At 35.0% G+C, this 72,089-nt stretch overlaps 6 protein-coding genes across 9 annotated transcripts in view; 5 read left to right on the top strand and 1 right to left on the bottom strand.

Moving 5' to 3' along the window:
* LOC120633196 overlaps positions 1-632 on the top strand; it is an 8,323-nt gene extending 7,691 nt beyond the window's left edge. For both annotated transcript variants that reach the window (XM_039903337.1, XM_039903336.1), the window contains one exon: positions 1-632. This exon is cut by the window's left edge and continues 870 nt beyond it. In XM_039903337.1, the coding sequence (XP_039759271.1) occupies positions 1-591 (591 nt within the window). In that variant the 3' untranslated portion in view covers positions 592-632.
* Positions 633-29,459: 28,827 nt separating this feature from the next.
* On the top strand, positions 29,460-36,589 carry LOC120633143 (glutamyl-tRNA(Gln) amidotransferase subunit B, mitochondrial). The gene is made up of 5 exons (XM_039903265.1): positions 29,460-29,882; positions 31,176-31,352; positions 31,924-32,076; positions 33,704-33,876; positions 35,919-36,589. The coding sequence occupies exons 1-5, from the start codon at positions 29,475-29,477 to the stop codon at positions 36,571-36,573; spliced, it is 1,566 nt and encodes a 521-aa protein (XP_039759199.1). The 5' UTR covers positions 29,460-29,474; the 3' UTR covers positions 36,574-36,589.
* Positions 36,590-39,242: 2,653 nt separating this feature from the next.
* Positions 39,243-41,034, top strand: LOC120633264. Of its 3 annotated transcripts, none has more exons than XM_039903438.1 (3): positions 39,243-39,568; positions 40,151-40,277; positions 40,860-41,034. In XM_039903438.1, the coding sequence occupies exons 1-3, from the start codon at positions 39,277-39,279 to the stop codon at positions 40,918-40,920; spliced, it is 480 nt and encodes a 159-aa protein (XP_039759372.1). In that variant the 5' UTR covers positions 39,243-39,276; the 3' UTR covers positions 40,921-41,034. The 3 variants fall into 3 exon arrangements, with proteins under 3 accessions (XP_039759372.1, XP_039759376.1, XP_039759373.1); XM_039903442.1 differs by having other exon boundaries at positions 40,151-40,329; positions 40,567-41,034; XM_039903439.1 differs by having other exon boundaries at positions 40,151-40,329; positions 40,860-40,931.
* Positions 41,035-42,737: 1,703 nt separating this feature from the next.
* On the bottom strand, positions 42,738-47,198 carry LOC120633263 (ejaculatory bulb-specific protein 3-like). Its single transcript, XM_039903437.1, has 4 exons — positions 47,156-47,198; positions 45,974-46,171; positions 43,866-43,992; positions 42,738-43,011 (listed from the first exon to the last, which is right to left on the bottom strand). Exons 2-4 carry the CDS (start codon positions 46,164-46,166, stop codon positions 42,843-42,845), a joined length of 489 nt encoding a protein of 162 aa, XP_039759371.1. The 5' UTR covers positions 46,167-46,171; positions 47,156-47,198; the 3' UTR covers positions 42,738-42,842.
* Positions 47,199-57,081: 9,883 nt separating this feature from the next.
* On the top strand, positions 57,082-58,122 carry LOC120633078 (allergen Tha p 1-like). Its single transcript, XM_039903172.1, has 2 exons — positions 57,082-57,265; positions 57,932-58,122. Exons 1-2 carry the CDS (start codon positions 57,082-57,084, stop codon positions 58,120-58,122), a joined length of 375 nt encoding a protein of 124 aa, XP_039759106.1.
* A 4,835-nt stretch (positions 58,123-62,957) lies between these two features.
* Positions 62,958-68,127, top strand: LOC120633072 (allergen Tha p 1-like). Its single transcript, XM_039903165.1, has 3 exons — positions 62,958-63,051; positions 64,264-64,460; positions 67,746-68,127. The coding sequence occupies exons 2-3, from the start codon at positions 64,277-64,279 to the stop codon at positions 67,934-67,936; spliced, it is 375 nt and encodes a 124-aa protein (XP_039759099.1). The 5' UTR covers positions 62,958-63,051; positions 64,264-64,276; the 3' UTR covers positions 67,937-68,127.
* The last annotated feature ends 3,962 nt before the right edge of the window (positions 68,128-72,089 follow it).

Genomic DNA, 72,089 nt, shown 5'->3' with positions numbered 1-72,089 from the left:
GACAATCAAGATAATAATGTGCCAAGTCTTGTAGACGATTGGATTGACCCAAAAGACAATATTTATGCTCTTAATCCAGACGTAGTGGCAGAAATGGAAATAGATCAACCTGAAATAGAAGACGAAAGTGTCAACGAAAAAAAGATAAAACAAAAGCTAGAACGTATGGAGTTAAAAGCTAAGAAAGCAATCCTTTATGCGGGAGATGTAGCTTATTTAGCTGCAGCTAGCGTAGTTGCTATGAGGCGGGCCTTAACCGCGTCGATAGAAGTTCACATGTCGGTAAAATATGCAAAAAATGGAATGGCAAATCATCAAGATTTAATGATGAATTTAGCAAAGACAGCAGCACAACAAGCTGGGAAAGAAGCAAAAAGTGCTACATCCAAATCACTAGCATGTGAGCGTGTCATCAAACTAGCACTGAAGTATACCGCGCAGTCCAAAGGAGCTAAGTTGAATCATGTCGCAAATAGAGTTGTCATGGACACGTTGTCTTTAGCTACTTTAGCTAAATCAATGGCATTTGTATCATCAGATATTGCTATAAACTCTCTGTATCATGCTACTGATGTAAAACCACCTTCGTGATCATTCTTATAACATAATATAGATATTTATCTAAGACTTTACATTATTGTTTTACTACTTATTAACTATAATTTAACAAGAGCTACAAACTAGCTACCAAACCTTGCAGCTAACCTCTACCTATTTTTTAGGGTTTAGCAAATTATACTATATTTGTTTTCTGAAATACCATTACCATTATGGGCGTCGGTTTACCATTACAATTCTGTGTTCGATTCCCAGAGTTGCAAAAATAAACGTTCTTTTAAAACAAACAAGAAACTTCTCAATTTTTCCCAGAATTTACTAGAAATTCTAAAAGTCTTTGATCCTTTATGTGGGCGATGTACTCTGACGAACACTGCAACTTGCAAGCCGTCATATAGTCAAGCAATTATATAAGCTATTAATATTAATCAGTACAATAACCTCACATGAGTTGAAACCGATTATGAGCATCCGTTAAATAAATTGCCCTACCCCTTCAAAGTACATAGCAAACTTACTTTTCCGTCCGGTTGTCTCCTTCCAAACCGTATGACTTGACAGCTACAGTATACACTCATTGCAAGTTTGTAGATGACAGCTGGCTTACGGTTTTACATTTTTGTACGTTTCAAGCAATGACAACTGGTTAAAGCAAGAAATGCGTATTCAAATATAAGTTAAACCATAAACAAGAATTGTATTGAAGTTAAGATAACAAAGTCAAAAAATAATTGTCGAACTAAAGGATACTTGGTTTTCATCATGGTGCTCAGAAGGTTTTAAGCCAGTGCCGCCATCTATAGTAAGAGTGATTAAGTTTCTGGTCAAACGACTTGTATTGTATGCATACATGATTGTAGAATTGTTTCGCGTGTGACCATGAAGGTTTATAATCTAACATTATTTGACATAGCCGATAGATGGAGCTAAGGGAATAGTTATTATTCATGTTTTCGAATAACTTGTTGTTATATTGCATCGTGGTTTACTAGACTATGTAATCAATTATAACTTCATTCTGAGCTATCTTTATTTTGTTTGCTTACGGGGGGAAAATTAATGGTACCATAGGTACTAGCCCAAACTTTCTTAAGACGTTTGTTGACGGAAGATCAGAATATAGTTGTCGCCACCCCTCTCCTTTCCGCGGGTGTCTTACGGGACGATTTAGGGAATAGAAGTCATCTGTGCTATTGCTACCATCTACTGCGATCTGCGATATGGGCAAATCCTCCAGTTGGGAGATACCTTTAGTCCAGCAGTGGACTGTATAGGTATCTCCCGACCCCTAGCTGTAAAGTGCAGTGTAAAAGGCTGTTGATGATGATGACGACTACTTCAAGACTTCTTGAATAGATTTTAATTAGATGACTCTCATATCATCATTAAATCAACCCATTAAAAGGACCCCCAAGAATGAGAAGGCTTTATGTCTGTCGTAGTCCACTACGCTGGCCCAGTGCGGATTGACTCCACATGCCTTTGAGAACACTATGGAGGAATCTCAGGCAAGTAGACTTCCTCACGGGGTTTTCTTTCACATATGTATTTTAATTGTTTAACACGCAAATAACACAGGAAACATTAAACTCGGCCTTGCAAAAGAGTAGCCGAAGTACTAACCACTAGGCTATCACCGCTTCTATCGGGAAACGTTATGAATTTTAGCCAATTTCCATAGCTAGTCAGATTGCATTAATACAGGACTTCTTAAGAACTTGATTCTAATTTATAATAATAACCTGAATGCAGTTTCCGACCTTATGTACTTTGCTGTTTTACATGGCAGTTTCTGCGACATCATAAGATACCTAGGTAGGTAGGTAATTCACTAGCTTATTCTTTAATCCATGGTCCGCAGACTACGTCACTGGCGACATACGGTCACTGGCAAGTACAGATCTCTTATTGAGGTACCGAAGTGTTTCCTTGTCCACATTTTTTCTTTTTTATGTTAAATTACGCCGATTTCTAAACTTGTGGCGCGATGAGGTATCCAATACGATTCACGTAAAAAGACCGTAACTAACATGTTTATGAGAATATCACCCGAAAAAGGAATTATTTTATTTACATCGGAATATAACTCAGTGATTCATTCGATATGTATAGGCAGGTATTTAATTTGCATAACTTGCGAACTCTATTTTAGTTACATTAAAATAATTATTCCACGTAGGTGATTATGATTGCGGCATTTCCCGTTTGGACACAAAAAAAAAAACGGCCAAGGTAGCTAAAGCCCTTCAAGCCCCGGTTGACTCTATAACTCTACAAACAATTTATTCTATTCTATTTATTTTGAAATGTACCTACCTACAGGTATTTAATAGTTAAAATTCAGTTATTTCAAGTAGGCGTATTAAAGACGCCTGCATTGGAGTGACTATCACCGGTTCGGAAGACAGATTCTTTTTTTTATTCCACTATATGTAAAGCCTTGAACTGCAATCTCACCGGATGGTAAGCATTGCAGTCTAAGATGGTAGCAGACTAACCTGTAAGGGGTACGTTATATTAACCTCATTTCCCTACACGGTTTCTGCACGACATCGTACCGGAACGCGCGTCTTTGTCGGTCTATTCTACTGAGGAGCTGACAAAAAACTTGTAAGTAATTGCTAATTTTGGATATCAAAATTTTACATGATTATTCCATAACGAAACATTGTCCCAGATAAGAGAGAATGAGTAAGTAGGTGCACACTATCATGTCGTATGGAAAGCTGCAGTAGGTACAAAGATCGGTATTTGCCTATACCATAGATAGTTACACTCTCCCTTTGAAAGTAGTCCTTACTGTTATTGTAAAGTGACAAGTGAATGAGCGATACCGAACAAATTGGCTAAGTGCTTTGAGTTTCACTTTGATTCATATAGTGCAATGTGCATAGGTTATAGATATAACTTAAAAAAGTAAATAGCATCTAATCGATATAGGGTTACGCTTTTTACTAACGTAAAAGTAAGATAAGCCCGAATTTTAGGGTTTCAAAGCTATCAAGAAAGACTTGCGTATCGAGAATTAGGACCAGTTGGTAGCGCGCTTAAAGTAAGCGTATCTTGTGTTATGTGTACTAAGATATTTGATGAATATTTTTATAATAATATACTTAAATACTAAAAGTACTAAAATATATAATATATAGATAATCACGTAGTCACTGAAAAATATTCGGGTTCCTGGTTCACAGTGGCGTACATAGACGGTATGCACAGGTATGCAGATGATATCAAATGAAGAAAATCTCCAGTAAGAGTTATAAAAAACTTAGGGATAGGCATTGTACGAGTTATAAAAAGCCTATCGTTTTTATTTACTTTTACTCATATTGAAGATTTTCTTCGTTTTGTATCATCTCCATACCCTGTGCCATACCCTCTATGCACGCCATTGCTGGTTCATCACACAAAAAATTTCCAGTTGTGGAAATCGACCCACAGTCTTAGACTCAGGAAGCAGGGTCACTGCCCACTGCGTCAATTGGCCGTCTATGAATTTTTATATATTTAGTGTCTGAAGTATGTTCGCGCACTTAGGCCATCACCACATAAAGGACATCGCGGATCGGAGGACATACTCCTTGGATCGGCACGAACACTGACTGTGGAAGACATGGCTCCATAGTCAGCTCTTAGAAGGATTACTGAAGCCATTAGGGTGACACAAGGACCATGCCGTATTGGCGGCACGCGGTTAGCACACCATCCGATGATAGCCACAGGCCCTGAACGGAACTCCCCGGTCTTGGAGGATGCGTGAGAAGACTACACACTTAAGGTTCCGTAGTAAAAACGAATTTTCTGCCAGTTATAATGAAAAAAGAGACATTTGATGATGACATAGTTTTAGACTTGCCCATAGCTAGCTTAGCTATAGATACGTATCTTGCCAGTTTTATTTGGAAACCGGAAACGGAAAAACGGTAAAAACGAGTAAGGTATGTAGAGCTCCTTTTGCAGATGCCGAAAGGAGTACCAGTAGGAGACTCTGTTTTAGGGAAGTGACAAAAGTTCGCTTTTTTTATTAACTGGCCAACCTTGATGTACACTATGCCCATCTGACATAATCTCTCGTTGAAGTAAAACCTATAATTTCATACATAAAAAAATATGATGACATCCAAGTACCTATTTCGAATGAATAATATTAATATAACATTTGAATAATTTGTAAAGCACATGAATAATAATAAATATAATTAAATTATAATGTGATATTTATTATTTTAGTTAAAATTTTATAATTTCAGTTATATTTGCCGTCAACGCCAATGAAGTTTCACTTCAATCGCGCGTAAAGGTTACACGCACACACTTTTTTTTTCAGTAAATACTGACCTTCTAGTTGCTTTCAATTTAAATTATTAGGAACTAACAAATTGTGATAATAAACAGTCAGATGGTCTCGAGAATTTCTTTACAAAATCCTAAAGATGTCTTTATTAAGTAGTAGGTAGTACCAGCAAATTATGGTACAGTATCTGGACGTCTGTCAATAGCCTACAACAGTCCAATATATACCCTCCTGGCCGTATCCGACCACAGCGACTCCTTCTAGCTATTATAAATTTATAGAGCGCTGCTGCCCGTTTTATTCCTTAAGTCACCTTGCACGAAACCTTTGTGAAGAGGGCTAGTGACAACTGTGTTCTGATCTGGACACATAAGGTACATTATATCAGTAATATGAAATCTAAAATCAAAGTATTGCGCCATTGAATATAAATCGATTGTTTTTATCTTTTAGACGAACTCAATGTAGCAATACTAAACACGTTGCATCGATAAGCACGTAGATAAAATAATTATACAAGCAATACGACTGGGCACCTTGATACTTTTGGTATGAGTTCTTAATGCCTAGTAAATTCTGTGCCTCGTCACAGAATTCAGCTAATGCTAGGTACATAGGTCTATGCCCCGTTACAGAATACTTAATTGTATGGCCTCCTCTTTTATATATTTTTTTAAAGAAATAGTAAGCTTGTTTTATATTTATGGTTTAATTTTAAATTGTGACACTTCCTTGTAGCGATAAGAGTTGAGAATTTTACGTGGGACTTCCTAGATTGGGTAGCAGAATTCACAATACATTTTAAAAGAAATGTATCAAGTATTTTGTGTCTTATCAGTGTGTCATCCAAAACTGCAGTAGGAATTGTTGACAAAGCAGAAATAATAGCACTTTTAAAATCATTGGCTTGTGATAAAATAAATCAATATTATTATTTGCGCGGGCAAGATTATTATAAAAACTATTTTTGCGATTTAGTGCGTCATTCCTACCGAAGTTCGTTCTACCACTTTTTAAGTGTAATGAATAAATAAAATAAATAAATAAATACTACGACAATACACACATCGCCATCTAGCCCCAAAGTGAGCGTATCTTGTGTTATGTGTACTAAGATGACTGATGAATATTTTTTATGAAAATGTAATATACATAAAATACTTATAATATACATATAAACACCCAGACTTTGAAAAACATTCATGTTAATCACACAAACATTTTCCAGTTGTGGGAATCGAACCCACGGCCTTGCTTTTCGAAAAGCTAGATTTTTAAAATTTTCTTATTGACAATGATAACAAATTGACCTATTTTGAATTTTATTATTAATGAATTATTCATAAATAGCCTATAACAGTAAAATGCTGGACTAAAGGCCTCTCCTAACGCGAGGGTATGCCGCCTCGTACGACATCCGCGGAAGTGGTGGGGTTGGTGACAACTGTATTCTGATCTGCCATCGACACACGGCAGTATATGTACATATGTATTTTCATTGGCTTAATTTCCGGTGTACATAATTTTTTGTCAAATATACAGATATAATACGATAAATTCTGTTTTTGCCTTTCAAAAATGACTATATCTTTTTTAATAAATTATATTATCTTATGTAAAATTCTTTATGTTAAATGGATTACGCTTACGTTTTAGTGATCGCTTAATACATTACATCCCAAATAATAGGGAGGAAAAACCGTGGAAATGTGCTCATGAGTAGGCCATGACCCATTCGAGGCCACCCATGATACGTTCCTACTCGTACCTACTGCAATCGGCTAACGTCATGTATCTATTACAAAGGATGATATTGGTAATAGCAGTAAGTAAAAGCCTACTAAAGGTGAAACTATTTAGGTATTAAGATAGTTCTACAATGTGTATTGTTATAACAAGAGCACTCAGCGTTATTTACTTTTGACCCGATGGGGCAGGTTATGATGTGTTGCACAAATTCGAGCTAATCTAGGTTCTTGGCTCTACTAGAGATCACATGATCAATCATAAATAAATGAATTTTGAATTTTGAATCTCTGTGTAAAAAAAACACGTCCACCGTTGCTATGTTACTGCGTGAAAGGAAGGTGAACAATTAAACTTACTTTCGCTTATAATATTATTTCAGCCGATGGCCTTCCGCTGTTTTATAGGGATTTCCTACCTCTTACGTCTGTACAGATTTGTTTACACATCCGAGGCTAACGAAAGTAAAAACTCGTTTTCTAGTAGAGTAGTAGACTAAGCCCAGTTGTGGGCAGTAACACTGTAAGGATGGGCACGCCCCTAATTAAGAAATAGCAATTCAATTACAGAGTTCAATGTCCGTGGATTTGACTTACATATGACGTAAATGTGATTATTGTATGATTGATTGCAGAAATAGGTGACAATTTCTTTTGTTCCTGTGTGGTTTTGTTATCTATTTAATTCGAGGCAGATCCGGGTGAGTTGTAATATGCAATATCAATACGTAAATATCAAATCCCCGTTTATCATTTATTATCAATGATGGATTAAGAAAAGAAACAAAAGAATTTAGGTTAAATCTATGTGATAGACTTGCTTGCTACTTAAATAATACGTAATTAGGTATAATTATCTTTTTTACATTTACATAGTGTAAAACAAAGACGCATTCCCTGTTTATACGCTCAGATTTAAAAAAAAAATAGTTAGGATTCAAGAGTAACATTAACATTATTTAGTAAAAAACATGCAAGTTTCCCCTAAAAACTAAGAAATTCAACGGTTTGTAATGTGATGTCGTAACAAACATAATTTTGTGCGCTTGTGTGCCGCTGCAAACGCAATATTCATAATCATGACTAGAGACTAGCCCATAAGCAGAAGTAATATTGCACCCGTGCGAAGCCGCCGATGCTCGTTAGTTTTTGATAGGTATATCAAGTTCATTTTGGGATTTAACACTATCACTTTTAAAATCTGGATCTGATAACCACACGCGTCACTGAAGGCTGGGAATATCACACCGATTAGCATCATCATTTTGATATAAAATTGTTAAATACCTTACAATCGAGGTAGGTAATTATTTTGGTACATAAGTTGGTACCTGGCACCTGCCTGGTTACCTGGCAACAATCGCTTTATGCTTTCTCTGTTATCAGATCCTAATCAGAGGTCACCACCTGTCAACAAGCGTTAACGTATTAGATGAAAAAGTTTTAGTAGTATTAGAACTCTCTGTTTTGCCGCCAAGCAAACACTTTGCTGTGTTCCTGTCTGTAGGTACCGGTGTAGTTACAAGCACATCTAAGGTTGATGAAAACAGGGCGGAACTTCGTAGGACGTGTTTGCTCGCGCTGTGTGTGTGTTTACAGGCTATTGTTTTTTGAAGTAAAACTTCTTTAGGCGCGACTAGGGAGTAACTCAGATTTTTTTCTGACGGAAGTAACGCCTACGTCAGACGTCTGTGTAGTTTCCGCTATTTAAAAACCATAACTTGGATTAGTCGTTAGTACCTATATATCATATACTCCACGCATCTTGGCTTATTTGCCAGCTAGTGGCAAATATCATAATCAATTAGCATTATTTTTTTCCAATGTTTTTAACCGGATCAATTGTGAATAGCAAAGCGAATAAAAATTCAACAGCTTAAAAAAAAAAAGAAATTTAAATTGCAAACTTTTTTGAAAATCTCCAAATACACTTGTTTATTTATTAATTTTGTAATTAATAAATAAACAAGTGTATTTGGAGATTTAATAATTAACGTAATTTTGTAATTAATAAATAAACAAGTGTATTCGGAGATTTTCAAAAAACTTTTTTTTTTTAAGCTGTTGAATTTTTATTCGCTTTGCTATTCACAATTGATCCGGTTAAAAACATTGGAAAAAAATAATGCTAATTGATTATGATATTTGCCACTAGCTGGCAAATAAGCCAAGATGAGTATATAATATATTATATTAATAAATTATCTGACGATTGCGACATTCTATAATATTCAATGACTAGGTTATATTGACACGTGCTGAACTAACTTTCAATTTTCTACTCTCAATTCCCAGGAACATTTTACTCTTTCATCAATAAATAGTAATAAAAGTTTTACTTCAATCGCACGTAAAGGTTACACGCACACACTTTTTTTCTATAGCCCACCAGAAAACGGTAAACCATGGCCTATAAACAGAGCAACACCTCCCAGGTCATGCAAGGAACAATCCTGCAAAGTGTTGCCCTGTGCCCAAATGCCCCTGAGGCGTAGGTGATAAGCGTCATTTGTTATCACCGACAACCACGCCCTTCAGACCGGAACACAGAATTGCGCCAAAACTGCTGAGCGGCAAAAACGTTTGCCCTTAAATTAAAAGAAACACCGGGATCGCGTATCTCCAGCAGTACCTGGTAGCAGCAGATCTGAGGATCGCGTCATTTCCAAACAATGCTACCAACATGAATTAAACACTGCAATGATAACGCAGCCAATTTCTTTATAATTTACGTTCCACCTAATACGTCTTAGTTTGTAACTATCTGACGGTATGTGTCAGAAATAATTAAAATGGCAGTGTATAATGTACAGATGGTACAAGAGATAGTACCATCTGGATATTATACACCGAAGAATACAAGAATTATACAAGAATAGTCAGTCACCTATAGCAAATAAGTAATAACTAATTAGTGACATAACTCACGACTTGGTAGGTACCTATTCTCACAAGGAAACTACATCTGGAGTTGTTGTTATTATGGAAAATTGTTATTTATGGCTTGATTGGAAGTATTTATTATTTACCTACCTTAACGTCATAACTTGAGTTGTGTTGACTGTTTGGACAGGTGTAGTATATATATATAATATGTAGGGTAAATTTTATATTCTAGCTATTCTTATATATAGACATTTTCTACTAGGTACATGGGTCTTTATCAATATAAAATTCAATTTAACCCGTTTATTTGCATAAAACATTTCGTGTACATGCAAATCTTAATTTATATTATCATTTAATTTTTATGAATTCCTAAGCACGTCATGACGCTGTTCTCTAAGCAACAGTCTTGCGATGCTGACGCCATTTCTGACTATTTTTATTAGTGATCGATGGCTGATGCAGAAAAAATCTCAGATCATTCAATTTATGAAATATTGGTCTAAATTTAGTTTTAAACGTGAACAATTAATTTATTATCATATATTTTTTGAGGTTTCAATTCATATTATGCATGCATGCCTTTGCGCTTTCAAATTCAGTTTCTCGCGAGACTCTACTTTGTGTTTATATGTACCTATACCCTTGCAAATATGGTTGTGGTTATAGTTTTAATATTAGGTATTTTAACATACGTTAAAAGGTTAAAGGGTAAACTTTCGTAATATCCAATGAGCCCCTTACTTAAATAGGCACTCATACATCATACATAAAAATATAACCCTCTTCCTGGTCAGTCTGGAACAAAAAGGAAATAATTAAGTCATTGCATAAAACTTCATGATTTGTTAAATATCCGTCATTGTCCATTGTAGTAGGTTAAATTGTAAAGTCAAAGTATTGATTAACACGTTCCTTCATTGTTTCGTAAATCTATTGTTATGATACTAAACAAATGAAATACTAAACACTAACATGAACGTACAGGTACTTAGCCTGGATCCGGATCTGGAACAATTTAGTCAAAAACATTTTAATGTAAATTAAACATAATAAAGGTTATTTGTTGGTAATTTGCCCAACTATTTTAACACATGGATTTTTGTAGACTTCTGTGATTACCGCGGGAACACTCATGGAATTTTTTTTTTCTTTTGAAAATTATAGATAGATAGAGAGATAGAGTATTTGTTTTTTACCTTAACAGATAAAAAAAAATTACAGTAGAAAATTCGAATATGTAGGTATAATATGTAATAATATGTGTAGGTATTAGCACTAAGTACATGGTGAAATTCGGGTTTCATTTTCTCAAAATGTCACAAACTTTTAGTGAAAATAAACTTTTTGCGGAATTCTCATAACAGTATGTAGCCAGTAAGTAGGACAGTAGCCACCCTATGTGGTTGTGACTTTAAGGAAAAACTTTTGCCGCTCTGCGCATGTTAGGTAGTACTTACTGCGTACAACTTTGCGGGGTGTTGTGGGGTTGAGCCATAGGGTTGAGATCTTCAGTGAATAAATCCTCAACGTTTATGATCGCCTGGTACTTCATGTTTTGACGTTGAAATGAACCGATAGTTCTTTGAATAGTGGTGATCTTTAATTATTGTGATATATAATACTGCGAAAGCTGCTGTTGACTTTTGACCTGTATAAACTGTTTAACTGCATGATTTATTTTTGTCTAGTTAGTACTTAGTATCCATGTTGTAGACTATTAAATCTAAATATTGTGACCCAGCATTAAAAAGTGTACTGTCCAGTTGGTTTCCATTTGTTGAACGCAATGTAGCACAAAGGTCCTTGACGCACAATAGCTAAATTACTCACAATCTGTACCATATAGTTTACCTACTTCTATATAGAAGAAGAAGAAGAATAGTCCACTACAAGTCGACATGGCAAAATTAACATTCTTGGTAACAAAAACATAAGCAAAATTAAAAACGTTTATCGTTTCACGTTTTTTTTTTATAGGAATAATTGACGGAGAAACCAAATGGCCCGAGTGATGGTAAATGGACATCCATCACTTATAGACAGAGCAACACTTCGCAGGGCAAGGTACACGTCCTGCAACATGCCACTCTGTGTCCATCAATTTAAGTCGTAGGTGTTAATCCTCGTGTGCCTGATACTACACCACCACCCTTCATACCGGATCAAAGACTTGCAACATTGCTGGTTGTCGGCAAAAATAAGCATGACTATAGAACTTAACCTGACGAACTTTACACAATAAACTTAAAGTCGGTCAAATACACTGTTCCATAAAACATGGCAGAAATAAGCATGGCAATAGTAGGTACTACACCGGACGAGCTCGTTCACAAAAAGGTCTACTACTACAGAGTAGTTTCACGTATGCGGGCTGTGTTTCCCATTTCCTGCCTCAACTCATACCTCTGTTGCCATGTCGCCTTTTCGGGAATTATTAGTAGATACACTTTTGGAATTAATAAGATTCTCTCACTGGAAGATAATTGAGATAATAGGTGACATAATGTTCTTGTGGCACACATCTTAGCACTTCAGTAATAGCATTTGTTAAAAATTTAAAGCGGTGATATAGCAAAGATGGTGTTTCCATTGAACTTTGCAGACTAGATACTTAGGTAGGTACGAGTATGTAAGTAATAGCTGTATTTAATATCTCTTTCGTGTACATGAAAGCCTGGTATCCCAAGTTTTGATATAAACGTGACCTGCCTGGTACTTTAGTTTCGAATGGTTGCGAGTGAGTGAGGAAGGGAGTTTTAAGAACAACTACCTACCGATATTGATTTATTTGTATCACCAATGAACTCAGTTCCGTTATTCTGGGAAGAAGCGTATAATAATTGAAACCCTTTTATTTAGAAAAACATGAATATTTAAACTTTTTTAAGGCAATTTAAGCGCTGTTAGGGCCATATTTAATTGTAGCTGACATTCATTGCACTGCTCACTTAAAAAAGTACATAATCCGTATACTTTATGCTATATTCTAATTTTATTTTTGATGCCTGTTAGTGTTATTAATACAAACAAACATACAGGCTAAAAATAAGCGCGTAAAAAATGGCTTTTCATTAGGGATTGGTGAAACTTATATTATGTTATGCTTATTAGGACATAAAGACATGTTATGAAATCGGCTAACGAAGCCTTTTGATTTATGATAAGTAACTTCTTGACCTAATCACGTTATTATAAAATTTCAACCTATGTTGAGCAAACCTTCGCTACAAAAAATCTGTGGTACCTTTCTTCGTTAATATCGAAATTGTAGGTCTTGTAATTTATATAGGTTAGGTTTACCCTATAAGGTTTTGGTAATCAGTCGCTTTATTATGAAACTACGCTATGAGCTACTGTAACTGTTCATTGCGCTTAGGCACTTAAAAACATTTCATTTCAATTTTGTGGCAACAAGATACCATTGATTTTGGTATAAGATTCATTTTAAAAGGCCTTCGACAACGGGTTAGGCGAGCGGGCATAAAAGTGATTCTTTAAAGGTTTCGTTTTCTTTTATGAGGTTTGGAACCCTAATAATGGTAAACTTATCTATCTACTCCTATAAGCTTATGTTGTCCTGGTACCGGTTGTTTTACATTTCGAGCGGTCACCTGAATACCTATCGATTCGGTACCAGACATGCGCAATGCGAAGTCATTAGTTTGAGCTGTGGTTCAAGGTCGAGTTGATTCTATTATTTATATCCCATACGCGATTGGTCTCTTACATTTATATTCATTCCTGATAGCCCGTGTTTTGATACAAATGTAACTGTTATTAAATCTTTACATAGTTACCTATCTGCTTGACAAATGTAAAAATGAATTTTTCATAATTTAACTTGACACTGTATTAAAATATCAAAAATATGACTGTCATATCGCTCATGCATGATAGCATGATCGTTTTAAATCATTATTTGCAATATTATTTATTTTTTATTAGATTTTTTTATATATTTTTTTAAAATTACTTAGTACGCACTTTGTGTTTATATCCAAAGTAGGCGTGTCGGACTTTGGCGTGACAGCCGGTTTTTCTTATTCCAAGAGTGCACGACGGAAACTGCTATTTGTGTAGAAACATGTGCAATCGGAAATACGAATAAAAAGTTTACTTGGCCAAATTTTCAAACATGGCCATTGGTACATATTGCAAAAGCTGTTGGCGAGTGTAACATGTTTCTGCTTGCTTTAGTGCCGCACCTACCAGAATATTCCTTCGACTACTCTATTGCGACAATACCTTATTAATATATTTTGTGCAATTGTATTTCAAGGCTAAATACTTAAATTTTTACTACGTTGGTGGATAGGTGTATGTATGCTTTTAATTAAAATAATATTCATTATTTTTTACTCGCTATAATAAATTGTGAGAAGATGTCGAAATTGAAATAATCAATACGTACCTATAGGTGCTTAGTAATTACCTAGGTAGTAAATGACTGTCGTCTACAAGTTAAAACTGACTAATAATAAGTAACTATGATTTAATAACTATAGTGGTGCCCAGTGGGTTAAATTTTGACTTCATTTTTGGGGGCCGAGTTGGTATCCCAGGACGTACCTCTAAATGTTCTGAGCTATGTGCGTTTTAAGCAATTTAAGTACCTATCACTTGCTTCAAAGAAAACTTGCTTAAAACGGTGAAGGAAAACATCGTGAGGAAACCTGCATATCTGAGAGTTCTCCATAATGTTCACAAAGGGAAGTGGGAAGCCCACCAATCCGCACTGGGTCAGCGTGGTGGACTACGGCCTTAACCCCATATCATTGTGGGAGAAGACCCGTGCCTTAAAGTGGGCCGGTAATTGGTTAATATGATGATTATTATAATGATAGTTATTTTTGAGTTATTGACCGTTGGTTCAATTTTAAAACCTGTGATAAAAATGTTTGTTGCCATAGTTTATTCTTGGATCATTTTTGCTGCATGACATTTCTTGGTCATTGGACACTTTCAGACATACCTCCCCTAATTAATTCCTGTAAATATTGTGTGCGGAGTCCTTTCGGCTAAACTACGTCTAATTATGCTATATGTGGTTTGTTGCTCTACTTAAATCATACAATCCTAATAATACACAATATGATTACGAACAATGGTGCCTACTTACTTCTCACAACAAAGGTGCATCCATTTCTCATCTAACTACCTACATCTTACGGTATCATTCATATTTATTATAACCTTAATGCGACCACACAATTAGCTTTCAACAGAAAAGTCAGAATAGTAAAAAAGCACCGCCATTAAATAGGCTTTGCAGCTTGGAGAAGGTTGGTCTTTAATGATGCTGCTGCTAATAAATAATTTAATTAAATAAATATTATTTAATAAAATTATTTTTATTCAATATTATTTAATAAAGAATTCCTGTTAAAACTTTATTTCCAAAAATAGTTAAGTTTCGAGCGGAGTTAAGCAAAGAAATTTCACATTTTCAGATTTTAGATTTCACATTTTCACACTTGCGCGCGTTTGGAAATGCAAACGAACTTTTTTCATGTTTTCTTATTGTTATCGTTATAACATTCTACTAGTGTAGTGTTATTTCATCTACCACTGGTTTCTGAATAAAATCGTTAAAATTTTATAGCTATGTATACGTAACTAAGGCATTTGTGCTCAGTTCTTAGGTTAAATAAATGCTGTTATCTGTTAACTTCGGCATTACAATTGAGTTCATAATACTTACAGTTCACATACAGTCGACTTGAGATTCGAGCAATGTGAGAATTTGTACCTAATGCATGTCCAGACAAATCTCCCAGACTGGATTACTTAAGAGCGTGCTTGAAAAATGGAAATGAAAAGTGCAACGAACTTTTCACATCGTTATTAACATTACAAATAATTCTGCTTAGTATGATTTTCATTTTACACACATTTGCGTTCTTCATTTGAAAACAATACTTATTATCAATCCACTTTGTAAATTGTGGTTACAATACTAACAGTTCACATACGGTCGACTTGTGACTCGAGCGATGTGAGTAGTTGTACCGCGTGTCGCGTCGTCGAGTGGACTTTGCCCAGCCTTGATTCCACTCGAGCGTGTTTGGAAATGCCAACGAGCATTTCGCATATTTTCTTAATTCTTATCGTAAACTTAAAACTCTGCTTGTGTGATATTTATTTATGTATTCGAGCGCACGTATTTATAAAATTTTAACTGTTTGGTCGTAAAATATTGCATCGGCACAGGGGTCGTCATTTGTACCTCCTAGTAGGTAAAGGTAAGCTCTTCTAGAGTGTAGTGCCAGATAGCCAATAGCTCAATTTGTGCCCGAGTGCTGCAGGTCACTTTTGATTTAACAATTTCTCTAATGGGATATTGTTAGCTAATGACTCGACAAGTTGGAGGTCTGCGCACGTCCCTCTGGTATAAGACGAAGGGCGGTCTGGTATATATATTTTATTTATATATTTTTATAATTATAAATATTATTTATTGCACCACTTACCTCTTTTCTATGTTTTTTCCTTTTACGCCATTGGTTGCCTGGAAGAAATCGCTATGTAGCGATAAGGCCACCAAATTGTACTCTCTTGATATGTATTTATATCTCTGTAACTACTTTTTTCTTTGGTGTACAATAAAAGTGTATTCTTCATTCATTTATTCAAAGGGCTGTGGATTGATCTAGGGGATGATCCCGAGAGGTGGGAGATCAATCCAGGTATGGGACTGGCTTAGGCGGCGTATCTTTCGCTACAGCAGGGCACAGACAGGAGACAAAAATTATATCCCCCGATTATATCCCCGAAAGTGGATGTAATTAAGTTATCCACCAGCTAATGCACGGGAATAGGGAATAGGGGAAGTTTACTCCCATTTATTATTACACTTATATTATTTCCACTAGTACGCCAGTGCTCGTAGAGTTGATTAAGCTGTGAGATTAGATACATTTTCATCCTGTCTCCGGAGAGAAAATGGTCTCCTGCCCATGCTAGCCGTGCTGGAGTGTAAATTGTTGGCTACCTTTTACCCTTAGACCCCTTCCGTACCTACCTCCCGAGCCAAACAAGGCAAGGTTCAACAAATCTTTTCTCTTTATAATAATATAGATAATAATTTAAATAGTTCACGTATACCTAGGTTTAGAAATAAAATCTTCTATAAAATAGGTACTGGGCTTCAGAAGATTTAATAAAAAATCCGAGATATAGGTACTCTTATGAATAAGGCACAATATATAAAATTATCTGTAAAAGTTTTCCGTTATTTAAATCAAGACTGTTTATTTAATAATTATGAAATAAATAAAAATTTAATAATTACCTAGATGGAATCACTTGATGTGTTTCCATCTAATTAAACTTTATAATAATATTAGAACGAGATAAAAACAAAAGGTAACTTTATTTGTGCTCGTTAACTTGAATGAAGTCCGTAATGTATTTCATCACACTTGCGCGTAACGTGGACCTTATCACATCGATATATGACTCGTAATACAAGATATTAGACACACGTGTTTTATTTAAATTACCGTACTTGTGCTTTGTTTTTGATGACCCGATTAAGTTTAGTTTGTACCTCACTCTAAGGTGAGGCTAAATATAAATATACTACGACAATACACGAATTGCCGTCTAGCCCCAAAGTTAGCGTAGCTTGTGTTATGGGTACTAAGATGACTAATGAATATTTTCATGAATAATATACATATATACTTAGGATACATATAAACACCCAGACACTGAAAAACATTTATGCTCATCACACAAACATTTTCCAGTTGTGGGAATCGAACCCACGGCCTTGGGCTCAGAAAGCAGGGTCGCTGCAAACAGCGCCAATCGGCCGTCTAAAGTTATATATACGCAGATGGATAATTTTAAGTATTTTTTTAATATTTCCTTTTTTTGGTCTATTTTTAATTGTATTGTAGCGGTCTACGAAGCTTTTATACAGTGGATAAAGTAGTCATTTATTTTTTGAGAACTTATTTAAAAGTTTACACTTATTTTTTCCACGCAAGTGTGATGAAAATCATCGCATGAAACGCGTATGGTAGGTACATTACTTGTAGACTCTCGGCTTTCTTAGCTCATTCGCCTTTAGCTTTTGCCTAATACCGCTTCGACTGTAAAATGCAATGTAACATTACTTGATTCATAATCTTCTATGTTATCGTTAAAACACGGTGCCATAAATATATATAGATATGTATGGAATTGGATGAAATAGGCGATTAAAATTCTTAAATCTCAAAACTCACTGTCATGGGGATTTCATACTTTGGTATGCCTACCTAATTTATTAAGCTTACATTCCCCTCTCTACAGACATAAGACTGTTTTTTTTTAACCAAATAATTGATGGACAATACTTGTACGAACAAGCACATAGCCCACCTGATGGTAAGTGGAAAACAATCGCCTATAAACCGAGCAACACTTCGCAGCACATTCAAGGAACACGTGTAGCAAAATGCCGCTCCGTGCCCATTAGCCTGAGGCGTAAACCTCGGAGGCAGAAATAAGCAAAGCGTTACTTCCATGGATTAGGTCTATCACAAAATCTCCTTAACTATTTAAACTGTTGTCCATTATTATTTTAGTCACATCCTGTATAACTAAATTTATAGTAGGATATATACCTACCTAATCCAAAAAAATTCCACGTTATTCTAGAATGTTTTGTGGTAAGTAGGTAAGTAAATTGTGATAATGATTGTTACATGAATGAAGTAGGTAGGTGAATATTCCATAAATAAAGTTGACAATTGCCTTTTAATTTACGTTGCAAACCAATAACTTTATATTATATTAAGCCAGTCATGCAACTCAGTTGTACTACCATAAAAAGTTGTGAGGTCATATTTTCAACTTTTATCAAATTTACTTCTATTGATAAAATTTAAATATATTAACAATCATTAATTTCACTTCTAGAGTCGAGAATGTGAAAACATTATTTACAAAGACAGGTAAGACAAAAATGATTATAGGCTAGTTTAGGGTTATTAGTTAACTAAAAGACCTATTAAGTAGGTACCTATCTAAATATTTAGTTGGAATATTACTTTTCTACACGACGTAATGAGTAATTAGTTTTTTTATGACACACCAAGATTCCAGTTCATTAGGATTTAAAAGTAATTACATTAAATAAAATCGTATTGCTTGGGAAATCGGTTGCCTACGACTTGTTGAACTTTGAAGTTTGAACAGGTTTTAGGGCTCGGGATATTTTAACTTCACGGCAGTGAAGAACACAGAAACAAGAAAAACTATGGTGAGATCACACATTTTAGTTTTTGCTTAGTCACTTTTATTTCTTCAAGAACGTTGGAGTAGTTCAATACAAGTGTGTACATTTTATAAAAGTATTTTTTTACAAAAATATTTTCAGCACCAAAAAATTCACTCAGGTATAGTCGAGTGCCCAAACCGTCTACTCATATGAAGACAAAGTTATGATATTAAGTTAGGTACCTACTTATTCATAATAGGTAGGTATTAGGTAGGTAGTACATAGGTATTAGGAATTCATTAATTTTTAAAGTAAGGCTGGTTCTGTCGTCTGCTTGGCTATTTAAAACAATTGACAGAACCTTGTAATAGCGTAGTAGGTAGGTATGTTTAAAAAAATATTTAAGAGCCTAATTGTACCATTTTTTATATGTAGTCGTATTTATATAGTTTTTAATGCTATTCATTCTGAACCCAGACCAAACCAGATACAACCTAACATTTTTTGCCCATTCTGAGAGTCAAACACGTTTGCTTATGGACTGTATACTAACTGCTAAATCAACGTGGCAGTAAATACGGTGTATTCTTATTAATCATAGAGTACTAGGTAGGTACTAACATTTATTTGTTACTAATATAGGTTTGGCTGCATTCCATCTTTTATATGCTATATACCTACATCTTTAGGTACTTGATTATTTTTTGGCAAAGTTTTTATTCAATTAGTGTAATACTTCGACGATGCCGCTCTACATACTGTACATCATATTATTATTAGGACGTTCATTCTTGTAAATGCAAACTATAATTTTAGTTAGAACGTATTATTAATAGATATTAATAATCATATAACAATAGTAATAATTAATAAATGATCATTGATTAAATTTCTGACAAGTTTAGAAGAAAGATTTTCTGTTAGATATCAAGTAGGTAACTTGATATGCCTACCGTTTGTCAAGTTTAGGAAATTCCATCTACATTTTATTAAGTAATATGTACCTACTTAATTGTCCTAAATCAATTGTACCTACTTCATTTTACTAGTAGTTTACTACATTCTATTAAGTAATATGTACCTACTTAATTGTCCCAAATCAATTTTACCTACTTCATTAATAGCCTATAACAGTCCACTACTCGACTATAGGCCTCTCATCGAGGCCTCTTTAAGTGCTAACGAGGTTTGCACATTATCACCACGCTGGGTTGGCGACCGCAGTAGATGGTAATAATAGCACAGAGGAGAGGAGGAGAGAATCTGTGTTATATTCCCTTGGTCGCCTCGTACGACACCCGCGGGTAAAGGAGAGGTGTACCACGGTATTATAATCTGCACCACACGCCACTACACACACATAATAGTTTGGCAGGCCTGAGAGTCCTACTGCTCTTTATAAACATTGAATGTGAACGAAGATATCTGTTTTTTTAGGTATTTAGTCATTTTACTTGAGCTTAGAGGTTTTAAGGGCTTAGTAGCACAGAACATACAGAGATGAACCAGTTAGACCTAACAATTTATGTTAATGTTATTTGAATAATTAATTTAAAGCGAACGTAAACTTGCCTCGAATGTATATTTGCGAAGCAATAAAATCTTTGACGTAATGAGGTAACACCTTGATTCTTGTGCTGTGACGTCTGAATATCAATATTTTCTTTCCTACGCAGATAATATTTTGCACATCCTGGTGCGAAATATTCGCTTGTTTCCTTTCAATTGATCGATCATTATTTATTAAATAATAAGCGACTTATGGATGTTTATATATTGAAAAAAAACCTATCCGAAATCGTACGTAGTTTTTTAGTAGTAGGTAGGTAGATCTATTTAGCTAGTCTTGTGCAGTATCATATCTACCACGTAGTGGGATCTTCCCTTTGAAGATTGACCACCGTGGCCAAAATCGATCAGGGAAACTTTTGGTATTTTTTAATGTATACAAATACAGTACAACTTCGGGCAGAGCTGGTAACAAACTAATTCAATCGGAAAATATCGTTAGCTCAAAGAAAGAGCCAAGCTTTTGTGCAATATGACTAAAGATGAAAATAATAAAACCGCAAACGTTAACATTTGGCCCTAGGAACTGTCTCCCATTGTTGAGTGTATGTATCATATAAATCGTTCGGGAACCGCAACTATCGGCGAAACCATTAAAACAACAAGCTAGCAGCTGCAAGGGCCGCGACCAAACTAGTCTAGCTAGTCTAGAACTATCGCCATGTTTATATCTGCCGCTAAACAGCAATGTGTAATTACAGGCACTTATGAGGCTTAACACCTACGCCTCAAACAGATGGACACAGGGCGGCATGTTGAGGTCGTGCCCCTAGCCCTGTGAAGTTTTGCTCTGTTTATAGGCGATGGATTTTGACTTATTATTTAAAAAAATAAAACAGGCAGCGAGTATGTTATCGTAGGTAACGTACGAACTTAGGTGCGTAGGCTCTGATCGCTGGAGCTATCTGTTGTATTTGAATTTGTTTTCTTGCATATCTTAGTCCAATATTTTGGGAAACCTGCGAGATTGCGATATGTTAAAAAAAATTAAGTTTGTGATTTTAATTTAATTTCAGTGTGCGCCTAGGCTCCCAAAAGATTTAGTTTAAAGTTGGTGTATATGACTCTAGTTTTGACCATCACCGCACAATCTTGGCAAAAATATGTACGAACGCTTCATAGGTGTAATTTTTTGATGTAAGTTGGTATACAATTTTGTTTACAAAATATCTTATCGGACCTCGTCGGCGATTGAACCTTAATCCCCATTCGAAAATCATCATTACGTGAGTCAACATGTGTCTGGATACTCAGACTTATCTATCGAGTGTTTAGAGTTAGACTACTGTTTCTGTTCACTTATTTGACATATAGGTTTGTACAAGTTGTCCCTGAGTAATTAAACAGGCTGCTCATATAGTTGAATTACATTCAGTTAAAAAGTTTGCTAAAAATAGTGCTATCCTTTTATAAATTTTCCTAGTGCAAGTCACTAGAACTGTTTTAGACTTGCAAATTTGTTTCATTTAAAGCGGTCATAGCCTAGTGGCTAGGAATTCGGACTTATTTTCTGGGGGCCTAAGTTTGATCTCTGGCAGTCACTCATCACTATCACTATCAACCTCAAAAGAGTTTTGTTAATTTAACTGAACTGGCACCAATAACGTCTTAACATCCGGTGATTTTAAGGTACCTAAATTACCTAGTTAAATCGAATGAACGAACCAGTAAAACTTGATTTCTTTGACGGACCTCAAGATAATATATTCTTCGGAAAAACCTACTCTATCCAGTTTAAAGTAGCATAAGTTGTTATAGTATAATATTGTACCGACTAGGTATGGTGGGATAAAAATAAAAGGTAGGTATGTAGTAGGTACGAGCTAATGAAGGCGAACATTCTCGTTTTTTACCTTTATACTGTTTACTAACGTTCGTTGAACCATAATATATAAAGATACGTAGGTTCTTACTACTCAAATTTTAAAAGACCAAGAGATCTTTGGATGGACAAGTCTTTAAGAATAAGGCAAGAGATACGCAGTTTATCATCTTTAGTAGTAAAAGAAACCTCTTCCTCTAAGTGTTTAATCGTTTTATGTATCTCTAATTTTAAAAGTTTTATGTATTTGTTACCATCCTACCGACAAAGACGTACCGCTTAGTGATTTAGCGTTCCGGTACGTTGCCGCGTAGAAACCGATTAGTGGTATGGGTTTTATTAACTGCCATACTCCTAACAGGTTAGCCTTTTACCGTCTTACCGGATCATCACTTATTACATTTACATTGGTTGCCTGGAAGAAATCGCTATGTAGCGATAAGGCCACCAAATTGTACTCTCTTTATATGTATTTATATCTTTGTAGGTAACTACTTTTTTTTCTGTGGTGTACAATAAAAGTGTATTCATTCATTCAAGTGTATTCACTTACTTGGGATTGCAGTCAAGGGCTAACTTGTAGGAATAAAAAAATAGGAGTTAGGTAGGTATAATATGATAGTACGGTACTGGTACGGCAGGGCCACTTACACTAACTAGATAGAACTACATAATTTATGGATAACTACAAGACAAATTAATGAAAGATGACATTAAATATTACTATTACTATAGTGATATTCTGCGAATATTGAAGTAAAGGTCATTAAATATTCTCAGAATATCTTAACAATTCACGGAACAATGCTGTCCACCCGTCATGAAATAGACGTATACATCACAGTCGGTTATGAAAATCTGGAGCTTCGACGTCTCCTCATAAGATTTGACACATTTTTATTTGATGGTGTAGATAATAATTTATTACAAGTTCCTTAAGAGCAAACTAGTATAGGAGGATGATTTTTCCAAGTTTATGCCATCTTTCTCTCCTGATCAAAAACCTTGTGAACGCTACTGGTACACTTCCTAAGTAACTAACAAATGTCTAAATTTTCGTTATAATTAGTAGTTAATAATTAATTATTTAGGTAGAAGGTACAAAAACTACGTGAATATGTATTTAAATATGTTAAGATTATTTTATCAATCCTTACTATGCTTGCTATGAAAACAAAAACTATGCTTATCTTCTAGATATAAAATTGAGTAAGAAAAAAAGATTTATCTATGTAAGGTAGCTAGTAAACAGATTTCACTTACGCACGTAATAACTACGAGTACACAGTAATTAATATAAAACAGTTGACCTCGGCGCTCTTCAATGGAATAACTACGAATAATACAATACCAACAATTGAAAACAACTTGTTAACATCGTAATATGTTACCTGTATTTGTGTGAATCGACCTACCCATTACGTATTCGGTAGTCATTATCAATTTAAATACTTATGGCCTATTATAATAAACATACATATGGCGTATTATAACGTAAGTACTTTAAGGTGCCATTAGTTCAGTGAAATCTCAAATCCGGCCAAGTGCGCATCGGACTCGCACATGAAAGGTTCAGTACCAGTACTTACATATAGAAACGGCAAAAAAATCATGTCGATGTATGGGAACCCCTTATATCCATTAGGATAGTCAAGCAACACTTTCTGCTTTATCTTCCGAGGTTCTGAACTCAAAGTTCGTAGAAAACTGCAGGCAAATCCTGAATACCCTGGCATTAACTAACAGGGTCATTCTACGTTGGGTTCTAGGCCATGAGGGGATCATCGGTATCGAAAAGGCCGATGAACTAGCAAAAACAGACGCTTTGGAGTAGCAAATAGGCCCTGAGCCGGTCTGCGGAATACCCAAAAGCCTGGCGCAACTCACCCTACAAACCTATTTCAACTACCATACACTCATTCGCTGAAGACAACTCCCAGAAATGAAAAATTCTCGAGTTCTAATAAAAACATTCAACAGAAGGGCCGCGTCTGAGGCCACTCAACAGAAAAAAACCTATGCATTCTAGTGCGAGCGCTTACGGGGCACTGTGAGCTCAACAGGCACATGTTAAACCTAAAGCTGCAGGACACAGATCTATGTAGACTCTGTAAAGAAGCTGCGCAGAAGCCGCTGCACTTAATCTTTTCCTGCCCCGCGCTGATGCATAAACGCAGCATTCTTTTGGGGAAGTATATATAATAAAACCAGAGGATGCTAAACTTCTTCCAGCAAGGAAAGTGCTGCTATTCCTCGCGGCAACCAATGGTTTCTGGGAGGTCTAGACAGCGGCGTCACAATAGATCATAGCCGGTCGACGTGACACCAGGGACCAGGCGAACTTGGGCCGCAAGCAGAAGAAGAAGAAGAAGATGGGAACCCCTTAAATACTTATTTTATTCTGGTGTTTAGTATGTGTAGCGGCAACTGAAATACATCATCATCGTGAACCCATTACCGCCCCAGTACAGGGCACGGGTCTCCTCTCAGAATAGGAAGGGTTTAGGCCGTAGTCCACCACGCTGTACTCATTGTAAATCTGTGCCCCGTGCCGCGCAGAACAAGTTAAGACATCGGTCCAGCGCCTGATCTCTTGCACCTGAACCTGTGTCTGCGCACACACTTGTTCTCTCTCTCTCTCTCTCTGAAGATATCTCTGGGAATGCCTACAGAGTTTAAATTCGGTCAGAAAAACTGTTTTTGTTGTTATTGGATAGAAGCAGGCGTTACTTTGCGGAAACCCATGATATATTATGAAAATTAAGCTTAATTTGCTATACTCCGCGAAAACAGGAGAATCTGTATGTTGTAATTTATAATTTCTTCAACCTTATACTCCACACCAAAAAGATCTTCGGCAACCAGCGCACGTTTCGCTCCGATACCGGAGCATCTTCAGGAGATGTTGACTTTACAATGAATAATTGTTAAGACATTTTTCTTTTTTACTGACGTTGTAAGAAGTTTAACTATTCGGTATTTCTTACATTTCTCCTCAGATATTATATATTAAAATGGATATCATACTATCGCAGGTTACTTCCATAGAGTAGCTACACCTTTTTATCATAGCTCTACCTAATCTAATTACTTGAACATATGATCCAGTATACACATAGCTCCTTGTAACTATATGTATAGTTACTTAATACAAGTTACCTTCACTTCAATCTGAGTTTAATGAAATTAATTTTAGTACAGGGTAATTATTTAATAGTAGGTATAAAGTGAAACTCTGAATTTAATAAAATAATGCGCAGGAATTACACGAACGCATTATAACTTAGTATAATGAGTAAGTGCACTTAGTTTTAAAACTAAAATATAAGGAATAGATAGGTCAAACTTTCTACAGTCATGTAGATTCACGCGCGCGAAACTTAAATCATTACTTACTACCTAGCTCATCATTAATCACAGAGGATGACACTTTTAAGTAAAAGGGTTACCAACTTTAATTACAAATTGTTAGGTCAATATTTTTGCCAGTACCGCAGTCCTTAGTATTACACACCCAATCAAGAGGCGTCCTTGGCACGTCCTTCAAGTGGTCCGACTCCCCCGGCATTCCAACAATCATCTAACCAGAGATTCAGTCTCACGAAAGCGCTGAGCTTTTGCATAAGATCTCTTTGCTTGTTCAATATCTCCCTATTCCATCCGATCGCTATCTAAACATAGCTTGAAAAAAAATAATACCTTTCCCTTGAGACGTTCCGTGGTATAGCCGATGTCGACAACACCTACTTAACTGTTATTTTCACTGTTTTATAATTATTAATAAAAATAGCTCGTCAATAACGTAAGTTTATAAATAAGCAAATGTCACATCGGCGCTAGCGTAAATCTTTCATTTTAAACAGACGAGGTCACTATTGCACAACTCCTGTATTTTTCATTGTTTCTAGACTAACTTCAAAAAAGCGAGTCTACCATATACTTGAAACCAAACTTGGTTTAAATTTGTAACTACAAAATAATAAGATAACAAAGGCAAATCTTAACTGTTAACTATTACATTAGTTAAATGATGCCTTGATAGGAAGCTGGAACGAGTTTTAATGGTTGCGGAGCATAAAGTACAGAAGGTAAGATCAATTAAGTATAATAGACACTAATATTTGGAAAAATGCCATATGAAGAATAATAATAAGGAGGCCAGGGTGATGTCTCCAATCCAAAGTTTAATTAAATCTGTAGTGAGATTGTGAAAGATACCTACACGAAATGTTATAAGAAAATGCATATAAAATCATCTTCATAGATAGTTTAACACACTATCGTTTATTGGTGTCAATATTGTTAAGCAAAAATCTAAAACTAAATTAACAGACCCAAAAATTCAGTTTTCCGGTTTTCCACAGACAACATTATGAAAACTGCTTTAAATATCACTTGTCAATTTAGTTTCGTATAGCGATTTTGTACATCAGAATAATTGGCACCACTGAAGCCATTAATTTGATGAATTTAAGAAGTTTGTTCCTCCATTTAAAATTAAAAATTTACGAAAACGTGGATATCACGTTATAAGTTTGAAACCTTACAATAAAGCTATACGTGAATAAAGTAGGTACCTACTGCTTATTCAATAAACTTTCTCCTATAATGAATTTGTTTTATCATTATACCTACTATAGATTTTAAAAATAATTTATTATCAGTTCCTTCGTAGTTGCTATCCAGTAGGTAGGTACTCAAAGGAAACAAATCTAGTAGTAAACGAAATCATTGTTATCTAATAAACGCATTTAAGGATACTTATATTACAAACATTTTTATGTTTTTCCAATTTCTTTACACATTTCAATAGGTACCTACCTAATATGCTCTATTTTATTTATTGTTATTTTACCGTAGTATACATTTTGAATAGGTAGGTTTATTACTTGCTTATTGTATTGAAATTAACGTAACTTTGTTCGAATTTTGTATTTGTAAGTAGGTAAGTATATAATATTTTCTGTGCCTAGGTCTTGTGATAGTGCTATTTTATTTATAGCTAGCTTATAGTGTATTATGCCATTTTGGTGCATGTAAATAAATAATAAAAAACAACATATAATTAACTATTTTTATTGGATTAGTTCGCAATTACCTACGCTAAGATTCTTTTGACTAAGGTTGAACTTATTGCCTTAGCAAAGATACATTTTTCAGTGAGCGTTCAATGTTTGAAATTTATAAAGGTTTATTCAATACTGCAATTAATAAATTAACTGAAAAAGTTTTAAGTATTATTTTTGATTTCAAAACACCGGCCAATTTAAAATATACACTGGTACTGTTTCAATTACACTCTAACAAGCAAATTCTCAAAGTGATTTTGTTTCCCTTGAAAAGCTAATAAATAAATAAATAAATAAGTGATGCTTTATGGGTTGGTCATGGAACGTTAATAGGTATAATGTATAATACCTAAAGATCACCATAGGCAAATTCGTAGGTATTGTGCTTTACTTCATTTCTATTAAAATGTGGATTAAATAGATCTGGTGCCAATTTAGTAAATCTTTAACTAGGTCTATAATTTCACAATGCTCTCTGCAGAAAATAATCGCCATTATACCTAGGTATATTTAGGTCTGTCAATTTCTTAAATTTGGAGATTTGTGTAGGTACAACTGAATTGGCGCCAGTTCAATTGAGCGCAGAATTAAATAAAAATATGATTAGCGCAACATGAATTTGCCTATAGTGTAATCTTTAGCCAATTACCTATATTATTATATTAAATTTACTATCGATGAACAACCCATGGAGGATCACTTGTGAAAATTTACTTGGGTGAGTGTTATACTTTCATGCATTTTCCACTCACATTGTACCTAATAGGTACATTGGGAGATCTTACATTTATTTTAAAGACCCTTTTATGGAGATTATTTACGAATGACGTTGCGTGAAGCCAATATACCTACCTAGGTAGTAAAAAGAATTTAGAACGCAGCGGTGTGTGACGCAAAACGTAGATAAATAATTCAATTTAATCAGCCAGTTTTGTGGGTGTGTATCCAGAATAACCAGCAAAATACGATTGACACGAAAAACATTGACTTACAATGGCAAGTGGTGCTATTCAATTTTGTTGGATTACTTGAATACCATCGTCAAGGTTTTGTGCACACCTACTCTGTTTATGTACATTATGGTCATTCCCCGCCAGTGAATGGTATCGATTGCACGTCGCATAGCCTACTGTTCCCGCGCGTTCTCGAAAGTAATATTTATAGAGACGGAATATTATTGATTTTTCGCAGACCAAAAAAATCAATGAAAATGTACTCGATCGCTGAAGCAACATTAGCTTTCATTGTTTTATACCTTTTCTCCTTTCTCTTTGAAGTAGTAACGGGATTAGTGTCGTAGGCAGTTAGTGCGTCAATAAAAAGATGTGATAAATTAAATATAACGCTTAATTAAGTTAAATCTAAGTTAATTAGTCAAAATATCAATGCAATTTTAAGTAGCTTTAGGATTAATTAAATTATTTTAAAATAAAAAAATACAAATTCCATTCAACAAAGGACTATCATCAATGCATACCTAGGTAAGTTTTACGATTGATTGATCACCTACATTTTGGAGCACAATTTTTAACGTTAAGCTACAGTGAGTTTATAAAGAAGTAAGTCAACAAATCAATATTAAAGCCAAACTTAATTGGTTACTTCAATTAGTATGTACCTATTAAGTACATTTTCGCCAGAAGTGTTTAGTGCACTTGATGAGACGATGTACTTCGGCAGATACCTACTTTTATTGATGCCAATAAACACCTGTGGGATTTTAGATTTCCAGAGGTTATAAAAATAAATATCGTTCCGTGCAAAATTTTAACAGTTCATCTTTGATTATTGATCCATGTTTTTCATGCTGTATACCACGAAGTATATAATTTAGTACAAGTTTTAAAACAAACATACCATTTTATACTATTAAACACGTAAATTATAGCACACGTAATAACACATTGTAAGCGAGTCTAATTAAAATTTAAAATAGTTTATGTTAAAGTTAGAAACAAGGATATTATTACCAATTTTTTAGGTTAATTCATACTTACGGTTTATGATCTGGGTATTTAAATAATTACGAATGTAAATTTACTTTCAGTATTGTGCGTAAAAAAAAATTACATATAGGAAGTTGTATGGGGACAAAGTCACTAGAAACCGCTAGTATTACGAGTGTAGGGATTTTGCAGCTTTGTATTTAAATATCATATATAATATATTTAAACAGAAGAACCCAGTACCAAAGGCCGGTTAAAAAAAAAGGCTATCAATTTGCTTCAATTGTCATCTGTCATAATAAGCAAAGTCAAAACATGTCAATGTCATGGTCTCCGTTTCTGATATTTTACAGAAAGTTTAATTTAAAATGTATTTTTATTTAATAATATTAAGAAGATTATATCCTAAACTTAATAAAATAAATAAACGCTATGTGTCGATGCCTTCTCATAAAAAGTGGCAAAGTGTCGTTGGATTGGAAGTGCATGCTCAGTTAAACACGGAATCGAAACTCTTTTCGGGTGCTCAGAACACTTTTGGTGGCTTAGTGAACAATTGTGTATCGTTATTTGATGCTGCAATACCAGGAACATTGCCTGTTTTAAATAGGAAGTGCGTAGAACTAGGAGTTTTGACTGCTTTGGCACTGTCGTGTAAAGTAAACGAAGTATCTACTTTTGACCGCAAGCATTACTTTTACGCTGATTTGCCCGCTGGCTATCAGATAACACAACAAAGAGCACCTTTAGCCAGCGACGGTGTTATAAATTTTCAGGTATTAAATATTGTTATAGATATATGTAGTTAATTTTATATATAACAATAGAAAGTTTTATTATAGACACAAATGTGTATTAGTTAGTAATTAAAACAGAAACCATATCTTATTCCACTTCAACCATTTGCCTGAGTCTACTAAAGAATGCACATATGGAATATATTGTAGGTGCATTCTTGTAGTACCTCTACAGAGCCATCTATGACAAGTTCATACATATTATTTTCTATGAAAAAAAAAGTATGAACTTTTAATCAAGAATGTAGTTATCACCATCATCTCCGTCACAATCCACAAGGGTTTTTCATCCACCCTGTTCTAAGGAGAAGTGAAAACTTCCCAAAATATTCCTTTATTTATCACAGAATTACCTATTAGAGCAATTAAGTATTTTTATACTTTAAGCTTCTTGAGACTAATCTTCAATACAAATGCTTTTAAATGTATTGCTAATAACTATACATAGGCTTTAACCTCATTGATACAAAACAAAATTGAAAGATACCATATAATTTTTTTTTATAAAAACATATTGGCCCCAGATTTATTATCTAGCCTGAATCAAATATGTTTTTATTGCCAATTAACATGCTAAGCAGTTGAAATAGTTAAAAATAATATTAGTTTCTTTGTTGCTCACAAATGATTTTGTAACTTTATAATTAATGATATTCATTATTATCCTTATCTTTTTCATTAAAAGATACTTCATTTCAATATAAATTTTGTTAATTTACAAAGCTATATTTAGTAGACTGTATAGTAACAACATAAAAAAATTAAGTATGCTTCATAGACTAGGCATACCTCAATTAAATAACCATACCATTACTTATGTTCCAGTAGTTTCAACAATCAGTAGCAACACAATACTTATTGTTGAAACTCCTACTCGCACAGTACTCGCAAAGAATGCAAGGCAAGGAATGTAACTTCCTTAGTCTCTGCACCTACACTTGCACCTAGCATGGGCAAGTGACAATTATATCCCCGGGGAAAGGATATGAAATTATCTTCTCCCACAGCTTTATCAAAACTCAGAGCACTGGCTCACAAGTGGAAATAATATCCAAATATTATATGTGTTATAATAAACGGGGGTAAACTTCTCCTATTCCATGTTCCCCTGGTTTACACATTATTTATATCCCTTGTTAGGGGACATTATAGGGGGATACAATATTTTCTCCTGCCTGTGCTAGCCCTGAAGTGGGGGGGTGACCCACTACACAGCACAGAACGTGAATAAATAGTTTATTATTACTATCAATATTTTTCTATTCTTAACAGGTATTTACACCAGGGGTCCATAAGAAGCCATATAACAAGAGTTCAAAGATAAAGCAAATACAACTAGAGCAAGATAGTGGAAAGTCATTGCATGATGCAGACTTAAAGCGAAGCCTTGTAGATTTGAACAGAGCTGGGGCACCTCTGATAGAACTGGTGTTTGAACCCGATTTGGAGGTTAGTAAAGTGTAATTGCTTATTCCCTCAAGCTTTGCCTATGTTATAAACAAAGTCACTGATAATAATAAGTTTTGAACAAAATTTGGGTCTCAAGACACTTGTTAAATCCAATTTTCAATATATGATACTGATCAAACTATGTTCATCTGTTGTCTGTGTTGTTTAAGTCTATCTACACTCTATGAGCGTCTACTGGTAATAGGCCTCCGCCTTTTACATCGAGCTCCTTCTGACCACCATTTTAAAGTCCAATATAGTATCCAAATAATTCGGTATTATCTGAATTAGGCAGAAAGTGCTCGCATTCCATCTATGAACATTCTATTTTACGAGATCACAAAGAGTCTAAAGTCCAAATAGTGTTTATCCAACAACTATATATTGATGTCAATTTATAGTTTGCATTTTGTTGTTACTAATTTGTTTCTCAAAATAACCCTATGATATTAGCATAGTTAGCAGAGAAGCATTAGGTATTAGGCGGTACCTTCACGATTGTATGTATGATTTTCTTGTTATATAAGGCTTAAGAAATGTTATAATAATTAAATATTATTCTCCATTCCAGAATGGCGAGGAAGCCGCGGCACTGGTCAAAGAGCTAGTACTGATCGTGCAAAGGTTAGGAGCATGTACGGGGCGTATGGAAGAGGGTGCATTGAGGGTCGACGCGAATGTATCCTTGCGTCGCGTTGGCGATCCCCTATCTACACGCACTGAGGTAGGTTTTGATAGTTCTGCAGTAATAGCTCTTTTAAGGAAGCGGTGAATTCATATTTGGGGGGCCGAGTGTGTATGTTTGTACACATTGTCGGTGAAGGAACATCTCATATTGAGGAAACCAGCATGCCAGACAGTTCTCCATAATGTCTCAAAGGCGTGTGAGGTCTACTAATTCGCACTACGGTCTGAGCCCTTTTTATTCTGGTAGGATACCCGTGTCCTATAGTGGGCCAGTAAATCCGATAATGGGTAGTCATACATATACATCTCTGTAGTGTGAGTTTGACGATTTGGCAATTTGGTAATTACGATTTCTGAATTTTTTTGGTCTAGACTGGTGGGAGGTTTTGGCCTTGGCTAGTTTCGGTATGATGTAGCGTAGAAACCTTAGGGGTATGACTGCAGCACCGCTTGCTACCAGGCGAGACTGCTGTCAATGGCTCACTAGTATTAGAATAAATAAAAAAAGGGTTCGATGGTAGTCCGTGACGTTATTCCAGTAATTCACTGATTTGCCATTACACATGGCTTCGAGTGCAGGTACTTGTCTAATCTGTACCTACCTACCCCGTCTACTACAAAATGAAGTCTGAACCGATACAATTAGCCCTATCCGGGCCGTGTGTACATCAGACAATCTATAGTATTACAATTATATAATATAGATAGATATAAACACTACAATTTCGCTTATCATCATCACATCAACGTCGACTACTAGACTTTAGTATTTTGGAGAGATTTCTAATTCCAAGGACTAGTGTAAATGACCTGCGATACTTTTGATATTGTCTGTCCACGTCGTTTCAACCGATCTTTAATTAGACTGGGTATATTAAAAGATGACTTGATAAAATTATCACGTTTTTTCCCATCAACATCATATCGACCCATCGAATAAAAAGATAAACAGTAAAATCTTCTGATTGACCTATACTAGAAATTTGCTTCCGCCGCTCCCACTATAGTGATATGAATATAATGAAGCTTTTGTTTATTTACAATTGCCTTATCAGTTTTGCTTGTACAAGGCCTGGGGGTGTGGTCTGTAGTACAAAGGTTAATAGATAAAAATGTCTACCCTATTAAGTTTAAAAGAAATGATTAATTCATTGATGCATCTTTCACTGGAGTCTATGTCGTCAATTCAGTATCCTTTCACTTTTTACACATATTATATCCTTTTTCTCACAATCCACAAAAATAGTCTCATCTTTTTCCTTTGTCCTCTGACGTATATACTAAATCCAATGATTTCTATTTAAAGTTATTATAAAATAATTAAAGATCTTGTTATTTAAGACTTACGCTCACTAAGGTTAAGGTTTATTTTAACGCCCTAAACAAATAGTTATCTAAGTAGATACTTAGAATCGAAAACTTCTAGTACAAAGGTCAAAAAGATATTTTGTAAAGCTTGACTAAATCAATCAATAAAACAAAGATGTATTTATATTCAAATTGATTTTAACATGTACAGTTTAATTTAGAAGCGTCATGTATTTCGTAACTAAGCGATTATAATAAGTTACGAGGCTAAATTTGAAATGAAACAAAATGCTTATGAAGAACTTGTTGAGTTCAAACCAAATCGTCATTAATTCATTTAGATGTTTTGTTTATAGATCAAAAACATTGGATCAGTCCGCGGGGTCGCAGGCGCAATACGCCATGAGATAGATCGGCAGCGTACTGTATTGGAGGGCGGTGGTCGCATAATCAACGAGACAAGAGCCTGGGATGCCACAGCTAAAGTCACAATTCCAATGCGGGACAAGGAAGTCGTCCAAGATTACAGGTAATTATTCTAGCTGTAAGTAACATTGAAAAAGAGCTGGCGTTACTTAACAGAAGCCCATGGTCAACAATAAACATCAGAGTCCTGTGATTCGCGGCAACCAGAATTGTTTTTTTTTTGTTTTTTGCCATAAAATAATCATTAACAAATTATTTACCATAATTGGTATTGCGCAGACCTAATTACACTGATGCCCGTTTCCATTAAATCTAGGCATCGCTAAAATCGAAGGCCACAACATTTAGGCGATGTCAATAGAAAAAAAAAGGTTTCACCAACTGTTAGATGATAACTATTGGTAAACGGTTGATGTATACCTAGGAATCTCTTTAGATTGGGCGATTGACCTATTTAAGCATTGCCTTGTTCGTTGTTAGGAAAACGGTCATGGGTCTGATGCGAAGAGAAACTTCTCTGAATTGGTCCGGAATTATACAATGCTGATGCTCAGGGACATTTACTTCATGCGATTAAAAGGGGGATCAGAAACATTTGAACTGGAAGGAAGCGGTTATCCCACATACAAAAATATTCCCAAGGTCGTAAAAAATATGCCAAAACCCCAACGAAAATTTGCCTTCGTTTAGTGCTTCGTTTAGTTTAACGACCCATACAAAATCTAAGGCAGTCTTCCTTGAACTTGACTATGCACCATGGAGTATGGCTTCCTATGTCTAGGTATATTTATAAATTCAGTGCTGTGCCGTCACTTATCTTATTAGACTATTGAGCATAATAATTAAAGAAGTAAAAACACATAAACGTTAGGGTAGAGGCAGTTCGTTTAATGACCCATACACAATCTAAGGCAGTCGTCCTTGAACTTCTTATCTTCGTTGGTACTATGGCTTCCTATGTCTAGGTATATTTATAAATTCAGTGCTGTGCCGTCACTAATCTTGTTAGACTATTGAGCTTAATAAAGACGTATATGTGCGTTGTTGCGTGATATCAGCTGTGTCCGATGGGCTCGAGACTAATGTAAAATTTTATATCTTATTGTGATCTGTCTGCCGTACTGTCGCGGGTTATTTCTTTACTGATGCTATTAATGTTGATGTAGATGCTTCAGTGCAAACTGCGGTCTATAAATACTACTGCTCCATACACGCTACCACTTATTTAAGAACATACAGAACCCTCATTCAGCTATTATTGCATGCAGTGCATTGTGTCCAAAAACAGTGAAAATGCACATCACAAAGCATTTTCCCCTTTTCATGGTTAACTTTAAGAACCTTAGAGGTAAATAATAATGTGAAGTGACTAACCGCATGTTCGAGAAACACTACTAAAGTGGAGTGATTTTTGATGCTTCAGTATTAGTCGTGTACACGGTTTCTGAATGTTCTTGATTCAGTGCATGCCACGTGGATGTCGTAAAATGCGACTAAGGGCTACGTACGATTCGCAATTTGGATATTAGTATAATAATCAAGTGAGATATTGTCACCAACTTTTGCGATTGCAAGATGATTACAATTTTATACTTATGGACCAAAAGGTGGCGGGTATTTCACCAACGATATATTTTCCAAAGAGGGTTATTAACAGGCTTACGACGAATCATAAGAAAAATTGCGAAACGTCCAACGACGAGTACATGTCTTCAGTGGGATAATACTGTATGAAGAACATAAAGGTTTCATAAAATTTTGGAGAGTATCACCATAAATTCAATTTTACAGGCCCTCTACAGGGCACGGGTCTCCCCCACAATGAGAAGAGTTTGAGGGTATGCTGTGCTAGGTTCTTAGTACCGAAATTTAGGCGTTTCAGCATCAATAACTTTTAGAGTTAATGCACTTTTCTATTGCATACTTTAATCAATAATGTAAGTTAATAATATTGATCGATAGATGATACGGAAAATGTTTACGTCGCAGTTTCCCACCACCGGGCCAGTTAGTAACTTTTAGAAAAGATACTGTAAAAGTTTTTCTAATATCTTTGTTTAATTGTATATATGTTCGGAACTAAGTGAAAATAAGTAATTAAGAATATTACGTAACCTGTTTCTCAGAATTATAATTTTGTTTCAGATACATGCCCGAGCCAAATCTTCCGCCGCTTCGAGTCAACCTCATTACAAAAGAAGACACACAAGATGTTATTAGCGTGCCACTTGTTAAAGAAAAGATACCAGAACTCCCAGAAGAATCTAGAACGAAGTTAATAAAACAATTCGAACTAAAGTCAGAGGCAGCTATACAGCTTGTGAACGAACCTGTTTTACTTGAATTTTTCCTAAAAATCATTTTAAATACATCTAGAAATCCCACTAAAGTTGCGAACTTTTTACTAAATGACCTCCTTACTATACTCAATAAGAGGAAAATTAATGTCGAGAATTGTCCCGTAAGCGATGAACAGTTAGCTGATTTAATAGATTTCTTACTACAAAACAAAATCAATTTAGATGTCTGCAAATTAGTCATCGATGAACTCATTGAAGACTCGACCTTGAAAGTTAAACACCTAATCAACAGCAAAGCTTGGTTTTTAATAACGGATGATACAATGATAATAAACAAATGTAAGGAAATCATAGAGAATAATCCGAAAATTGTTAAACAATATAAAGATGGGAAAGTAAAAGTATTTAACGCTTTATTAGGCTTACTAGCTAAAAGCACTGATAATAAATTCGATATGTCACTTGCTTCTAAAAAGATGGAAGAGTTGTTGAAAAAATAAACGATAATAAATATTGTATTGTGTTTTATTGCCTTTCGTTTGAAAAATAGTGCATTAAGTTTTTTAATCCTTTTGATCTTTTAATAGACTCTTGTAATCACAAAGTAAACCACAACCACAGTAAACCACTTGCAGTGATAGCGCATTGGGTAGGAGCTCGACTTAACTTCCGGGGGGCCGAGTTCGAATCCCAGCACGCACCTCCAACTTTTCTAAGTTATGTGCGTTTTAAGTAATTAAAATTTCACTTGCTTCAACAGTGAAGGAAAACAGCGAGGAAACCTGCATGCCTGAGAGTTTTACATAATGTATATGTATATGGGTATATATGTAAGAAATTTATCGAGAATATATATATATATATATATATATATATATGTTATGTTGGTTTGTGTACGCTTCAAAAACTCAAAAAGTTCTGCACCGATCGAGCTTAAATTTTAGCATGATATATTATTATGTCATCATCAAGGATAGTTTTTATCTATTTTTCTCAACCATTCAATCACAATGTGCCACAGCGAAGCGTGGCAGGGTACAGCTAGTATCTTATATATATATATATATATATATATATTTCTTGTGTGCGTGTGTATGACACTGAACGCCTCCTAAACGGCTGGACCGATTTCAATGAATTTTTTGGTTGGCACCCTGGATGACACTGGTGTCCGCTAGTATATATATATATATATATATATAAGATACTAGCTGTACCCTGCCACGAGTGTCATCTGTCGGGCTGATCTATCTAAACCATCCAGGGTGCCAACCAAAAAATTCATTGAAATATTCATTGAAAAAAAAAAAAAATATATATATATATTGTTGTTTGTATTGCCTCCGCGTGTGTTTATGAAATAATTTACATTACGTGTGACACAATGACATGTATTGCGCTAAGTCCAGCTACTGCATTGTTTGTGGAGCAAGTGTGACACGTTAAGGTAAGTAGGTATTTTTTTTTTTTTAATAACTGCATTTTTATGGAAACGCCGGAATCAAATAAAAGAGCAAATGTTGTGTGGAGAGTAAAATATAAATTTTGCTGTTTAAATTGAGTCAATTTTGTTAATTTTGTGCTATTCTTTAAAAGCTCTGCATGGGCATTCACCCTCTTCGTAAAAGAAGAATGGTTGCGTTTCAAAAAAACCTCTTGATGTCCCTTCATATAATACTATTTTCTTCCAGAAATCTTTCTCCGTCCACGCTACACACCTTTGGAACTTACTATTTATATTTATATTATATATATATTTATTATATTATTTTTATGTATTTTGTATATATAGTATATTCAAATTTTATTGTATTAGTATTTAGTATTTTGTTATTATTTAGATATATTAAATATCCTTAGTAGTTATTATGAAGTATATTGTACCTTTATTTGACCTAAACCACAATTTAATCATCTTACTCACGTCCTGGGGTAGCTGGAAGAGATCTCTTATAGAGATAAGCTTTCCTTTGTACACTTCATGTATCTTATGTTCACAATCACAATTTGTGGTACATAAATAATAAATAATTAATAATAAAATAAATAATGGTGGTAGTAGGCCGATATGCGCACCTCCTGCCACCCCTGCATACACCAGTAAGCAAGCGCGATACAATGCTCATCAGCTAGCGAGTCCCACATATATGCCTATAGCTGAGCAGTTTCACTGTTCGGGATGCGGATAGATGCATTTCTACGCAGAACAGAAAAAGGTTTTATATGACACCGAAATTTTTCGTAGCTTTTTATAATATATTTTATATTATAGTGTGTGACAAATTAATGTTTAAAAGCATTAGGCTTTCAAAGTGTCGGTACAAGTTATCTTTTGGGATTCAACTTAAAACTACTTTATTAATATCTTTGTAAAAAAACTTTTATAAATAAAAATGTTTTTGTTTACTATTGGCCTAGTTGGATTGGTATGCAGAATACACAAAGGTTGTTTGTTGACGATACGACGTGTGTCCCGAATATTGTAAGCAACCATGGAGGCTCAACCATTTTTAATTTTACCCTGCACCGTAACGAGGGTTACATTTTTGGGTGTATGTATATATTGTGTATTTATGTGTACCTATTATTTTTTATTTCGGGTATAGTGTAGATTTGTTATGAAACTGCATATGTGAAGTACTATTAATCAATATATAACAATATATATTTTTTTATTCCACTCTAAGTTAGTCCTTGACTATAATTCCACCTGGTGCTAAATGATTTTACATCACACCACATTTACTTATATTAAAAATATACTCCTATGCAGTTTTCACAAAACATCGTAACGGAACGATAAGAACACTTAACGGCACTTGTTTGTCGGTAGAGTGGTACTCTAGCCAATGCCAATGTTTCTCACCAGACTAGTACATAGAAAACTCAGAAAATTTAATTCTCGAATTGGCCCTGCTGGGGATAGAACCATGGACCTCCCGCTTATGTGGTGACAGCCCTGACCACTGCGCAAGGGAGGGAGAGGTTGTGACGTTTGTTTTAGATATATGTTTATGTTCTTCTCTTTATTACCTCTCCGAAAAGGTTAAAAACACCTGACAATATTATCTTGCGTCTACGCTAAACACCGTTTTAATTAATCTTATATTCGTATCACGTATGGTTGCATCACAAACACTGTCTCATTTCTTTGCAATCAATCTATCACCCACCACTTAGAATTTGTACCTCAATCTGAAACAATGTGGCCTACACTTTTAATTATTTTATTATTTTCTTCAGCCCTAGCTGATATGATTGCTCCAGGAATAGATAGATCACTCCCAGATGGCGGAACAAGCATGGGTTATAACGTCGTGTACGGTGATGAGGATCTGACGGTCATCAATCAAGTAGTGGGAAATGAAGAGAAGTGGAATAGTGTGATGAAAAGCTCTGACGTGTACCGCGCTCTACCGCCTCTTCCAGCTCAAGATGTTAAGTGTTTGATGTCAGTTGACAGATATTGCTCCAAAGATATGGGTAAAATGAAAAGTAAGTTTTGATTTTGTCATTGTCTTTCTTGAATTGAAAGAAAATCTTATCCAGGGCTCGATGTCAATGAAGTGGTTCATTTTTATAAGTAAATCTGAGTCAACTTCGTATAAAGTACTTTATTTATGCTAGCTTAGTACTTACGTTATAGTTTTATCCTTTTGTTAGTCAAGTTTTTGTTATGCACGGCTAGCAAGGACAGTGGACAAAAGTATCCCCGATTAGTCGCTGACAGTGATAAGGTAAAAAAATTCTTGTCCACCCGCTAAATCACGGGAATAGGTGAAGTAGGTAATACTTCCGCTTAATATTAGGTACACGTATTTCCACCCGTGCGCCCGAGATTGGAGAGTGAAAAACTATGGGAAAAGATAAACATTTTTTCCTTTCCCCATGGATATACTGTACCCTGCCTATGTTAGCCGTGCTGGTGGAGGTGACTTTATTATTATCTATTGTAAGAATTACGACTTGGACGCTTATTTTATGTATAGCAATGTTTATGACGTTCAGATGATTCAATGGTCTCTAATTCTCTATTTTTGACATATGAATGAAGAGTTTTGATGTTTTTATCTCTAGGTGTACTGATACAAGCGTTAAAAGACGATTGTAAACAATGTACTACAGCTGAGAAAGAGAGCGCAGGCAAGATTGTAGCGTCTTTGATGGCGCACGATCCCACCGCCTGGAAGCTGTTCCTCACCAGGTACGACAGCCTGAACAAAGTGCAGCGGATCCTTGGATAATGTACCTACCATGTAAGGGACTTCTGACAAGTAAAGACAAGGCTAAACCATCGCGTCCATTTCTCGTCGAGTTTACAACCAATAACAAGATTCTGCTTATCTACTTATGATTGGATAAAAACTTTTAAATCATCGCAGTAGTGGACGGGAAGCGGTGATTTGGCCTTACCTCTAAAATTGTTTGTAAAACAAAATCATTTTTTTATATGTAAAGTAGCTATATTGTATAAAATTTCGGAAATATTTCAGAAACCGAAAATTTCGAGAAGATAATCTTTCCTCTGTAATTTAAAAGCTCTTTTATATTGGAACTTCTTCAGAAAAATTCAAATTTGTTGAAGCTTGTCCTTAAATACAGAAATGGCTGCGGATGGCTCTTTGTTACAAAAATTAAAATATAGAGTTCATATAACTGTGTATAACTAACTGTGCAAGAAGCATTGTATCATTGAACAAGTCCGTAAATGAAGCAACTGAAAGCGCCCTGCCCTGATGATAATATCAGAAAATGTGCTAATATAAATCAACTGTTTACACTTTAGGTCAACTCTACAAATATTATCTAAAAGGAAACTGCCCAAAGAAGAAATGCCTAGATATTAAATTACGGGTGAACCTGAATACATTGAAAATGTCAGACATCGATACATGATGCCCGGCTTCAAAGAGAGAGTCAAAAGATATGTGACCGAGAGAATTAATTGACATATCTACCAATATTTTAAAACAGTTAATTAGTCCTTTTTAATGTATCTTTGTTAAGTTCTGTTAAAAAAAAATCAATAAAGGTTTTTTTACGCTTTATATTCTCTTTCTTTTCGAGATTTAGTTTGATGACATTCCTAAGTCATCTGGTACACAGCTTAGTATTGAGCCAAAGATAAGTAACAATCTTTTGCATATATCAATTCGACATCATCATCATCATAATATCAACCCATTACCGGCCGATAACTCTACAGGCACAGGGTTTTTGACCAGGGTATGCATAAAGAAAGAAAATGGCATAAATTCCTGCCCCTTTATGAGTTATACAAAAATTTTAGGGTAGGCTTTTGTGCATGTATGAAGTGCACGCTACTGTCGACAGAGCACGGGCCTCCTCCCGGCTCCCACGAAAAGGAGCTGTTTACAAATTCATCATATGAACAAATTTCTGGCCTACTACCTACAGGGCACGGGTCTCCTCCTACAATGAGAAGGGGTTTAAGGCCTACGGTCCACCACGCTGGCCCAGGGCGGATTGGTGGACTCCACACACCTTTGAAAACATTATGGAGAACTCTCAGACTTGCAGGTTTCCTCAAGATGTTTTCCTTCACCGTTGAAGCAACTGATATTTTAAGTACTTACTTAAAACGCACATAACTTTGAAACGCTAGAGGTGCGTGCTGGGATTCGAACTCGGGCCCCCTACAGTGAAGTCGAGTTCTGTATCACCGCTTCTATTTATCAATTAATATCTTAGTATCTGTTTATCTCAACTCGATCGGATGATTGCAAGATGCAAAAAACTGTCTAAGTTTAGGCATTGACCATTGAAACTAAACGGTTTAGGGCTGCAGTTTGAGCATTAAAAAAAAAGTAAAACGTTATTTTAATAAACTAGGTTTTCAAAACGAACGGTGAATTTTATTCAAGTTATAACAGATATCAGCATCTTACCAATCGTCTTTTGCATTAAACCGACTTTTGCCTATACCTAACTTTTTTACGACATAAAGGATGCAAAGGAAGACGAAGGTCTTGGCGCATTTAAATCAGTTTGTAGGTATATTCAATACATACTCGTACGTAGGTAGGTAATATTAAATACCTATAAACTCACTGACTTAATGTTTTACTCTAGGTACCTAATTACTATTTCTAACGAAACGAGGTAGGTATCTACAAGCATTATTGGATAATTATGAAGTTACATAACTGGCTAACGATAAGGAAGGTCATAAATGTTATAATTTATAAATTAAGCTCAAGCGGAGATGGACTGAAATTAGCACGGCAAGCATGGGCAGGAGGCAATTATATCCCCGGGGAAAGGATAAAAATATATCTTCCCCCCACAGCTTTATCAACTCTCAGATCATTGGCGCACAAGTGGAAATAATATGTGTACTAATAAACGGGGATAAAGTTCTCCCATTCCGTGTTCTCGTTCTTTAGCAGGAGGACACGTTAATTATATCCCTTATCATAGGTATATCCCTTGGGTTATAATCGGGGCTATAATTTTTGTCTCCTGCCTGCTGACAAGAGGCAGGTTCAAATCGCACAGGTACTACTTTACTCTCAAAAGGATGAGGATACATAATATTATGTAATTTATATTTTGTTAAAAATGATAAGGAATATCTGAATAAGAAGTTATGAATCAACAACATTATTTTTTTAAATCTTTTTTAAAAGGATTAGATTGAAATTTTGTTTTATTGCTTTCCCCATTATTTATTAGCGACTTTCGTAATACCTCAGAGCTATATACATGTTTGTTCTGGAAGTTGAACTAGATACGTGATAACGTTAAATTATTTCTTTTTATCCTTCTTCGTATAATTATCTTTATTATTTTCATCGTCTTCATCATCAGCATCGTCATCGTAACCACTTTCGCTTGAACCCTCTTTTGATGCGGATTTATTGACTGGTTCTTTGGTTTTTAAATACTTTATTTTATAGCTTCCGTCGGAATTGTATCTGCAAATAGATAAAAATTTCATCTTGAGCGTAGAAAAGTTACAGTTTACAAATTATTTAAAAAGTATTTTTTTAACTTTGTAGTAAATATAATTTTTATTAATACATAACTATAACCTAAAATAAACTATTTAAAAACTAAATAAAATCTAAAACGTCCTCGAAACCACCGCAGCGAGGCACAATTCCCAAGATGCTGGCAGCATTGCCCCTTTGGATGGCCAAACTAATTCGTTGGCCAAGGTAACTGCCCGCTAGAGCGGGCAGTTACCGGTAGACTCGATAACCCTTTTCTATAAAATATGTTATGTATTAATAAAAATTATATTTACTACAAATTAATATAAAATAAAATAATTTTTTTTTTAACCAAACTTATTTAAAAAAAAAAACACTTAAATTGGCTATTGTACTGTGAAGTTTTAGGAAATTTGGATCCGCTGTTCTTGTACAACGATTTATTTACGATTAAGGAATTATGTACCTTGTACGTTATTTACGATTAAGGAATTATGTACCTTGTACATTACTAATTGCATAAAAAAATAGTAGGTACCTACTAACACGACGAAAATAAGTATATGATTGTTGGTATTGTGATTTAAATGTTCCTTTAAATATCACGAGGTTCTGGGTTCAAATTAAACCTGACTACGACAGAAAAAACAACAAACCTAGTTCTGCGGACAGTTATGACTTATAGTGTAAGTACTATAACTGTCCGCAGATGTACCTTGCAAGCACAAAATTTCTTGCAATAACAGGACCGATTTCTAAGCATACTTTTGGATTCTTTTGGATTGAATAAATTAGATGAAGGTACGAGAATACTAGTCTAAATTTACAATACGTACTTATCTTCAAGCTTTTTCCAGTCTTCGGGTCTATGATCGATGATGTATTGCATGACTTTGTCAGCACCTTCACGTTGTCTGTCCGTACATTTGCTGCATTCATCTTGGATCGCATCAGGAAGATTTTCTAGAACACAAATAGTAAATTCACTTTAAAAAAAGTCACAAAGCCATTATGTTTTTTAGTGTGAAGTGACAAGTACAATATAAACAAGACACTTGGAAAATACTTATATGTACTCTGCAAACAGTGCAGTTTCTAACACTACTTAATTGTTTACTTGCATTTGCATGTACGTTATTTACGTTCGTATATAAATATGAATATAGTTCATAAATATGCAGCATATCCATATTTTTAATATTTAATACCTAAACGCTTTAGTTTCAAGAACAGTTTCTCTACCCTCGCGCCCTTACTTATCGTCGGCTTCGGCACTAGGCATTCCTATTCTATCCCACTGCATAATATAATATTATAAAAATTTAAGTTTATGAGGATGTAAAGGCTTTATTTACTCTTTCACGCAAAAACTACTGAGCGTATTCGAGTGTAATTTACAATGGTATAGATTTTACCCTGGTTTACTGCAAAGAGTCTTCGCCGGCGAAGAGGAGGTCCCTATTGCTATTGTCACCCGAGTCCCGAAAGTGGGTACATAAGGACTCACGGTCTAATCCAACAAAGCGTTCTAAAGCAATGAACGCTGTGATTTTATAAGTAGGAGGAGGAGCAAGGGCAATTCAATAATTTTAAAGTTTCTGAATACTAACGAGAGAACTTTAGTCTGGAGTGAGGCTATTGACAAGATTAGAGTTTCGGTACGATGTTGCGTGGAAACTGATGAGGGTATGATAATTACTGCTATACTGATATACCCATAACAGGTTCGTCCGGTACCCATCTTAGATTTCATCATCACTTTCCACCAGGTGAGATTTCAGTGGAGGACTAACTTAAAGAAGATAAAAGTTAGTGCGCCTGGCTTGACGATGCTTCATGATCGTCTCATCTCCCGGTGACGATGTTAAGATGGTTATGAGCTACTCCACCGTATACTCCATCCGAAGACACACCACGTAAAACGTCGCGTGATTTGAAGTTACATTTCTTATGAATAACTTTTTGTTTGGGTACATACCGATATGGAGTTGTGGGTATAACAAAACCATAGTAAAACTAGACTAGCGATACAAGATTTTAATATTTCTGACCACACATAGTTTGTGGCTGAGCCAGGTCGACTTGTTTTTGAATATCGTTTTGTTTGTAATAAACATTTGCTATTAAATTTTAGACTTTCTATAATATATAAAAGTTGAAACTTGATAATACAGCAGCTTGGCATATTAAGTTGAGCACACCTTTATAAAGCAGTGCGTAGCGATATTAATGTCATCTTCTAGCTCGAACAATAAATAATATTACTAATAAATTGTAACCAGCACGAGATCAGAAAATTGGTGTGCTACCGCTTGCCCCGGAGAGCAATATAAGTCGGTTTAAGTGAAAATATCAACCTGCAGTGATCAGCGTAGACGGTCTACGTACTAGGTTCTTATCTTACGAGAGAAGAGCGTAGTGATAAAGAATATATAAGCTGAGAAGTATGTGGTTGAATGACTAAGTACTACGTCTAAATCGCAAATTATTTTCTACAAATATCTCAAATCTTAACTAAATCGGCAGGTCTAATAATATTACTCCATCATTTTCCAGGGGCAATATTGAAAAACAGGCACTACTTTAAGACACATTGAAGAAATGTAGAGCCAATTTAGTTTAATATATAATAGAATTGACATCAATGACTGTATTAAAATCATTTTTAATGCAATCATTATCAATATAACCCCATTACCCCGGCTCACTACATAGGGCACGGGTCTTCTCTAAGAATGCGCTTAGCTCTTGGGAACATTGTTGAGATTACTCAGGCTTGCAGGTTTCATTTGCCGTTAAAGCAAGTGATATTTAAATTGCGCACATAACTCCAAAAAGGTAGGTACGTGCCGGGGATAGAACTCGGTCCCATTTAAGAAAGCCGAAGCTTTACCCACTAGGCCAGCCTCGCTAAAAATGAGTGAGTAAAATATATTTTACATACGTTTCAATTCCTTGCCATCAGCAGTGCACGGTCCTTTGTCGAGCAGACAATTCACATAGCCGTTGAGAAGTCTGTCACTAGACAGGATTTGGTCCAGATCTACACCGTCATACTTGTTGGTATAAGTACTGGTTTCGCAGTCATATTGGTAGAATACGCAGAGCAGCAATAAGGAGGATAGGAAGATGTTCATATTGACTGTAATGTAAGAGCAACACAATTGTTTTTTTGGACTAGGCAAGGGCGGCATCAGCTGTATATTATGTTTAAATGAACCGTCTCTCGTCAACCGTCGAAATGTCTACATGTCCTATAATTGCTTATAGTGGTTGACTTTTAACACGCTTTATATTAGCTTCATCTGTATGTATGTATGTATGTATGTAACCGACCCCTTTCAGCTCGGTTTTGTCCTACTTTGAACCATCAGATTTCGTTCAAACTTTGTAGACATATCGAGGACCGATGACAATACACTAATTTGAGAAAATTATTTTATTATATATTTAACATTACGGGTTTGAATCCTCGGACCCGAAAGTGTATTCTCAACAGCGGCATTGCGTTGTCAACGCCGTGCTTCGGAGAGTATGTTAAGCTAAATTTCCATTATTAATACTTACATGTGTTAAGTAAGAGTATTGTTAAAGCTACTAGTATACCTCAGTATTCAGAAGTCAATATGGCGACCCCTGGAGACCATATTTAAAAAAATGTATGTCTACTTCAAGATTGGTTGCATTCATATTATATAATTTGTAGTGATAATGTAATCTAATATGTTTGGATCTACATTAAGTTAAAAAGTTAGGTATAAGTTCAAGGTATAATAGTAAGGAAGGCAGTGGCGTGCATAGAGGGTATGCAAATGGTATGCAGATGATAAAAAATGATGAAAATCTTCAGTACGAGTTATAACAAGTCTTGAAGAAGGTCATTATAAGATTTATAAAAAGCCTACCCTTAAGTATATATAACTCGTACTATAGATTTTCTTCATTTGATATCATCTGCATACCCTGTGCATATCCTCTATGCACGCCACTGATTAGTAAGGCTCTATGGTTACCGTGTATAAATGTAGATTTTAGAGTAGCAATAAGATTTTTCATTTTTACAACAATTTAGTTTACTTTAAGGATTTGTTTAGCATAGAATTTGTGACAATATAAGCTGTCTTACCTGGCTCCAAACTCGACTTCTACGAATCGCAACAATTGAAAAAATACATTACTCTACCGTACTCCATTGCTAATATATGCGTTTATATACATTGACCATCAAAAGATAATACATGGCGTTATTTTAAAAAATTACCTTCTTGAATAATGCATTCTGATTTGATGAAAATTGCATTTTACATGCAAGGTCTGTCTGAGTAGGTACTTACTTACCTATTTTACTTCATTTTTTACAAACTGCTTTAGTACCTACGTAGATATTTAAATTTATAACTCGTTCTTTATTATCTAGATAGGTACCTATATTAGAAAACTGCCCCGGTGGTCTATGGGTAAGTTCTTTGGCTGCTGACCGTTGGAAGAACCAGGTCCTCGCTATTTTACTTCACGATTTTTGTACAAACTTCTTTAGTATCACGTAGATATTTAAATTTAATACACGTTCTTTTTTATCTAGATAGGTACCTATATTAGAAAACTGCCCCGCTGGTCTATGGGTAAGTTCTTTGGCTGCTGACCGTTGGAAGAACCAGGTCCTCGCTATTTTACTTCACGATTTTTGTACAAACTTCTTTAGTATCACGTAGATATTTAAATTTAATACTCGTTCTTTTTTATCTAGATAGGTACCTATATTAGAAAACTGCCCCGCTGGTCTATGGGTAAGTTCTTTGGCTGCTGACAGTTGGAAGAACCAGGTCCTCGCTATTTTACTTCACGATTTTTGTACAAACTTCTTTAGTATCACGTAGATATTTAAATTTAATACTCGTTCTTTTTTATCTAGATAGGTACCTATATTAGAAAACTGCCCCGCTGGTCTATGGGTAAGTTCTTTGGCTGCTGACCGTTGGAGGAACCAGGACCTCGCTACAATCCCCGGTTCGGGTCAATGAAAAGTTTTATTCGCATTGGACTATGAGAGTGAGAGAATAAAGAGTGCACATGCTCACACACCTGTCCACTATAATATCTCCTGCGTAGTTGTAAAACTCACGCGCAGATGACCTCGAGAATTCTCGAGAAATCTCGAGATTGACCAACGCGGCCGTACTCGGACTGGGAAAGGGTATTATAATAGGTTGCTTAGTTAGAGCTCTAAGGAATGACAAATAAACATACTTTCCAATTTATTATATAAAGTAAAAATAGCATCAAACATCAAACACGAACATTGTCCCTATATTTATCTGGACAAAGTATGGTCACGAAAAAATATAGGCATCCAATTACCTACCTAACTTTACCACGGTTGGGTTTTTTACGAGTTTTACGTAGGAAGCGAAGCTGTGACGTAAATCCATAACAACCGGTTTAGTTATACCTACGTATTTCTACTTGTAATTGTAAACACAAGGTAGGTAACAAACTTTTTTAGTTATTCAACAAGTAATATTCCACGGTCCAGGAAAGGCCTTTAGTGCTAATGTTCATTTTTTATTATTTCATCGCGTATGTCAATGAAACACTAAGTAGGTATACGTCGCGTCACGTAAAAAGAACACTGATGATCGATCTGTGCGACTGAATTTTAACAATTGTCTGCGAATCAATTTAGAGGGCCGATTGGCGCAGTTTGCTGCGACCCTGCTTTCTGAGTCTAAGGCCGTGGGTTCGATTCCCACAACTGGAAAATGTTTGTGTGATGAGCATGAATGTTTTTCAGTGTCTGGGTGTTTATACGTATATTTCAGTATTTATGTATATTATTCATAAAAATATTCATCAGTCATCTTAGTACCCACAACACAAGCTAACGCTTACTTTGGGGCTAGATGGCGATGTGTGCGTGGTCGTAGTATATTTATTTATTTATTAATTAATGATTTTTTAAATTAGTTTATTAATAATTATTTATTTTAGAAAGGCTTAAAATTACATATTATATTAAATCAATAGGCTAGTCTATTACGTAGGTATATCAGCATCATCATCTTGGTACTAGCTGGACTGATCTGGATATAAATTAAATTATAAAATTAAATTAAACGAAGATAGATTATATTTTGTAATACCACATAGGTTACCTTTAATCCCGGGAATACTTACTGTTCCTACGGGGTTTGTTAAAAAAGCGTAAGGAAAGCCGACGAAGTAGTTGTTAACAGCTAGTAACTATGTAAGTATTTATAGGTACTTCCGCACTCCACAGTAGTATGCCGAATGTGCCAGAGACTTCTTGATGTCATCTATCTCCCAGTGGGGGGCTATTAACACTACCCTTTCAGAGTAGTACTTTGCGGTATCGCCACTTCAATCCCCATTGTGATCCCCATGGACTTATTGCAACCATAGACGTTGCGATTTCCTAGCTTCGCAACTAGTTCAACTATGTTGGTAACTTTGGTCTTCTACTGATGTTTTAATTTTCCATTTTATCACGAGTGTCTCTGAGCCTAATTATATGGCCCTCAGAAGAAACTGAGGGCCATATAATTAGCGACTGTTTCACGCACTGTTAAAAGACTTAATGAAGAAAGTCTTGAAGCACTGAGGGATTATAAAATCCCGAGACGATATTGTATTCTTATGTAATTTGTATTAATCGCTCTCTGCGCAGTGAGAACTTCAGAGCCCTTTTTACGTGACTCGCTTTGTACCAGGTAATTAAGATCACCCTTAATAATAACAGCTGAATAATTTCGGTTATATACTTAACTTACCTATACTCATTATCATAGAGTCATAAAAATACGGTATCATCCAAACTCACCATCATTCATCATCACATATAACAATCCACTCCTGGACTAAAGGCCTCACCTAACAGGAGGGTTCGCCCATAATCGCCACGCTGAGCAGGCTTGTTGATCGCAGTAGATGATACAACAATAAATAGTACTTGATGATCGCAGTAGATGATACTATTATCATGACATAGATATTAGAGTGATATACTACGACAATACATGCATCGCCATCTAGCCCCACAGTAAGCGTAGCTTGTGTTATCGGTACTAAGATAGCTGATGTATATTTTTTTATGAATATAATACACATAAATACTTATAATATACAGATAAACATCCAGACACTGAAAAACATTAATGTTCATCACACAAACATTTTCCAGTTGTGAGTATCGAACCCACGACCTTGGACTCAGAAAGCAGGGTCGCTACCCACTGCGCCACTCGGCCATCAAACTACTATATAAGTTCTTGTATATCGATAGAAAACAACAACCTGTGGCGAAAACATTACTGACACTGCAGGGCCTAGGCTATGACAGATGACTCAACAGTCCCAAAGCCGCAGGACGGCTGGAGCTCTTACGTCACTAGATTGACAGATGACTTAAGTACCAATAATATACATGATAACGACAGTAACATATTAAATCAATGACATGATTGTTTTTTACTAGGTACTACAAGTTGACTTTGACTGCAATCTCACCTGATGGTAAGTGATGATGCAGTCTAAGATGGCAGCGGGCCAACTTATTAGGGAGTATGGTAGTCATACCCCTCGGTTTCTACGCGCCATCGCACCTGAACACTAAATCGCTTAGTGGCATGTCTGCGTCGGTCGGGTGCTACGGTCAAGCCTACCACCAGACCAGACCAGAAAAAAATCAGAAATTATAGATTTCCAAATTGCCCCTGCCGGAAATCGACCTCCTACTTAAATTCACAGTATTGCGCCAGGGATTTGGTCATAAAATCAATCTTATAACAAAGTTTTATAAGCATTCGTTAACTGTTCAAGCTTACAAGCAATCTGAACTGTGAAATGCAATCAGACAGTCAAAATTCAGTTCATGTAGAATCAGTAGGTTATACTATATTTATGTTTATAACTTTATATGTATAATTTAATTATTATTTCAAGTAGGTTATACTATATTTATGTTTATATGTATAATTTAATATGTATAATTTTGACGGCCGAGCGGGCAGCGACCCTGCTTTCTGAGTCCAAGGCCGTGGGTTCGATTCCCACAACTGGAGAGTGTTTGTGTGATGAACATGAATGTTTTTCAGTGTCTGGGTGTTTATCTGTATATTATAAGTATTTATGTGTATTATATTCATAAAAAAAAATATTCATCAGCTATCTCGGTACCCATAACACAAGCTACGCTTACTTTGGGGCTAGATGGCGATGTGTGTATTGTCGTAGTATATTTATATATTTATTTATTTATTTATTAATTAATAATATTTTATGTGTGTATTCTGGATAAGTTTTAGTATCTATGTAATAATACCCAACCATTCCATCTTATTTCTGTTTTCTTAATGCTTAAGTTTGTTACTAAGCGATCAGCGAACACAGCCTTATATATTCTACTTTTTAACTTAGGTATTTTCTTGTCCATGTTGTTTGCTTTATGAGGTGTACAAATTAATTGTATAAATAAAATATTGGGTAAGAAACGCATCCCCGTTAATAACATTCGGCAGTAGGTAATATCCCGATCAGCCTAACGACCGTTTTGAGCAGACCCACATAATGACTATACTCGTATAATGCCCTTACAATGACCTGACTCAGAGTTCACAAGCCATCGCTGTTAATTTGTTTTTGTAAACCAAGTTTGCACAGGTATAAAAACAACATAGAAAAATTCAGATTTTTTATCTACATAAGAACAGAATATGCAAACATGAATTTTAATTATTTGCCTAATAGCTGTATTCTGCTTTATTTGTCAATGAAATGGGCATCTTAATTTTTAGGTCATTGTGATTGTTCACGGTCTAAAGTTTGATAAAATATCGAATAAAATGTACATTTTGTGGCCAAATTAATCTACGTTCGCGGCGCTACGTTGCTTTTAATCCTTATAACAGACTCGTACTTAAAGGCTTCCATACACAGGCAATTGATCGCAGATATGAATTGCAGATCACAGCGATCCATCGCTTTGAAACTTTTTATACACATGCAATCGCTGCCTCTTTTGCATTGGCACGGACATCACAGAAAGTTCGTGTACTTACACGAACTTTCTGTGATGTCCGTGTAACAAACCCGGATAAGTAAATAGGTAGATACTCGTACTTAGGATAGGTTTTACTTTTATGCTTGATTTTATTTATTTAATGCGTGTGAAACTGCGGAGCGCAGGTAGTATAATAATAAAGTTATTGACACAAAAACAAATTATAAATCAATTCATACTTTGCTGTAATTTCTTGGAAACTCTTTGTGATATCAAACAATATTAAAACGACGCGCGATCAAGGTTTGACGTCAGATACGGTTGTTGGAAGCTTGGAATAATTTTAGTTTAATTAAGCGGATTAATTTCAAGAACATGCGTTCACTTAATTAAACACGGAATAATAACAAACCGTGTAACAAACATAGGTATGCAGTAATGAAGTACACATGCTAATTTAAAGTTTGGTCTAATTACCCGAATTTTAGACTAACTAGTGTTTAAAACATTACTTTTACCTATTATAAAAACGATTGGATCTTTTTTTACATTCAACCCCAATTCAGAAATGTATCCCATATCTGAATAAAAACCAGCCTCTGTTACTCCTCGTGTAATTTTCTACTTCTCAAACACAAACATCTCTGGGGTACGTACTTACCACTTGTTCATCAATCTACTTATGTTTGTCGTGTCTAGGATATTACTAATACAAATATACTGAACTAAAGGTGTATTTTTTTGATAAAGGTAAAATTATATACAATAGCTAAGCAAAACACAGTAAGGATTTCAGACTTAATTACATTCTGCTTGTGTTTTATTACAGTTAAAATCATGTGATTTTGTCGAAATTTACAAAACAATACAATTATTAAATATACCTAATACATGTCTTAGAAAAAGCCAGGGTTTACAACTATTGGTATTGTTATAAATACATGTTTAATAACAAAAATGAGTTGGTTTATAATTTGTATTCTAACCACGCGACGCATAGGTCACAAGTAGGTTATTTAGCCTTTCCTATTAACTGCTATTGAATAGCTTTTGCGTGCGTATTCGTTTTTCCGGGATGAAAAGTAGCCTGTTTCCTTCCTTTTGTCCTTCAAATCCTCTCAAATCTTCTCAAAAAATAACATAAGATTACAATAGACGACAAATAAGCATTTATGTGTACATTTTTTTTCATAACATATGAATTAAGGCAGGTTTAGCGTTGAAGTCATTGCTGTTTCATATAGGTAAGTCTACATTACAAAAAAAGCTGTTTGACAAGTTAAAAATAGCGAGACTTTTGTACAAAAAGTTAATTGCTAAATCCATACCAGGTAGGTAGGTATATCAATTATAGAACGCTCTAAAGCATTAATAATTTTTTGAACGCGCGTTCCAAAATGTAGGTATGAAATTCATCGGTTTTACCGCGGAAAATCTATTTTTTTAATTGTCGAGATCTTGAGGGTTCGATTCCTGGATCTGGATCGGATTAAAGGTGACTGCGCTTAGCCGCTGGTCCCCGCTCTTATGTTACAGAAATCGTTAAAGCGTTCAAACCACCTAGGAGCAGGGACATGGGAGTACCCAGCTACTTGTCAATGGGGGTGGGGGGGCGGAGGGGGAGGGGCTGTTTTGTAAAAATACTGTATTTTTATTTTTTTTCATTTTTGTCTGCCTGTCTGAATCTTGGGTGCCATAATTTTTTTAAGAGAGTTCATACATTTTCTGCGAATTTCCAGGGGAGGGTAGCAGCCCTCCCCTGCCCATGACCTGGTATGCCGATGAGCAGGGTGGAGGGTTGACGCTTTATTTCTCTCTCGTAGGAGGCCTGAGCCTAGCAGTGGGAACAGAGGGGCGTAATTGACTGAGGACACATGAAGAATTATACTTGTTCTCGATTTTATCTCACGCTAAGTGGGGTCAGCACACCTCTAATAGAGGTGAGCGAATTCCCTCTATTGGCTGTCCGAACAGTATTTACTCCTTTTAAACGTATATTTTGTAGTACCCAGTAGAGCTGTTTGTGACAGAGCTCAGTCGAGAAAGTAATTACTTTATAGGGCGTGCTCTATGAAATTTTGCTCTGTTAGACAATGGTTTTTAATTCACTAAAACAATTCTCCTTTAACAACCAGATTCACAATTAATCCATCTCTTTGTTCATCTCGTCAACCGCTACTTCCTTTTATTACTTTAACTAACTTATCTTTATCAATTTTATTTATAAGTCCGCTTATAGTTTTAATTGGTACCAAGAACTCTCTAATACTAACTTTTATTATCTTTATCGTCTAACTTTTATTAGAACTTTTCTTAGATTTTAGAGTACAGCTCATATCAAGTACAATAGATTTATTTCTTATTCTTGGTAAAAATGGTGGGTAGAACACGTTACACGTTTCTGCGAAAAATAGCATACCACTGGTACGACATTTATCCGGCTGAGGAAAAACTTAATATTCCAGCCGTTTAGGAGGAGTTCAGTGACAGGCACGCAAGAAATATATATATAAGATTAGGTATTTTCTTCTATTACCTAATGATCTTTTAGTACCAGCCCGGAGTTAGGAAATCGGCGGTGTCTCGAAGAGCACGAAACGCCATTAGTACCGGTTCGATAAGGGACGATTCCCTTTATTGTGGTAATAGTCGTTAAAGCCCACCAACCCGCATTTGTGCTGTATGCTGGGTCTACGCTCTGTGCCCAGCAGAGGGACGTTAATAGGTTGCGGATGATGAATGTGAACCTATGCATTATCACAAGTTATGTATATATACTCAGGGAGTGCAGAAGCCGGTTTCGTTTTTTGTATGAAGAATTGATACTTAACTTCGTTACCTATATCCAGTGGCGTGCATAGAGGGTATGCACAGGGTATGCAGATGATATATAATGAAGAAAACCACCAGTACGAGTTATAAATACTTAAGGGTAGGGTATTATAACCCTTAAAATGCCTATCCTTAAGTTTTTTTATAACTCTTACTGGAGATTTTCTTCATTTTATATCATCTGCATACCCTGTGCATACCCTCTATGCACGCCACTGCCTATATCTATCTTATTACGAGACAAAACATAGATAATAATCAACATTTCGATTAGACTGTAATTAAGACACTCATCCAGTAAATTTTTACCACCATGTTCTCGATCTTAGCACAGAAAAAAAATATTAACAAGATGATATATATTTAGTGGTGGGATTGAATCCTAACTTTATCTTTTATAGTGTGTTTGTTAATTTGTTTGTTTGCCCTTCCTTTACGCCCTAACTAAGCAACCAATTAACTAGTTTTTAGCACAGAGTTATTTGCAAGAACGGAGAACAAAACCGGAAGGTTCCCGCGGGATTTATAAACGCGGGCGAAGAACGCGGGCAACAGATATAAAGTTTAAAATAAGTGCAGAAAATAAATTATAAATAAATAAATAAATATACTAGGCCAATAAACATATCCCCATAAAGCCCCAAAGTAAGCGTAATTGACGATTAAATAAAAAAAAGAAAAAGCTGACTAGTACATAATTATTTTTGCCTCTCTTTCCAAACAATTTATAATGTAATTCAAATTTTAGTTATTAACTAAAATTCAAAGTACAATCTATTCATGATTTATTGTACTGATGCTATTACGACGTGAATAGTTTTTAGATAAAAAACAATTTAGACAGCCATTTACGTTTGTCTATCAATTAACGACATCACTGACGAAACAGCGTTCCGTGAATAGGTACTTAGGTGGCTTGGTAATGGCCGAAACTTGTTTTTCATGTCCAAAATATCTTGTTCTCTATTAGTATATAAAAAGTCAGCTAATACAACGCCCTCTGGACTCTGTGGACAACTGTGAACGACGAAAGTACGTTACTACTACAAGTGTTTTGGAATAAATAAGAGGTAGGTTTTTATTATTATTATTATTATTACTCTCTATTTGTAAACCACATGAAGAATTATACAAGAATAAAAAGAAACATAAAAATAGAATTATCGCTTAGTAGCGCTCTCTGCCAGGCAACCTTAGAATTAGGAAAAAAAGAGGAGAACTAACTGCAGGTGGTAAAAATATAAAATAAATGCATACAAATAACTGAATACTAAAACATAAACTAATACAAGGTAATGCATCTAACATATAGTAAATATTAAAAAAAAAACTAATAATAAAATATATACCATATAATAAATACTTAGATAAAAGTAAATAAATAAATAAATACTTTGGTTTTAGTGTTTTGCCTACTTCTCTTAAAAACACATTCTTATTACTAAATTAGTCGCATCTTTTTAGTTTATATAATTGAATAATATAATCCATATATTAAGAGAGGTGCACAAAAATTTTAAATAAACAAGATCATAGTACCTGTATTAGAAATGAAACTTTAGTATGTGGGTTAAAAATAAGGAAGGTGGGATTTTTTGTGATTTAAAATTCACTCTTGTCTCTTCGTTATGTGTTTATTTCGCAAAGTAAATAATCTCAATTGAATTATGATTTTATTTTTTGGTACAAGCTAATTGTAAAAGTTTATTAATAAAATCCTCAATATTATATAGGTACTTAAAAGGTTTGTTTATTGGTCATGACGTGATAAAGGTGCCAAATCTATTGGACACCTACCATAAGTTTAAAAAGTTGTGTCATCCCTTTCATTATGTTATTTATAAAAAGTAATACCACTATTTTTAAACTGCCAAATTTGTTTAGTTTAAGGATTTCTGTATAACAGTATAGCCGTTTTACTAAATGTCTGATTTAAATTTATATACAGTAACATTCACTGTCAGGGGATAAAATATACTTGTTTTACGATAATGTTATATTGTAACGCATGCTCGGAGCGTGGAAAATTTTTTGGAGAAGATAATTTTCTCCTTTCCCAGTGGAGGATATGTCTCCCTGTATATACTAGTGAGCCGTGCAAGAAAATTGCATACAAATGCTATCTTTTAGTAGAATAATGAAATATTTAAATGTTTATTTTTATCAGAATGGTTGTTTAATACATGTTTTTTTTAAATTACAGAATGAAGGGCGCTACAGTTTTTATCTTTATGGCCGCAGTCGCCTTAGCATCGGCCCAGCAGTACACTGATCGTTTCGACGGCGTCAATGTTGACGAAGTAATAATGAATCCTCGACTGCTTGACGCCTACATCAAATGCGCCCTTGAAATTGGCAAGTGTACAGCTGAAGGCCGCGAGCTTAAATGTAAGTGATAGTGAAGATACTTAGCATTTGATTTATTTTAACGAAGCGATAATAGCCTAGTAGAATCAGGGGTAGCCTAGTGGTTAGAACTTCGGCGTCACTTTCAAGGGGGCCGTGTTCGAATCCAAGCACACGCATCGTAACTTTTGTAAGTTATGCGCGTTTTAAGCTATTTAAATATAACCTACTTCAACGGTGAAGGAGGAACACATCGTGTGAAAACCTGCATGCCTAAGAGTTCCATAATGTTCTCAAAGGCGCGTGGAGTCCACCAATCCGCACTGGGCTAGCTAGGAGGAGACCCATACCATGTATTGGGTCAGCAATGGGTTGATAATAGAATAGAATTGAAAGTTATTGGCTCATCTATTAATGTTATGATATTATAGAGGGAGCTGTGAATAAATATCCGCCATTTAGTGGCGGCGGCAATATTGGACCGATTTTCATCAAACACGCACACACACACCCACACATCCACCCACCCACCCACACACACACACAGACACACACACCCACCCACACACGAACAAACACACACACACACATATACACACATACACGTCAAACTTGTAACACCATGGCGTTATTGCATTGGGGTTTTCAAATATTCATATGAACAAAATGATAGACTGTTCTAATTACTTAATTATTGTTTAATTTCAGCTCATATTCAGGACGCTCTTGAAAACAATTGCGCACACTGTACAAAAATCCAACGCGGCTGGGTGCATAAAGTAATAGGCCATCTTATCAACAACAAACCAGAATATTGGCAGCGACTTGTTGACAAGTACGACCCAAAGCGCACCTACACTGTCAAATACGAGAAAGATCTTAAGACTATTAAGGCTTAAGTTTCGTTAATAAGAACCCTTTCAAGATAAACCCAAAAAAAATCCTTAGGGTTATGTTAATAGTGAAAACAGCACTCATCACTACTGCTCCATCGATATGAGACGAAGAACTTAGGTACTTAGTTACATGCTTGCCCTTCGGAGTATGAAATCTTGTGATAGTATAAAACGAAAAAAACGTTTAAAATTAATATAAAATGCTTTGGTGTATTAGAATATTGTACTTGAAACACCAGAAAAACGAGCCGTCTGCACCCCGCTGGTAACATGCAGACCCCACACGCTGAAAGATATTTTATTTTAAATAGAGTTCCTGTAGGTATATATAATACAATGAAAACCTCCTTTGTGTTTTTACCAAGCTATGCACCTAAAGAACAAGAAGAACATTACACTTTTACTTACAGTAGAAACACGATTATCAATAAAAAGTAAAACGAGAGCCATCCAACCCAAATTTCTCATTAAAGTTACCTTTTTAATGTTGGCCGAATATGTTCCAATTTCCCAATGCTTGGGGAGCATATATATTTTGTTTAAAAATATGTCTGATATCAGCATGAAAGATGCAGTAATAATGTTTAGGGTATTAAATAACGTGTTTAACAGTCTATCAAGCAATCGTTAATGTGGAGTATTATATATAGTGCCATGTGATAATCGTTTAAAAATAAAGACATATTTTCCCTAGCTTAAAGCTCACGTTTCTGTAGATATAACTTAGGCTATCGTCTATATCTATTCCTACCTCTGTTTAAATGTCTTGTAAAACTGGATTTTCTGAAAATTGTGAATGTTTTAGTCACCCCTTTTATTTGTACACCATTAACCACCATCAATATTTCGACAAACCTTGTTTCCTTAAAACCTTTAATTGGTGATATTTTCCTCAAATAATAAAGCAACTAAAAATAACATAGTAATTTTTATGTGTTTCGTGTTGTGCTTATTATGTTACAACTAGATCATAAAGAAAACCTTTATCCAAGATAAAATTATAGGTTCAATTAAGGATTTACTTCCTGAGATTATGTTTGTGTTAGTTTAAGTAGTAATATGTCGAAAGGACGTAAGTTTAAGATGTACGGTAGTATTAGTAAAGTTAAATACTTTATAGTAATTTTGAAAAATAAATTGTATTCTTTCAAATGTTTCCATGTATTTTTATTTGCTTTGTATATAAGTTTGGAGTACCTGGAGCACCGAAGAGATGTTAGCTCCCTTTGTGTGTTTTATCGACTCTATAATGGAGAGTGTTCTGAAGAGATGTTTGCATTGACACCTTTCCTGTTCTCTGACCGCACCTCAAGCCGTAGAAATAAATTCCATCCTCATCATATGGATATGTAATATTCTTCGAAATACCAGATCATTTCTAACCCGCACTGGCAAATTGTGGAACCATCTCCCGTCATATGTGTTTCCGCCATAATACAATCTAGGGTTATTCAAGGGCCTCCGGGGCTCCTCTGGCGCTGCAGGTGTTTATGGACGGCGGTGATAATTTAACATCAGGTGACAGAATAAGAAGAGAGTGGTGAGAAAAGATAGTGGTCACTGGCAAAGAGCATTGAAGGAGACCTCAAGAGCGGATTGTGCTGGTCTGATCAAATCCGCATTGCTACGATAACTGTGATAGTAAGATATCTTTTGTTGCGGACTTTTTTGTTGGTACTTTAATAATGTAGTACATCAATTATATGTATCACCATTTTTTTTTTTAGCGCAAGCAGTCATAAATTATATAGACAAAAAATTGTTACTCTGGGTAACATTGTTACAGGAACTCAAATTTTTGAAAATTTAGTTATAGCCTACAGGGCAGGCAATTTATCCGCAGATAAAATATAATTAAACAAATGACAGATAAACTACGCCTAATGAAGTAGAAAATTAGTTTTTATTATATTTAGTCTTCTGTAAAATTAAAAAAAAAATTATTTGCCTGTAAAATACCGTGGAGCCTGGAACTGGAACGAACGAACCCGAAACAATATGGCTGGAGGAAAATCACCCAATTTTGGTGAATAAATGGTTGAAATCGGTCTAGTTCTTTCGTAGCCTGTTCGGTACAAACAAACAAAAAACTGTATTACCCTCTATAATATATGTATAGATAAAGCAATCAAGGATTCAGGATTGTGATAAACGTCTTTATACAAATATTGGATGACCTCCCTGGAGGAGGCTAGAGGTTCCGGGTTCGATTCCTGGATTTTTCTGTAATTTCTGAATTTTATCTAGTCTCGTATGGTGGGAGCCTTCGGCCGTGGCTAGTTTCCACCCGACCGGCAAAGACGTGACGTAGAAACTGATTAGGGTTCAATATAACTGCCATACAACCTAGCAGGCCCTCTACCGCCTTTACTTCATCATCACTAAACACCAGGTGAGATTGGAGTCAAGGGCTAAATTATGAAGAGGGTACATTGTCGAAGATCTGTTTGTTGTGGAGTAAAAAAGGTTGATAAAGTTATAAATTACACCATACAGATTCTTCTACTTTTCGCAGAGTATAGCAAATTAAGTTTAATTTTCATAATTTATCATGGAATTCCGCAAAGTAACGCCTGCTTCTATCCAATATGACAAGGACTAACTTAATAAAAAATGGATTACAAAAACAGCCTTTGCTGGCCCCGTTTTTCAAAAATTTGCCAAAGCAATAATATTTTATAATAGAAATTAAACTCAGCAATATGTTTGAACCCTCGCCCTATCGTGTTTCTGCGAAAACACGATAGGGCGAGTGAAAAATGGTACAGCGACATCTAGGTTTAGACTCAGACATCTACGGACGAACGGACAAACGTACTATTTTACCTACGTTTTTAATTTTTTTTCATTTAAATATACTGAAGCAATGAAGGTATTTATTATATTTTGATAATAATTCATACCTACTATAAAATGTCCATTATAAAATATAGACTATCCACTTTACATGTATTAATTACTTACTATTTTAGCTATTATAGCCAAATTCTAAGCTTTTTTTAGTTCTGTTTAATATTAACAATCCCACCTTTATTATTTATATCTTACTAGTTGTACCCTGCCACGCTTCGCTGTGGCACATTGTGGTTGAGAAAAATAGATAAAAACCATCCCTGATGCATATTATATATCATGCTAAAATTTCAGCCCGAACATTGCAGAACTTTTTGAGTTTTTGAAGCGTACACAAACCAACATAACATTTATATATATATATATATATATATAGATATGTGTTTTAGCACTGAAGATGTCCCTTCTACTTCCAGAGGCAACCAGTATTATTTGGAAATTATAGATAGTTGCAATCATTGACTGCAAATCTTACATAGACTCTTTCGCACTTAAAGTTTTAGTAGTAGTACCTATTAAAGCATTTTGTGGCCAAGCTTGTCCAGGGAAGTCCCTTCTACCCCCATGCCTATTTAAGCTGCGTTCCAGTCCGAAGGGTGTCATTTCATAGGACGTGTTCCTTGCATGGCATTCAAAGTGTTGCTCTGTTTATGTAACAAATTATGGTTATTCACTAACCATTAGGTTACCACAGCTTGATCCATCATTTGTTACTATAAAAAAACCTATAGGATGTTATCAACAATTATAATTATATAAATAATTTTAACGCCCCCACATTCTCCTCTAGGGCTAAAATTTTTCGAAATCTGATAGTAAGTGATCTTAATTTAGTAAAAATGAAACATTTATTAAATTTTAAGTCTGTGGGAATTTTAGTATAAAATTTTCATTTTTTTTCATTGGCCCCCGTAACCGATTTTGTGATTTAAACTTCATTCAATACATTCTTGTTTGCTTGTAACATGGCCCAAAAAAATTCTGTCCAAATTTCATGTCTAAAAGAGTTAAAATTCAAAATTTAGTTTTTTATGATTTTTCTAATCATTAACGCCCCCGCTATACACTTCGGAGATTTAACACTTATGAAAAAGTAAGCCTATCCATTAAGTCAATGTGCATACATTGACTTAATGGATAGGCTTACTTTTTCATCTACATGGATGCAAAATTTCAATTCAATCGGATTTATAGTTTAATAGTTTTAACGGAACAACCGTAAAAAACTCTATAGATTTATATATTAGTATAGATATAGTATATAGATATAGATGATTTATGCAGTGTACGTCAAAATAGCTAACAGATGGTAGATTTTTTTTCGGCTTCCTTGAACCTTTTGGAATATTTTGCCAAATTTACACATTATCTTTATAAATTATACTTGGTTCTGCTAATCTGATTTTTAACCTAGAGGTCTTAAAAAACCATACATCCTTATAAACTTTCGCATTTAATATAAGTGGGAAGTAGGATAGTATACGATGTATAGTACGGATTTTTACTTAACATAAGGTATGGTCTACTTACTTGGACCGTCAATTATAACAAAAAAAAATCAAACTAAACAACCGTTAAGTATTACGTTACGCTTTTTCTGATATTCACTTTTCTTGCTTTCTGAAAACAAACAAAAAAAAAAATTTGCGATGTGGTAGAAGTGTACTTTGTTATCACCACACTTAGTTTATCCCATAGCTGGGCATAGGCCGCCTTTCTCGTGGGATTCCCCACACAATGCTCCAATTCCGGTTTGGCTAAAAACTACACTTACGCTGTAATAAATAATGTTGATTATTCGGCACAAGACTATGAACAATCAAAGGATCTTGCAAAAAATAATGCATCATACACCAGGATGACAATACTTAGAAAAGGTCAAAACCTTGGCTCTTGCAACTTTATGTAGGTGCTTATAAGAGCTGTTAATATCAACGTCACGGAAAATATTAGGTAAATAAATATAAGTACTTACTTAGTTTTAATATTGTCCTCAATGAATAAGTATAAAAAGATACATGGGTAATGAGAGGTAAGCAGTGCTTGCGTTCAAATCAGTGGTTAAACATCTAATATCAGGTACGTATCTTTTACGTTGAAATTTGATAAAATAAAAAACTATTTTTTTTATTAATATAATATAAAAAGTTGTTAGTACTATCCGAATAAAATCTAAAATGTTACTTATGAATAAAAACTTAATTAAATTAATAATATTTCAGGAATTTTCTCGGTGAAATTCAACATTTCAATTGACCATATTGAGTACTTTTTCATAAGTCTTCATAAGTCTGTTAGTTGCAAATTTCAAAAGTTTTCTTCAAATATTAAATCAAGTTTCTTTTCTTGTATTAATTTGCCAGCGTCGATCAATGAGCTTACAATTTCATGTTAACAAATTAAATCAATGGTGTCGACAATTGATCAGTCATACATGTTTTATGCAGGGTTGCCAAAGGTAAACCACTGTCAGAAAAGCAACTGAATAGGATGGCCAATAGTAACATATTAAATAAATGGCGTTAATCAGTGAGCTCACTATTCGTACTTTATTATCTGTGATGATATAGATGATTTTCTTTTACCTTCTGCATAGTTGGATCAAGATGAATCAAATCGATGATTAGTGTAATAGTTCGGTAACATTTATTTCCTTAAACATTAGGTTCTTGTAACTGAAACTATCTAAATAAAAATGAAATGCTTTTCGCTGCTAAGTATTTCACTGGCATACGTCGGTACCGGTTTCCTATTTTTTACGTCCGAAACATTTCGTGTTTAGGTAAATAGTTTTAAAGGTGAGAAAATTTGGATTGTTAAGAAAATTATGAAAAAATAAAATAAAGCTAGAAACCCAAGGATAAAACTTAATTCGTCAACTTAAAACTAAAGCTAACCTAACCTAACCTAAAGGGTCCAAAACGCGCCCTGGTCTTAAAAAAAGCTCACAACAATCTTAACCGGTCGTATCGATTCCAAAGTGTCCAATTCACGATCATTTTTCCTATGTAAATTATGAGATGGGACATCTCCTGTCAAGTCAGTAATTTTTTTTTTTTTTCATACAATCATAAGTAGATAGGTATACATGGAGACTTGATGTCCTGAAACTCCATTGAGTTTGTATGGACAATCCTCTAATGATATACAAAATTAAAGCGGGTAGGTGAACAAATACGCCGCCAGGTCGAGATACCGCATCATATAATGCAATCCCACCGCCAGCTGACAAGCGGCACATAGGCATTTAGGTTAGGCTAATATATTTTAATGACACAATATTGTTCACAGAAAAGCTTCTACCATGAAGACCATCATTTTCTTATTCGCCTTAGTGGCCGTATGCTTGGCCAGGCCAGACAAGTACACAGACAAGTATGACAATATCGATTTGGACGAGATTATGGACAACCGTCGTCTGCTCCTGCCATACATCAAATGCTTGTTAGACCAAGGCAAATGTTCTCCCGAGGCAAAGGAACTGAAATGTAAGTCTGTTAGTAGAAGAGCCTAGTCATCATATCAACCCATCACCGATCACCTACAGGGCGTGTATCTTCTCCTACAATGAGAAGGGTTCCAGGTCTAGGTCCACCACGCTGGCCCAATGCGGATTGCGCCTTTGAGAACATTATGGAGAACTCTCAGGTATGAAGTATGTTTCCTCACGATATTTGCCTTCAGCAATGAAGCAAGTGATATTTTAATTGCTTAAACGCACATAACTTAGGAAAGTAAGAGGTAGCTCGTATTCGACTTGGTCCCCGAAAGTTAAGCCGAAGTCCTAACCAATAGTCTATCACTGTTCTGTCGAAGTAGTACCTCGTAGTAAAGGTTTTTGCAATAGAGCCCATCTGGGGGAGTACACAGTATCGCCATTATATCGCTTATTTCTGCCGGCATTGATGTGTTTCAGTACGAAGGGCGTGATTTCTGGTGTAATTACAGCACACGAAGCTTATCACTTACGCCTCAGGTTGATTAACACAGGCTGGCATTTTTTAGGACATAGTTCTGACATATCCTGTGAACTGCTAGTCTGTTTATATTCAATGGTTTTCCACATACAAATAGGGCATACCTGTGCGTCAGTAATAACTGTAAAATAAAACGGGTGACGGAGCATCTTATTCCAAGTAAAAAAATATGTTTATAGATCACTCCCAAAGTTATATTATACCTTTAGCGGTGAGGACTGCTCCGAGTACAACCCAGGCACGCCCCCCTATCCTTACTAAGTTGACCGTTTGAAGCAATTAAATATCACTCACTTTATCAATGAAGGAAAATTATCAGTAGGAATCTATATGTCCAAAAGTTCTCTATAATGTTCTCAAAAGATAAATGTTTTTTTTTATTTTTATAAATATACTACGACAATACACACATCGCCATCTAGCCCCAAAGTAAGCGTAGCTTGTGTTATGGCTATTACAATATCTGATGAATATTTTTATGAATATAATACACATAAATACTTATAATATACAGATAAACACCCATACACTGAAAAACATTCGTGTTCATCACATAAACATTTTTCCCAGTTGTGGGAATCGAACCCACGGCCTTGGACGCGGAAAGCAGGGTCACTGCCCACCGCGCCAACCGGCTGTCAAAAATGATTATTACGAACATATATGCCTAAGGGATACCAATAATGTTCTCAAAGACTTGTGTAGTCTACCAAACCGCACTTGGCCTAGCGTGGTGATATACGACCTAACTAGATGACCTTGAAACTGCGACCTTGAGGAGACCCCTGCCCTGTAGTGAGCCGGTAATCTGTTAATAATGATGATGATATTTTCTTGTTTTAAAGTAGGTAGGTATATATTTGAGATTTTCTTAAAACACTGAAAAAACATTAGTGCATGTCAGTTGAGGTCCCTACTTAAAATCTTAAAATCGATCTACAGCAACACAGAGCTGAGGAGGTGGCCTATTGACCGCAATGGCGTAACTTATATTCTAATTAAGTGTTTTTTTTTCTATTTTTATATTTCTGTAAAAAATATTGTATTCAATAAAACTTATATTATTATCTGTATATATATATAAAACAAAGTCGTGCTAGTTACACCATTTAAGTATACCTTGAGAACGGATGGACCGATTTTCATTATTTCTGTTTTGTTGGATTTCTGTTAGTCCGGAATAGGATAATAAGTATAGAATAATAATATTTATCGATAAAACAATATTTTTAAAATCAAAAACACAACTGACAGCGCACGTCAATGTCTAAAAACGTAGAACGGTTGATGTCGCCTAAAGAAGGCTACATTAATCCGGAGTAAGATGAGCAGTACTTTACAAAGTATTAAGGCGAAATGAAATTCGCGCGTCAGCTAGTTATTATTAAAAGATAATTAGTGTAAAGCTGTTATTTTAACATGGCAAAGACATACTTCAAATTTATTTATAGATATAATCTCGTAGATAAAATCATTCTCAAAGCAGAGCTGAGGCGGTTAAACGGTTTATTTACAAAATGTTTTTTTTCTTGTAAAATATCAAATTAATGTACATTTTTTAAGTCCTTGTACCTTGAATCTCATGACTCATAATGCATAAAGAATATAATGATATTCACAACGACAAGAGAAATCGTATTTTTTATGATTAACGACAACATCATCGTGTCGGTTTAAATGCCTGTACCCCGATTCTGTAAAAACTTAATTTTATTTTATCATAAAAAAAATTGTACATCATTTTCTGCCTTCCGGACCAATCGGTTGTCTGGTATGATTAACAAACAGACGCACTTGACGTTTCAAAATTTGAATATTTGAATTTAGAATCATTATCAACCCATTAACCGCCCATTGTGGGGCATGGGTCAAGGAAAGAATGGTTAGGGCTCTAGCCCACCACACTGGCCAAATGTGGATTGATTTAACGATTTGGGAAGATTATGTAAACATCTCTAGCAAGCAGGTTACGTTAAGAAGTTTTCCGTCGCCATTAAAGCAAGTGATATTTAATCGCTTCAAATGCACATAACACCGAAAAGTTAGATGTGTATTCGGGTTCGAATCGCCGCTACTAAGGTCTAAGGGTCAGTAGTTTGTGTCGAGACGGATCATGAGATCCCGAATCCAAATTATGGAACGGGCCAAGTACATGAATGTGGAGAGCAAGTTATGCCGTCGGTCCAATTTATTATCCCTGAATTATAAACAGCTGTCAGAATAAACAAAGTCCTTAAAAGCCGGCAACGCATCGGTGGCTCCTCTGGTGCTACAGATGTTTATGGGCGGCGGTGATCACTTAACATCAGATGACCCACTAGCTCGTTTGCCCGCTATTAATATAAAAAAACCCACCATTCTTCCTGCGTGTGTCGCATGAGGCGACTATGGAAATGAAACGGAAAACGGGCAGCAGCCCCGTGTGTGCTACTACTACCATCCTAAGCCCGTCTGCCCAACGTGGTTGTTATGGACAAACCCACCCTTTGGATGAGGTTCTTATTAGACCATCGTCCATCAGTGGGCTGGCAATGGGCAATTTATAGGCTGTTGGAGCAGCATGGTTCTTAAATGCTTTAAAACCTTTTCTCGTACGAATGAAGAGACCATTTTTTTCCTTCCGAAAAGTTCCACACACGTGAGACTTTATTCAAATTATACATAAGTTAATATCTAAGAACTAGGTCCAATTAATTATCTTAGGTGTTCATAATACGGGAGACACTTTTTTTTTCTAATCTTAAAATTGCACTAGCACTACACTACACTAGCTCAAAAGGCTATGTTTTCTTACAGTGCACATCAAAGATGCTCTTGAAACCAACTGCGAGCACTGCACAAAAGCGCAGAAAGCTGGTACGAAGAAGGTGATCGCCCATCTCATCAATAAGGAGAACGATTACTGGGTTCAGCTCTGCGCTAAATACGATCCTGAAAGCAAATACGTCGCGATGTACGAGAAAGAACTTAAAGAAGTAGCGGCTTAGAAGATTTCAAATCCGTATCACTAATATAGACTATTAAAACGAACGTAATTTTATGGGAAACTTTTTGGCACCCACGAATTATTATTCTATAATTTCTAATTTATGTTTTGTAGTTCTTTTTCTTTAATCTATGGATTGAATAAAAACACGCCTGAAAGTTCTATAGAGATCTAGAGTTAAAAAAATATTTAATTCAACTTTAATTTATTTTACTATAACTATGCTATAAAACCGTCTCTCCTATGAGACACGAGGCCTGTGCCCTGCATTGGGACGTTAAAGGGTGTAGGTGAAGTTAGCAGAGCATTTGCCAGCAGATCAAAAATAAAACTTGTTATATAAATAAAATTTTGTTATATAAACAAAAATAAAATAAAATTTTGTAGTTCTTTTTCTTTAATCTATGGATTGAATAAAAACACGCCTGAAAGTTCTATAGAGATCTAGAGTTAAAAAAATATTTAATTCAACTTTAATTTATTTTAAATATAAAATTTATTTATATATTTTTAATATTTAACCAAAATCAATTTATTTAAAAGGAACAATTATATTATTGCATTATTAAAAAAAATGATAAAAATAATTTGTTTTATTTTGAAATAATTGGTAAACAGCTCAGAAAACCGTAACATATTTATGGATAAGGAATAGTTTCTTTGTGGAATATTTGTCTCTTCCTATAACCACATACTCAACTGGTGGGCTAGAGCGTCATAGAGTTCAGAGTGTTAAACCACCACGCTGCTCCAGCAAGGTTGGGCGAGCTTTTCACAATATTGATCGCATTAAAGTGAAAGTATCTAGCATAGACAGAAGACAAAAATTATATCCCCCGATTAAATGGCAAGCACGGCGACTATGAATGGGAGAAGTTTACCCTTGTTTATTATAACACATATATTTATTCACCCTAAAATTGTATAAGGTCTTTCTATTAAAGAATTTTCGGTACTAGTCCGGATTTAGAAAGTTCGCAGTGTCAGCCCCCTTGCCTGAGAGAACACCTAAAGTCGTGGGTCCCGGTTATTATTAGTTAATTATTGTGGTAATAGTCGTTGAAGCCCACCAACCCGCAATGAAGTAGCGTGGTAGGACTATGCTATAAAACCGTCTCTCCTATGAGACACGAGGCCTGTGCCCTGCATTGGGACGTTAAAGGGTGTAGGTGAAGTTAGCAGAGCATTTGCCAGCAGATCAAAAATAAAACGGAGTTCTCTTCGCATGCAGCTGAGTTCTAGAGTTCCTGATGATTTTTACGAATAGTTCTGGCGTTTTTACCCCCAAAAAAAGGGTGTCAAAAAATGATCTGCTAACTTCCGATAGCAGATCATTTTCGAGCAAATCAAAATTTGATGCTTGTTCTGGACGCATGCAGCTTAGATCTATAGTTACTGATACTTTTTAATAATAGTTCAGTCGTAAATACTGAAAAAAAAATACTTAAAGAAAATAACCCTAAACATCCTATCGTACACAAAGACCTTTGAATAAAACATTTTTTAGACCCGTACTCTCTCGAAACTCTTTTCTTTCTCACACATCAGTATATAAACTATAATAAAAAAATATTAAAGTTCTTATAAATCAAGTTTCAGAGTCACCACAACAAACATGAAAATTTATTTTCTTAAATAATTACATAAAATAATACAAAACATTTGTTTTTGAAAACCCTACCTATTAAAGGGGTAAGAACTCTTTTGTTTCTGTTGAAGCATCATAACGCCTGAAACATAACATAAAACCAAGCCTCAAACACTGTTATTCGAGACTGCATATCAGACGTCAATATTTTCAATCCAAAAGAATTATATGAGGAATTATTTTTTTGAAAACCCATTAAACCTCACAGCTAAGAACTCTTAAATTTCCGATAGAACGCTACTTACACTATAACACGATAAAAATTCAAGCCTAGAACACACGTACTTTAGACTGCATATCAGACTTCAATATTTTAATGTCTAAAAAATTAAATAACAGAAAGTATAATTTTTTTTGGCAACCCTATAGACCCGACAGCCTAGAACTCTTAAAATTCCGATAGATCGCTACTAACACTAAAACATAATTAAAATTGAAGCCTAGAACACTCGTACTTTAGACTGCATATCACACGTCAACATTTTAATGTCTAAAAAATTAAATAACAGAAAGTATAATTTTTTTTGGCAACCCTATAGACCACACAGCCTAGAACTGTTTAATTACTGATAAAACACTTCTTACACTATAATACAATTAAAATTCAAGCCTAGAACACACGTACTTTAGACTGCATATCACACGTCAATATTTTAATATCGAATAAATTACATAACAGAAAGTTTAATTTTTTTTGGCAACCCTATAGACCACACAGCCTAGAACTGTTTAATTACTGATAAAACACTTCTTACACTATAATACAATTAAAATTCAAGCCTAGAACACTCGTACTTTAGACTGCATATCACACGTCAATATTTTAATATCGAAAAATTAGATAGTGTTTTAGTGTTAGTAGTGATCTATTGGAATTTAAAGAGTTCTAGGCTGTAGGATGGGTTTCTTAAAAAAAATTCAAATCAAGTTATCTAATTTTTCGATATTAAAATATTGACGTGTGATATGCAGTCTAAAGTACGAGTGTTCTAGGCTTGAATTTTAATTATGTTATAGTGTAAATAGTGTTCTGTCGGAAACAAAAGAGTTCTAGGCTGTGTGGAATATCGGGTTGCCAAAAATAATTAAACTTTCTGTTATGTAATTTTTTCGATATTAAAATATTGACGTGTGATATGCAGTCTAAAGTTTGTGTGTTCTAGGCTTCAATTTTAATTGTGTTATAGTGTAAGAAGTGTTCTATCAGTAATTAAAGAGTTCTAGGCTGTGTGGTCTATAGGGTTGCCAAAAAAAATTATACTTTCTGTTATTTAATTTTTTAGACATTAAAATATTGACGTGTGATATGCAGTCTAAAGTACGAGTGTTCTAGGCTTCAATTTTAATTATGTTTTAGTGTTAGTAGTGATCTATTGGAATTTAAAGAGTTCTAGGCTGTAGGATGGGTTTCTTAAAAATAATACAAATCAAGTAATCTAATTTTTCGATATTAAAATATTGACGTGTGATATGCAGTCTAAAGTACGAGTGTTCTAGGCTTGAATTTTAATTATGTTATAGTGTTAGTAGTGTTCTATCGGAAACAGAAGAGTTCTAGGCTGTGTGGAATATAGGGTTGCCAAAAATAATTAAACTTTCTGTTATGTAATTTTTTCGATATTAAAATATTGACGTGTGATATGCAGTCTAAAGTACGAGTGTTCTAGGCTTGAATTTTAATTATGTTATAGTGTTAGTAGTGTTCTATCGGAAACTGAAGAGTTCTAGGCTGTGTGGAATATCGGGTTGCCAAAAATAATTAAACTTTCTGTTATGTAATTTTTTCGATATTAAAATATTGACGTGTGATATGCAGTCTAAAGTATGTGTGTTCTAGGCTTCAATTTTAATTGTGTTATAGTGTAAGAAGTGTTCTATCAGTAATTAAAGAGTTCTAGGCTGTGTGGTCTATAGGGTTGCCAAAAAAAATTATACTTTCTGTTATTTAATTTTTTAGACATTAAAATATTGACGTGTGATATGCAGTCTAAAGTACGAGTGTTCTAGGCTTCAATTTTAATTATGTTTTAGTGTTAGTAGTGATCTATTGGAATTTAAAGAGTTCTAGGCTGTAGGATGGGTTTCTTAAAAATAATACAAATCAAGTAATCTAATTTTTCGATATTAAAATATTGACGTGTGATATGCAGTCTAAAGTACGAGTGTTCTAGGCTTGAATTTTAATTATGTTATAGTGTTAGTAGTGTTCTATCGGAAACAAAAGAGTTCTAGGCTGTGTGGAATAAAGGGTTGCCAAAAAAAATTATACTTTCTTTTATTTAATTTTTTAGACATTAAAATATTGACGTGTGATATGCAGTCTAAAGTACGAGTGTTCTAGGCTTGAATTTTAATTATGTTATAGTGTTAGTAGTGTTCTATCGGAAACAGAAGAGTTCTAGGCTGTGTGGAATATAGGGTTGCCAAAAATAATTAAACTTTCTGTTATGTAATGTTTTCGATATTAAAATATTGACGTGTGATATGCAGTCTAAAGTACGAGTGT

Source organism: Pararge aegeria, chromosome 21 (assembly GCF_905163445.1).
Source record: "Pararge aegeria chromosome 21, ilParAegt1.1, whole genome shotgun sequence".
NCBI classification, from domain to species: Eukaryota; Metazoa; Arthropoda; class Insecta; order Lepidoptera; family Nymphalidae; genus Pararge; species Pararge aegeria.
Note: the sequence above shows the minus strand (reverse complement) of the source record. Positions and strands in the feature narration are given on the sequence as shown.

Coding starts and splice junctions, on each gene's coding strand:
- LOC120633143 (XM_039903265.1), top strand. CDS start 29,475: ATGTATTTTTATTTAATAATATTAAGAAGATTATATCCTAAACTTAAT. Junction 29,883..31,175: donor ACGGTGTTATAAATTTTCAG/GTATTAAATATT, acceptor TATTCTTAACAG/GTATTTACACCAGGGGTCCA. Junction 33,877..35,918: donor GAAGTCGTCCAAGATTACAG/GTAATTATTCTA, acceptor ATTTTGTTTCAG/ATACATGCCCGAGCCAAATC.
- LOC120633264 (XM_039903438.1), top strand. CDS start 39,277: ATGTGGCCTACACTTTTAATTATTTTATTATTTTCTTCAGCCCTAGCT. Junction 39,569..40,150: donor AGATATGGGTAAAATGAAAA/GTAAGTTTTGAT, acceptor TTTTATCTCTAG/GTGTACTGATACAAGCGTTA. Junction 40,278..40,859: donor TGGAAGCTGTTCCTCACCAG/GTACGACAGCCT, acceptor TTTACACTTTAG/GTCAACTCTACAAATATTAT.
- LOC120633263 (XM_039903437.1), bottom strand. CDS start 46,166: ATGAACATCTTCCTATCCTCCTTATTGCTGCTCTGCGTATTCTACCAA. Junction 43,993..45,973: donor TGATGGCAAGGAATTGAAAC/GTATGTAAAATA, acceptor TTTGTGTTCTAG/AAAATCTTCCTGATGCGATC. Junction 43,012..43,865: donor TGGAAAAAGCTTGAAGATAA/GTACGTATTGTA, acceptor ATCTATTTGCAG/ATACAATTCCGACGGAAGCT.
- LOC120633078 (XM_039903172.1), top strand. CDS start 57,082: ATGAAGGGCGCTACAGTTTTTATCTTTATGGCCGCAGTCGCCTTAGCA. Junction 57,266..57,931: donor TGAAGGCCGCGAGCTTAAAT/GTAAGTGATAGT, acceptor GTTTAATTTCAG/CTCATATTCAGGACGCTCTT.
- LOC120633072 (XM_039903165.1), top strand. CDS start 64,277: ATGAAGACCATCATTTTCTTATTCGCCTTAGTGGCCGTATGCTTGGCC. Junction 64,461..67,745: donor CGAGGCAAAGGAACTGAAAT/GTAAGTCTGTTA, acceptor GTTTTCTTACAG/TGCACATCAAAGATGCTCTT.